The following is a 72,089-nucleotide window of genomic DNA, read 5'->3' as shown; positions in this document are numbered from 1 at the left end:
CTAGTGAAACTAGCCTAAGATGCCTTGGCATCACAACACCAAACTTAATCCTTGCTTGTCCCCAAGCAAGTTCTGAATTATTGAGAAGAAAGAATGAAACAGAAAGTAAATTCATTAGCCATATCAGTAAGTAATTGACATTGATTAATGGGGTGTTCATGCAGAAAGTTGTTGCAGCATCACTTTATTGTTTCTTAGGTAAGAATGTCACTTTTTATGTTTCCACTAAAACACTGCTTATGGCCTCTTGTTATTCACATATCCTTGGCAAGTTTCTTTTCTTTGTTTTTCTTTTTCTTTGAGCTTATTTGCTCCTTGTTGCTCAGTGTCATGTGTTGCTCAAGCCTTTGGCATTTTCTTTTTCTTATTAGTGCACTACACATATCCACTACAGGCATTTTAGTTCACATTTCTTCTTGAGACATTGGTGCCCAGCACCTCTTTGTGTGACTAAATGTTTTGTATTTAGGTTGCTCTTGATAATGGACTTTTGGTTGATAATCCCGGGTTAGTTAACCCAAGTTACCAAGTGTTGAAACACTCCTCAGAACCTATTCATCCAAGCATATCCTTAATACATAAACACCACAGGCATTTGTCTCAGAAGTTCAAACCATTGGTGCCTAGCTTATTTTCTCAATTTTTTTGCTTTTTGGTTGCCCTTTTTCAGTGGCTTTTTCTTCTTCTTTTTCTTTCTTTTTCATGGCCAAAGACATTTATTCATCAAGATCCATAGACAGCATCCTAATTTCCACTAAAAGTGACAATTCTAACTTTATTTCTTAGTGAGCTGACTATTCAATCAAACATGCATACCACCACTTAATCTTATTTGATTTCTTACCAAATGGAATTGAGTTACTTTTGTTCAAACATTTCTTTTATTTTATGGAAACAGAACAAGCATGGCAAGCATACATTTAAGCAAGTGAATGTTTATCCAGACACTTAGACTATCACTTATTTGGAAATTAAACAAACAGACAAACAAAAACTGCAATGACTCAAACTTAAAGCAGGGGTGCATGCAAACTTCCAATATCAGCAATTCAAAGTACAAGCAATTAAGTGACAATACAACCTTTTAGCATCTTCTTTGTTGTTCATCATCCTTCCTAGCCTTGGTGTTCTCTTTGATGATGATGTATATTCCTTCCATGAGATTGATTGTCTTCCTGCAAAGCTATTAGAAGTTGCTTGTTCCCCAAGCACTTTGAGAGTTGGTCAGCATGCATGGATGTTTGTAGGCCTCTGAACTTAGATTGGTGTGTGAACACCAAACTTAGTTCCTTGCCATATGCAGCAATTTGGATCATATGCAGAAAACCTCATGTGCTTTTATTAAGAAAATAACTATGAACTAGAAAAAGAAACTATGAACTAGAAATTAAACTATTGTTTAAGTAGCTTCCCTGATTGGTTGGAGCTAGTGACTAGTCATGCTGAGGTAGAAATGTGCTTTTAATGAAGTTTTTGGTGGAACACCAAACTTAGAATCTCACATTCACCCTTGAATTGTTTTGGTGTGCAACACCAAACTTAGCTCCTTGCAATACAGATAAATCTACTTAACTCTTTTATTGAAATAACTAGAAAAGAAAAACTACCTTTGGTTGGGTTGCCTCCCAACAAGCGCTTCTTTAACGTCATTAGCTTGACATGCTGTTCCTGACTTTCTTCCTCTTCCTCCAGTTTGTTAAGAGGAATGACTTCAAGTGGATAAAGGAGCTAGTTAGTGCCCCTTGTTGTGAATGCTTCTTTCCAGCAAGCTTTCCCTTGTGATTGGCTTGAGTGAACTTGCTTGTTGGCTCAGGAGTTGGATTGTTCTTCGACCTTCTCTTCTTCATGGATATGGTCCTTTGTTTCTCGGTCACAATCCTCATTTTGGTGCTTGTTTCTACTGCCTTCACATCCTTGATCTCAGAACTTGGTTGTTGTTGGACAGTTGGAGTATCCTGTTCATCAAAAGCTTCCTGAATTTGTGGTTCAATGAACCCTTCCTCTTTGCAACTCTCTGTTTCATTGGAGTGTGATCTCCCTTGATTAACCTTCTCCATTTCTTGTTCTTCTGATTCCTCCCTTGGGTTTGCCATGGTCTCACTAGAAGAATTGTAGGTAGGGATTTGCTTTGATAGATATCCAATTTGTGCTTCTAGCTTTTGAATGGCAGCACCTTGATTTTGTAAGTTGGATATCAATTCTTCCTTAAAGCCTTTCAAATCGGTTATGTCTTGACTCATGGTTGCAAGCATTCCTTCTATCCTGTTTAATTGATCTTGAAATTGTTGGATCGGATTAGGTTGATGAGGTTGATTATCTTGGCTGTGATATGGTGGCTGGGAGTATGTGTTTTGTGTGGTATGATAGAGTCTTTGGTTGGCGTGTTGGTAGTGGTATGACTCTTGTGTGTAGTGGAATGAGTCTTGTGGATAGTGAAATGAATTGTATGAATTTGAGAAGGAATTTTGTGCTGAGAAATGCTCAAGTGATGAAGAATTTGGATATGTAAAACTAGGAGGTGAGGTTGGATAATTCAGAGGTGATGGCTCTTGATGAATGGGGTGTGAATAAGTGAAATCTCTTTGGTTTTGATCTTCCCAGCCACAACTTGAGTAGTGATCAAATTCACCCAAACATGGACCATTTTGTGGCTCTGGGAAGTACCCCGTTTCCTGTTCCTGATACTCCCACCCACCATGAGCATAATAACATGAATCATTCTGTGGTGGTGGAGAGTTTCTCATGAATTTTGATTGACCAAAAGATGATGGATACTCCTTTCTTTTTTGCAATGTGCTCAGTCTCAAACAATACTCATCCAAAGATAGTGGAAATCCCATAGTGAGGCAATATCACAAACAGCTAGTGGTTAGTATGCTAACAAGTGAATAAGCAAAGAACACAAATTAAAATTTGCAGAAATTAGCAGTAATAAACTGAAACAAAAACTATTAACAAAAGAAAAGAAAAATTGCTCAATCTAGTTAACTTCCAATTTGAGAATTGTCAATCGAAAACCAATCCCCGGCAACGGCGCCATAAACTTGATGCGCATAAACTTGTTATGCTACGATTTCGGAAATTGCACGATCGGCAAAATTCCTTCCGACAAGTGCACCGGTTATCGTCAAGTAAAAACTCACAATAGAGTGAGGTCGAATCCCACAAGGATTGGTTGAGTGAGCAATTCGAACTAGAAGTATGTTCTAGTTGAGCGAAATCAAGATTTAGATGAGAATTGCGGAATGTAAAATTGCATGAATTAAAGGGCGAGAAGCTAAATTGCTGAAATTAAAAGGGATGGGGTGATTGCATGAATTTAATTGCAGAATGTAAAGAGAAAGTGGTAGATCAGAAATGGGGAATTCATTGGGTTATAGGAGATATTGAGATCTCCGAATCAAAACATCTTTATTCCTTCCTCAACCAATGCATTCATTGAATTTTGCCTGGCAATCTTATATGATTGGATCCCAATCCCTTGGCTCACCAATTCTCTCTAAAAATGAACAAATTCCCAATCCCTTGGTTTAAATGTTCATAAGAAGAGATGATGCTCGATCACTGATTATACCACACAGTTTCATGAACCACAATTTGGTAGGATTACATGTCACAATATCCATCCAAACCCCAATCCAATTCACTGTGAGAAAGCTTCTCTAGCATGAATCCTCCATTCCTTTCCCAAGGTTCCGAAGGATTCCAATTATGGGTAGTTTCTTTCCCAAGACAACTACCCAATGGAATTAGATCGAGAAGCTTTCTAACAAAATTCAAGAGAAAAGATTGAAGAAGAAGATAAACTATTATTGATTCATTGAATTACAATAGAGCTCCCTAACCCAATGAAAGGGGGTTTAGTGAGTCATAGCTCTGAATTCAATTACAAAGATATGAAAACTAGCTAAAAGTGAAAAGTAAAAGTTCCAAAAGTCCCCATCAGGGGCTGGATTCCCCTTCAATCCCCCCCTCTAAATGCAGAAACTAAGGCCTTTAAATAGGCTCCCTAAATTACAAAATGAAAATGAAATTCAAAGCAAATTACAATCAAATGAAAATAAACTATTCTAGATGATTCTTGTGGCCTTGATTTGGTGTTGTTGATGGGCCTTGCTTGCTTGAAGGGCTGAGTGACATAATTGATCCAAAAAGGATAATGATCCATTAAACTACACTCAAATGTTGCACCCCCTTTCTTGAGTCGTCACTTTGTTCTCTTGTCAACCTTGCCAATTTGATGCCAAATATAGACTATTATACCTCGTCGGAAAGCTATGGATGTCAGCTTTCTAACGCAACTGGAAGCACCTCAATTGGATCTCTACAACTCGAGTTATACTCCATGGAAGGTGAAGAGGTCAGCTGGCCTGATTGCATGTTGGTACTATGCTCTTCTATGCACATTACGGGGCTGTTTTCTCCCTCAATTTTTAGTATCCACCATGCATGCCATATATTCTTGGAAAGCTCTAGATGTCTTCTTTCCAATGCATTTTGAATCACCTCATTTGGAGTTTTGTAGCTCAAGTTATTTATGTTTGAAGAAGGCATGGTCAAGCTGTTCCATATAACACGTTTAAGCTTCAGTTTAAGGTTAAACTGAAGCTTAAACGTGGATAAAGGAAGGGCAGCCCTGGAGGTCGAACACGTTTAACCTCCAGTTTGAGGTCAAACTGGAGGTTAAACGTGGAAGCTTAGAATGGTAGCCCTGGAGGTGTCGAACACGTTTAACCTCCAGTTTGAGGTCAAACTGGAGGTTAAACGTGGAAATGGAGAGAGCAACCCTGGAGGAGAAAGGCTGTCGAACACGTTTAAGCTCCAGTTTGAGGTCAAACTGGAGCTTAAACGTGGAAATGGCTCCCTGGTGCTATTCCCACTTCTGGCGTTTAACCTCCAGTTTGAGGTCAAACTGGAGGTTAAACGTGGAACTCCTTCCTGAGTGGCATTGTCATTCTGGCGTTTATCCTCCAGTTTGAGGTCAAACTGGAGGTTAAACGTGGAATGCTTCTTTGGTGAGACTTTTCATTCTGGCGTTTAACCTCCAGTTTAAGGTTAAACTGGAGGTTAAACTTCAATTCCAGCATTATATGGCTTGGTAGTTTAAGTTCCAGTTTAAGCTTAAACTGGAACTTAAACTCCACATGTGATATTCAAGCTTCCTTTATTGATTTTGTTGCTTCCTTGCCTAGCCTCTTCTTCCCTGAAATCATCCAAACAATTGCATCAAAGTCTTGCAAAAATTCATGAGAATTCTTCCATTCATAGCTTTCAAGGAATATAACTAAAAACTCATGGAATTTGCATCAAAATCTTCATGTTGAATGATTTAAGACAAGCATGACTATTTGGCCCAAAATGATTACTTAAGGCTCAAGAAAATGCATAAAACAACTAAAAATAAAAGAAAAAGGCTAGTGAAACTAGCCTAAGATGCCTTGGCATCATGACCATAGCTTGCTTCAAGCCGACAATCTCCGTGGGATCGACCCTTACTCACGTAAGGTTTATTACTTGGACGACCCAGTGCACTTGCTGGTCAGCTATGCGAAGTTGTGACAAAGAATTAAGATTATGAACGTGCGTATAAAGTTTTCAGCGCGTTACCAAGGAATGGAACCGTCACGATTTCTGTGCACCACTTGTATTTGTGATTTTTTTATTCGGGTTTATGCTGAAGTATTATAGTTTTTAAGAGATTGACTGGATGGTAAATTTTGAAAGAAGTAGAAAGTGAGTAATATGTCCCATAATCAAAATTAAGAAAAATAATCAACAGAAGAAATAAATTGGTTAATCATAAGAAAAGAATAGTTTAGAGAAAAGATTCATAAAAAAGTAATGATCACTGCCGTAAAACAAACTTTTTTTTGTATATCTTTTTATGATAATTCTAAAATCCCTCTACTGAGACCTTCGAGTAAGGTTCTCACCCCCTACAACCCTATATTTTTCAGGAAATAGACGAGAAACATGAATTTCCAACAAGAAACATGAATTTCCAGCAAGTCTAAGGTGAGATATCTCTTCCTAACATACTGAGTGAGATTTGGTCAGTTGAGAGTTTTTGGATTTAAAGTTGTTCTTGATGTGATTTAGGAGGAAAAAGTGCTTTAAGAACACTTCAAAGAGTAACCGGATTTGGAGCAGCAAATCAAGGTAGGGTGTCACGAAATTAATCTTGATTATTTGTGTTTGAGTTGTGTGAATGTTGTATAAATTGGCTGAGCTAAAAATTGGTTGCTTATATGATTGATTCTTGGTGAAAATTTGGTGAAATTTTGATGAAATTTGATGAAATTCAAGCTTTAAAGTTCATGTTCTTGGGTAGCTGGAAAAACGAAACTCTAAGCTTAAATTGAGGTTCAATTTGTGTTGAAATCATGTAGAAAAGATGGGGTTTTAGTGGCTGCTAATTTATTATGACTTATAGTAAAAATCGGTTGCTGAAAAGACTGAAAAACGGGTAAAAACAGAGAAAGAATCTGAAGAATTTACGAAGAACATGAAGAACACTTTGAGTGTGATGAAGAACAATGAAGAACACCTTTTTGATTCATAAAAGGGCAAGGAAGTAATTAATTTGGTGTTTGGAGGGTTATTTGATAATTTCTGAAAGTTAGGGTGGTAAAAGTAGAAATATTAAAAGTTACGGGTGATAAAAAGTGAATTTTAAAGGTTAAAAGTAAAGTTAAGTTAATTTTCGAAAATTTAATGATAAAATAATAAAAAAATAATAAAATATTAAATAATAATATTTAATTAAAAATAATATTTTAATAAAAATAATAAAATAATGCAGAAAAGGCAGTTTTCTGTAAAAGTTTTAGAAAGACAACTTTAAGCGCAGAATCTCATAATTACCTTCATAAAACACTTAGGGAGTGGTAAAAACATATTAGTGAGGCAAAGATAAATAAAATATAAAAAGTTGAAGAAAAGATAAAAATCGAAGAAAAAGTCTGTAAAGTTTTAATGACAGAAAAACAGACAGAGACTAGTGAATGAACTAGGGCAACAAAGTTAGTCCTGGAATTGCGAATAGGGTTAGGTATTATATGAAAAGTTAAACTATTTCAGTATAGACTTAATGAACCTATACTTGGGACAGACTAACTATTCATACCGAAATTTACATAAGCTTTAAATACATACGTTAAACAGAGAAATCAGAGCAGAGTAAAGAAACACAGAGAACAGAGTAACCAGAGCAGAATAAAGGGATACAAAGAAAAGAGTAATCAGAGCAAAGTAAAAAGACAAAGAGAAAAGAGTAATGTGATAAAGAGAAATGGTTTGAATTAAGATGTTGTAAAAGTGAAAGATGTAAAGTTTGTACAGTATGATTGAACAGAGAAAGAAAGAGGTACAGCATAAAAATGTGAAAATGATGATGAATAATGAGAATGATAATGAATGGTGATAATGAGAATGATTATGTGATGATTTTGTTGCTTGAGGCAACCCAAGAGATATTTATTTGTTGCTTGAGGCAACCCAAGAGATGTGTTTATTCATTTGTTGCGTTAAGGCAACTCCAGATATACTTGTATGATCATCTGCTGCAGTGAGGCAGTCAGATAGATAATAGTGTGATCACTGAGAACACTTCCCTACGGTACAGATCCATATTTTATTTCTGTAAGGCAGAGGGGTTATTTCCTGCTACAGAAGTACCGTGACCACCTGTTCCATTTCTGTAGTGGCATAGGGGTTATTTCCTGTATACAGAAGGTGTGTCGGCATACATCCCTGCAGTGGCAGATGTGTTATTTCCTGCGTGCAGTGGACCCTGTGGTGGCAGAGGGGTTATTTCCTGTACACAGGGGTATAGCCAATAGGAAAGCCTTATCCAGACAGAGGTTGCTGGATAACGTCGGGAGCGGGTTAGTAACCGACAGATGAGCTCATTACCTGCACTAGGGCTAGACATGCATCATACTTGGTTGCGCATTTCCTTTGTTATGTTTTTGGTATGAATGTATGCTTTCCTTGTTTGTATTCCATTCTCTGCGCTTGTGATATTTTCTTGTATTCTTCTGTTTGTGTTCTGCTATCTGTTTTCTCTATCTTCTCTATTTATCTGTGTTTTCTAATTACTGCTTCCTTGTATTCTGCTAATAGTCTGCTAAACAACATAGAATTAATGAATGTAACTAATAACCCCGACCCTACTAAGAACTCCCCAGTTCTTACCCCTTCCCTCTCCCTTCCCCCTTCAGATGGAAGTAAGAGTACCTTACCATAGTTCGCTGATGACTGTTCGCAAGAAGAGGATTCTGCTCTAGATAGCCTTCTGAGTCTAGGGTGAATATCGTTCTCTGATTATATGTAAATATATTGAGACCAGCCAACGTCTGAACCCCTTCGTATGTGCACTTTAACCTAAATCCTGTGTACGAGATTCCTATTTTGTGGATACTTCATGAGGTACCAGAGAGACGTCCTGTGGAAAAGTCTGATCGTGTAGAGGAGTAGTAGATGATGTTCTATCTTTTGATGAAGTTCCACCTGACTTGAGTTGTGAAGACTTAGAACTTACTTTCCCTCGCTTTAGTAGTTTAGAGGGACTAGGTGAGTATAGAGTCTAGGCTAGCCTAGGGGCCAGCTTAGGGACCTCTTGAACAGGTCAGGACCTGGGATGTTGTATGTATGTATGTATATGTATATAGTTATTATCTAGCTATACCTAGAGGTGTTCTAACTAAAGGTCTATACTCTAATAAATGCTGGATAACTGAATGTTGCTAGCTACTTGTGATGTATTTATGTGTGGTTGCTTATAATTGTTTTATCTGTTATCAGCTATGAGTTGATTATGAATGATTCCGTCTATTAATCCAAATGTTTTCAAAAAAAAAAAGTACCTCGCTAACTAACTACGCTTTTAACAACGAATCAGGCTCATATAATAAATAATAGATAATATATAGGATGACAAATTGGTAGCACTCAGTTTCTGGTATGTCCTAGGCGTACTGAAAATTGGGACGTTACAATTTGTTATCAGAGCAGTTCGTTCCCAGTAGAGCCTGGGGAGTGGACTGACTATGCTTCATTGCATACTTTGCTTGTGTGTCTCACGCCATTAGGGTATCTTTAAGATACATTTGGCATGAATGTCTATGAGTGCTCATTTTGGAAATGTTTGTGCCTTACTTGAAATATTAAGACTGATCACCTTAATGTGGATTGTTTGGTGCGGATAGGACCTTAATGACTGCAAATAGACATAGTTTAATTGAGTTCCGAATGACGAATCGATGCGAGGCACAGCTATCCTCATAGCTGTTATGATCTCCATGGTTATGGTTATGTTATATTTGGATGCTGTAAGGAACGAACGCTTATTTTACTTGTGAGGAATCTGGACACACAGCTAGGATGTACCCAAGAAAGTTTTTTCGGAATCTAGTGCGAACCCAGCAACAAGGTCGAGTGTTTGCCATGACTGCTGATAATGCTATGCAATCAGACGCCCTGATCCAAGGTCAGTGTATTGTCAAAGATCGATTTCTAACTGTACTGTATGACTCGGGTGCATCGCATTCCTTTGTTTCTTTAACTGTTGCTCGTGAGTTGGGACTAGATTTCTTTGAGTTGAACTTTAATCTGATTGTCCATACACCTGCATCCCAAAATACTTTGACTAGTTTAGTGTGCCTGCAATTACCATTCACTATTAGGAACAGAACTTTTATACATGATCTAATCTATTTGCCTCTATGTGGTTTAGAAGTTATTCTAGGGTTAGATTGGTTATCTAAGTATCATGTTTTCCTTGATTGCTATGAAAGAACTGCTGTTATTCCGTCTGATAGTTTAGATATTAAACCATTTCTGTCTCATACTTTATATCGGAATTCCGTAAGAGTTGCATTAGACGGGAGTGATTGTGAGGGGTACGTTCTGTTAGCGGCTAGCTCGAATGATAGTGAACTAAGCTTAGAACGAATCCAAGTGGTGAAGGAATTTCCTAATATTTTCCCGGACGACGTACCTGAGTTTCCTCCTCAGCGAGAGATAGAATTCAGCATTGAACTTGTACCTGAAACCGGACCGATTTTCATAGTACCGTACTGGATGTCACCACTGGAACTTGCAGAGTTGAAGAAGCAGTTGGATGAGCTATTTAGAAAAAAAAATTTATTCGTCCCAGCGCATCAGCTTGGGGAGCTCTGGTGTTGCTATTAAAGAAGAAGGATGGTGGAATGTGACTTTGTGTAGATTACCGACAGTTAAATAAAGTCACTATCAAGAACAAGTACCCACTTCCACGAATAGATGATTTGATGGATCAGTTAAAAGGTGCAACTGTGTTTTCGAAGATTGATTTGCGATCGGGCTATCACTAGATTCGAGTGAAAGAGTCAGATATACCGAAGACTGCATTTAGAACTCAATATGGTCACTATGAGTATACGGTTATGTCGTTTGGACTAACTAATGCTCCTGCGATTTTCGTGGATTACATGAATCGTATTTTTCGTCCGTACCTTGATCAGTTCATAGTAGTCTTCATAGACGATATTCTCATCTATTCGAAGACAGAAAGAGTGCATGAAGAGCATCTAAGGACTGTATTGCAGACACTGAGGACTCGGAAGTTATATGATAAACTATCAAAGTGCAAATTCTGGACAGCGAAGGTGGATGGAGTTCCTGAAGGACTATGATTTTAAGTTAAGTTATCACCCAGGAAAAGCGAACGTAGTGGCAGACGCTTTGAGCAGGAAGAATTTGAATATCTCTTGGATGATGATAAAGGAAGAAAAGTTACTCGCGAAATTTGAGGACCTTAAGTTGGCTATGACTAAGACGTCAAGTGGAGTCCGTTTGGCCCAATTGCATATAACACCAGATTTTAAGATTAGGATTCAGCAAGCACAAGCAAAGGATTCAGAAATGATGACGATGCTGAGAAGGATGAAAGTAGAGGAACTAGAAGCTGTAAGACTAGATCGTAGCAGCCTCTGGAGATGTAAGAACAGAATTTGTGTGCCTAGCTTTGGAGATTTGCGGCAAAGGATTCTTGCAGAAGCTCATCAAAGTATATTTTCTATGCATCCTGGAGTAACAAAGATGTATCAAGGATTTGAAACAAATGTTCTGGTAGCTGGGCATAAAGAAAGAGGTAGCTGATTATGTCTCAAAATGTTTAACCTGCCAGAAGGTGAAGGTGGAACACTAGAAACTGTCAGGAACCCTGCAACCCTTGGAAATACCATAATGGAAATAGGAGCAGATCACTATGGATTTTATCACGGGATTGCCAAGGACCTCAATAGGACATGATGCTATTTGGGTGATTATGGACAGGTTAACAGAATCAACACATTTTCTTCCGATTCGAGTTGACTATACTTTAGAAAGGCTAGCACGGCTATATATTCAAGAAATCGTACAATTGCACGGGATACCTTCGTCAATTGTTTCAAATCGAGATCCGAGGTTTACTTCCAGATTCTAGGGAGCTTTCCAGAAAGCTTTAGGAACAGAATTGCATATGAGTACATCATACCATCCTCAAATAGACGGACAATCAGAGCGAACAATCCATACATTGGAAGACATGTTAAGATCTTGTGTGATGGATAACCAGGGCAGTTAGGATAGGTATTTGCCATTGGTCGAGTTCGTCTACAACAACAGTTACCAACAAAGTATCGGGATGGCACCATATGAAGCTCTCTACGGAAGGAGATGTCAGACACCAATGTGTTGGAATGATGACGGAGAAGCTAGTGTCTTAGGTCCAGACTTAGTGTAAGAAACTACTGAGAAGATAAAGGGGATTCGCCAGAAGATCCAGACCGCACAGAGCCGTCAAAAGAGCTATGCCGATAATAGACGTAGACCCTTAGAGTTTAGTGAGGGAGATCATGTCTTTCTAGAAGTAACATTGATTACTGGAATAGGTAGAGTCCTTAAGACTAAGAAGCTTAACCCATGATACATAGAACCTTTCCAAATACTTAAAAGAGTCGGTCTTGTAGCTTATCAAATAGCCCTTCCTCCTTATTTATCAAACCTTCATGATGTTTTTTTTTATGTCTCGCAACTTAAGAAATATGTTCCCGATGATAGTCACGTTTCACAACCAAAAACAGTACAGTTATAAAATGATTTGACATATCAAGCATCACCAGTTCAGATCGTAGAAAGAAGTGATAAGCAGCTAAGAGGCAAGACTGTTCGCTTAGTCAAAGTAGCATGGGAACCAAGAGGAGAAGAAGAGCACACTTGGGAATTGGAAGATAAGATGAGAGCTGGTTACTCGCATCTATTCTCAGGTAACTAAAATTTTGAGGGCAAAATTTTCTTTTAGGAGGGTAGAATGTAACAACCCCGGTTTTCGAGAACGCGAAATCTTTTCTGAAAGTACGGATTTCTCCGGAAGATCAGTAAGGGGAAAACCTTTGATATATCATCAAGTATCTCAATCCTCATTGTCATTATGTCATCTTTAAGTTAGAACCTTTTCCGAGACAAGCTCGATAACGCGGTCACGAAGAACCTGGTTTTTGAACCGTATCAGCTAGAAGTTTTGATTTGGTTTTTTGTAAATAGTCTCAGTTTGACAAACCGGACTCGATTTATGAGAGAAGAGAGATAATAGGATGATATTATCATTATATTAGTATTAGAAGCTTCTTGAATAATATTATAAGGTTACCTGGTCAGTTTTAGTTAAAAACAGAAAATCGGTTTAATCGGATTTACGGTTTACTGGTGCAGCTTAGCACCAACACTCTCTGATGAATTTAGTAATGCTAAGGCCTCATTATACATGTACTATTCTCATAATAAATATGTTACTAGTGTCATTTATGCTAGTAGCTCAGAAAATAATTTTTAGAGATGTTTTTACGAGTGTTTCGATACACCTAGTTTTAGTAGTTGTACACCAGAGATATTTTAATATTATTTTAATCCACCTCCAAGACAACCAATCACAACTCACCTTACACCCCCAAGACCTCCAAGGCTGTCTCATTTCTTCATTTTGGCCGAAAATAACAAGAGAGAAAAGAGAGAAACTTTCATGAACACTTAATGTTCAAAGCTTGATTTCTTCTGAACTAAAACTCAAATCAAAACTCCGATTTCACCAAAATGATCCTCTCTTCTTCCTCTACATAACCATTTGACTTATCAAGGATGGAAATAAGGTGAGATGGCTGTTTCCCTCCCATTTCAATTCGGTTTTCAAGGAAAACCATGCAAAACATGTGTTTTCTTGATGTTCTTCCTTAGGAATCATGCTTAACTTGACTTGAGGGCTAAGAAACGTGAATTTCCAGCAAGTCTAAGGTGAGATATCTCTTCCTAACATACTGAGTGAGATTTGGTCAGTTGAGAGTTTTTGGATTTAAAGTTGTTCTTGATGTGATTTAGGAGGAAAAAGTGCTTTAAGAACACTTCAAAGAGTAACCGGATTTGGAGCAGCAAATCAAGGTAGGGTGTCACGAAATTAATCTTGATTATTTGTGTTTGAGTTGTGTGAATGTTGTATAAATTGGCTGTGTGAAAAATTGGTTGCTTATATGATTGATTCTTGGTGAAAATTTGGTGAAATTTTGATGAAATTTGATGAAATTCAAGCTTTAAAGTTCATGTTCTTGGGCAGCGGGAAAAACGAAACCCTAAGCTTAAATTGAGGTTCAATTTGTGTTGAAATCATGTAGAAAAGATGGGGTTTTAGTGGCTGCTAATTTATTATGAATTATAGTAAAAATCGGTTGCTGAAAAGACTGAAAAATGGATAAAAACAGAGAAAGAATCTGAAGAATTTACGAAGAACATGAAGAACACTTTGAGTGTGATGAAGAACAATGAAGAACACCTTTTTGATTCATAAAAGGGCAAGGAAGTAATTAATTTGGTGTTTGGGGGGTTATTTGGTAATTTCTGAAAGTTATGGTGGTAAAAGTAGAAATATTAAAAGTTACGGGTGGTAAAAAGTGAATTTTAAAGGTTAAAAGTAAAAGTAAAGTTAATTTTCGAAAATTTAATGATAAAATAATAAAAAAATAATAAAATATTAAATAATAATATTTAATTAAAAATAATATTTTAATAAAAATAATAAAATAATACAGAAAAGGCAGTTTTCTTTAAAAGCTTTAGAAAGAAAACTTTAAGCGCAGAATCTCATAATTACCTTCATAAAACACTTAGGGAGTGGTAAAAACATATTAGTGAGGCAAAGATAAATAAAAGATAAAAAGTTGAAGAAAAGATAAAAATCGAAGAAAAAGTCTGTAAAGTTTTAATGACAGAAAAACAGACAGAGACTAGTGAACGAACTAAGGCAACATAGTTAGTCCTGGAATTGCGAATAGGGTTAGGTATTATATGAAAAGTTAAACTGTTTCAGTATAGACTTAATGAACCTATACTTGGGACAGACTAACTATTCATACCGAAATTTACATAAGCTTTAAATACATACGTTAAACAGAGAAATCAGAGCAGAGTAAAGAAATACAGAGAACAGAGTAACCAGAGCAGAATAAAGGGATACAAAGAAAAGAGTAATCAGAGAAAAGCAAAAAGACAAAGAGAAAAGAGTAATGTGATAAAGAGAAATCGTTTGAATTAAGATGTTGTAAAAGTGAAAGATGTAAAGTTTGTACAGTATGATTGAACAGAGAAAGAAAGAGGTACTGCATAAAAATGTGAAAATGATGATGAATAATGAGAATGATGATGAATGATGATAATGAGAATGATTATGTGATGATTTGTTGCTTGAGGCAACCCAAGAGATATTTATTTGTTGCTTGAGGCAACCCAAGAGATGTGTTTATTCATTTGTTGCGTTAAGGCAACTCCAGATATACTTGTATGATCATCTGCTGCAGTGAGGCAGTCAGATAGATAATAGTGTGATCACTGAGAACGCTTTCCTACGGTACAGATCCATATTTTATTTCTGTAAGGCAGAGGGGTTATTTCCTGCTACAGAAGTACCATGACCACCTGTTCCATTTCTGTAGTGGCAGAGGGGTTATTTCCTGTATACAGAAGGTGTGTCGGCGTACATCCCTGCAGTGGCAGATGTGTTATTTCCTGCGTGCAGTGGACCCTGTGGTGGCAGAGGGGTTATTTCCTGTACACAGGGGTATAGCCAATAGGAAAGCCTTATCCAGACAGAGGTTACTAGATAACATCGGGAGCGGGTTAGTAACCGACAGATGAGCTCATTACCTGCACTAGGGCTAGACATGCATCATACTTGGTTGCGCATTTTCTTTGTTATGTTTGTGGTATGAATGTATGCTTTCCTTGTTTGTATTCCATTCTCTGCGCTTGTGATATTTTCTTGTATTCTTCTGTTTGTGTTCTGCTATCTGTTTTCTCTATCTTCTCTATTTATCTGTGTTTTCTAATTACTGCTTCCTTGTATTCTGCTAATAGTCTACTAAACAACATAGAATTAATGAACGTAACTAATAACCCCGACCCTACTAAGAACTCCCCATTTCTTACCCCTTCTCTCTCCCTTCCCCCTTCAGATGGAAGTAAGAGTACCTTACCATAGTTCGCTGATGACGGTTCGCAAGAAGAGGATTCTGCTCTAGATAGTCTTCTGAGTTTAGGGTGAATATCGTTCTCTGATTATATGTATATACTGTGAGACCAGCCAACGTCTGCACCCCTTCGTATGCGCACTTTAACCTAAATCCTGTGTACGAGATTCCTATTTTGTGGATACTTCATGAGGTACCAGAGAGATGTCCTGTGGAAAAGTCTGATCGTGTATAGGAGTAGCAGATGATGTTCTATCTTTTGATGATGTTCCACCTAACTTGAGTTGTGAAGACTTAAAACGTACTTTCCCTCGCTTTAGTAGTTTAGAAGGACTAGGTGAGTATAGAGTCTAGGCTAGCCTAGGTGCCAGCTTAGGGACCTCTTGAATAGGTCAAGACCTGGGATGTTGTATGTATGTATGTATATGTATATAGTTATTATCTAGCTATACCTAGAAGTGTTCTAACTAAAGGTCTATACTCTAATAAAAGATGGATAACTGAATGTTGCTAGCTACTTGTGATGTATTTATGTGTGGTTGCTTATAACAATTTTATCTGTTATCAGCTATGAGTTGATTATGAATGATTCCGTCTATTAATCCAAATATTTTCAAAAAAAAAAAGTACCTCGCTAACTAACTACGCTCTTAACAATGAATCAGGCTCATATAATAAATAATAGATAATATATAGGATGACAAATTGGTAGCACTCAGTTTCTGGTATGTCCTAGGCGTACTAAAAATTGGGTCGTTACATCCCGCAGGGCTCGTATCATTCCCTCCCTCCTAAAAAATATTCTTTCTCGAATTTCCATTCAAATCAAAAGGAGATAGGTGATAGAAATTTAAAGTAGCTGATACATTATACTCACCTGGAAGGTCAATCTTGTAAGCATTGTTATTGATCCTTTCGAGCACCTGAAATGGACCATCATCCCTAGGGTCTAACTTGGATTTTCTTTGAGTAGGAAACCTCTCCTTTCTCAAATGATCCCATATCCAGTCATTAGGTTCAAAGACAAGTTGTCTTTGTGCTTTATTCACACGTTGAGCTCTCAACTTATTTTTCTTTTCAAGTTACTCACGTGCTTTCAAGTGCATTGCTTTAACCTTTTCAGCTTTACCTTCTACATCCAAGCTAACAAGATCACTCAAAGGCAAAGGTAATAAGTGCAAAAGGAGAAAAACCAGTAGAAGAATGAATAGTTCTATTATAAGCAAACTCAATAAAAGATAAATAATCTTCCTAAATTTTCAAATTCTTACCAACAACAGCACGTAATAAGGTCCCTGATGTTCTATTTACTACTTCAGTTTGACCATCAATCTGAGGATAACAAGGAGTAGAGTATAATAATTTTGTGCCTAATTTACCCCTAAAACTTTCCAAAAATGACAAAAAAATTTTACGTCACAATCAGAAACAATAGTTTAGGGAAAACCATACAAGCGCATAACATATCTAAAGAACAGATCAGCAGTATTTGTTGCATCATCAGTTTTCTGGCATGCAATAAAATGAGCTATTTTACTAAATCTGTCTACCACAAAAGAATGCTATCTTTACCTTTTTTAGTTTGAGGTAAACCAAGAACAAAATCCATAGAAATATCAACCCACGGATGCATAGGAACAAGTAAATGTGCATACAAACCATGTGGTAAAGACTTTGATTTAGCTTGTTTACATGCAATACCCTTAGCACAAAAGTTTTCAACATCTCCACGGATGCGTGGCCAGTAAAAATGTTCAGATAACACATCCAATGTCTTATGCACACCAAAATGACCCATCAAACCCCATTATGTGATTCCAGAACAAGTAAGTCCCTCACTGAACAAGCAGGCACACAAATTCTATTACCACCAAACAGAAAACCTTCATGTCTATAAAATTTGTTAAATGAACTATGTTCACAAGAGGCATAAATAGCAGAAAAGTCAAAATCAGTTGCATACAACTTCTTTGAAAACTCAAATCCTAACAACTTAGAATTAAGTATAGTAATTAAAGCATACCTTCGAGATAAAGCATCAGCAATGACATTCTCTTTACATTGTTTAAAGACAATCACATATGGAAATATTTTAATTAATTCCACCCATTTAGCATGTCTTTTAGCAAGCTTACTGATAAACCACTTTTTTATGGTTTATCTTGTACTCAACTGAGTGGATTTTATTAACTCTTTACCTACTTATTCATACTATTTGCATGGTTTTACATTTGTCTTCCTAATTATGTGCTTTGATTGAAAACATGCTTTCCTTGGTCTTAAGTTCCCTATATTTAATCCTCTCTTATTACCATTAGATGCCTTGATATGTGTGTTTAGTGATTTCAGAGATTACAGGGCAAGAATGGCTCAGAGGATGGAAAGGAAGCATGCAAAAGTGGAACGAATACAAGAAGTTAGAGAAATTGCTAAGCTGTCCAGCCTGACCTCTTCGCACTCAAACGGCTATAACTTTAGCTACAGAGATCCAAACGACGCGGTTCCAGTTGCGTTGGAAAGCTAGGCGACGCGAACGCGTGCCCCACATGGCCGCATTGCAGTGACAAAAAATCAGCGTGTTTGAATTCGCAACCAGCGAATTCTGGGCTGTTTCTGAGCCAGTTTGCGGCCCAGAAAACAGATTAGAGGCTATAAAGTGGGGGAATGCATCCATTCATCAACAGGCTTTCACATTCACAATTTTAGGAGTAGATGTAGTTTTTAGAGAGAGAGGTTCTCTCCTCTCTCTTAGGATTAGGATTTAGGACTTCTCTTAGTTTTAGGAGTGACTCTCAATCCCAGGTTCAATGTTCTTTTATTTCTTTTCTCAATTTTGTTTATGACTCTCTATGTTTATATTGATTTTCTATTTAATATATTTTGAGGTATTTTAGACTTATGATTTCTTTCTTTTATTTATATAAATAATTTTGATTTTTCCCTTTTGGCTTTGGTTGAGTCATTGGTAACTCTTGAGTTATCAAACTCATTGTTGATTGAAAATTGGAATTCTTCAAGAATTACTTCGAGATCAAATAACTCTAACTTTTCCCAAGGAAAGACTGGGATTTGAGTATTCGAATTAATTCGTCCACTTAACTTACCTTCATAGTTAGAGGTTAACAAAGTGGGAGAAAAATCCATTCTCATCACAATTGATAAGGATAACCAGGATAGGACTTCCAGTTCTTATACCTTGCCAAGAGTTTATTTTACAGTTATTATTATTTTATTTTACTTATCATTCAACATACTTTTTACCTTGATCCAAAACCCCAATTTACAACTCATAACCAATAATAAGAACACCTCCCTGCAATTCCTTTAGAAGATGACCCGAGGTTTGAATACTTCGGTTATCAATTTATTTTGGGGTTTGTTACTTATGACAACCACAACGTTTGTATGAAAGGACTTCTGAAGGTTTAGAAACTATACTTGCAACGAGGATTTATCTGCAAATTTCTAGACCACGCAAAAGTTTCTCTCGTCACTTACCTTGTCCTTTTAAGTGCTTCAAAGATTCATGATCCATGTGAATCACAAATTTCTTAGGTAAGAGGTAGTGTTGCCAAACCTCCAAAGCCCGAACCAAAGCATATAATTCTTTGTCATATGTTGAAGATTTACGCTGAGCTAAATTCAACTTTTCACTGAAGAAGGCAATGGCTCGTTTTTCCCGCATCAAAACAACACCTATACCAATCCCAGAAGGATCACATTCAATCTCAAAGGTTTGATCAAAGCTAGGTAAAACAAGAATAGGAGCAGAACACAAACAATCTTTTAGGGTATGAAATGCAATTTCTGGTTCCTTTTTCCATTTAAATCTAATATCTTTTTAGATAACCTCTTTGAGAGGCGCAGCAATGGTAGAAAAGTTTTTTACAAATCTCCTGTAAAACCCAGCTAACCCATGAAAACTTCTTACCTCAGAAGCATTCTTAGGCGTTGGCCATTCACGAATAGCCTTTACCTTTTCCTCATCAACCTCCATTCCACTCGCACTCACAACAAAACCAAGAAATATAACTTGATCAATACAAAAAGTGCACCTTTTAAGATTGGCATATAATTTTTCTTTTCGAAGCACTTCCAAAACAGCTGAAACATGTGACAAGTGGTCATCCAAACAAGTGCTATAAATGAGAATATCATCGAAACACATAACAACAAATTAACCCAAAATTTCTTGCAAAACATTGTTCATTAGATGCATAAAAGTACTAGGTGCATTAGTTAGCTCAAAAGGCATTACTAACCACTCATATAACCCATGTTTTGTTTTAAATGCAGTCTTCCATTCATCCCCTGGTTTCATTCTAATTTGATGATACACACTTTTCAAATCAATTTTAGGGAATATGCATGCACCATATAACTCATCAAGCATGTCATCTAACCTAGGGATATGATAACGATACTTTACCGTAATCTTATTGACTTCACGACAATTCACACACATCTGCCAAGTACCATCCTTCTTTGGAACCAACAAAACTGGTACAACACATGGACTCATACTCTCCCTGATGTGACCTTTGGCTAATAACTCCTCTACTTGCTTTTGAAGCTCCTTTGTTTCTTCAGGGTTACTCCTATAGGCTGGTCCATTAAGAATGATAGCACCAAAAATAAAATCAATTTGGTGCTCAATCCCTCGTAAACAAGGCAAACCACATGATACGTCAGTAGAAAAGACATCTGCAAATTCTTGCAACAAAGAGACAAAGCTAATTGACAAATTTGGGTTAAGGTTAGTGTCAGAGAATAAAGTATTCCTAAATTGAACCATAAACAAAGCTTTCTTTCCTATTAAAGCACTCTTTAAATCTCTCTCTTTGGCAAAAAAACATAATTTGCTCTCAAATCTCTCAATTTTCTCCGTATTTACACTATTCTCATGACATGTACTTTTTTCTTTCTTTTCACTCACCTTTGGGCCTTTTGCTATATTCTTTTCTCTCACAGCATCTTTTCTCTCAAATTTTTCTATGATCTCACATCCCATTTTCTCCTTGGTATCCTTTTAAAGCTTCAACTGGTCAAAGTAAACCTCCTTAGGTGATAAAGGAGCAAGGGTGATCTTACGACCATTCAAATTAAAAGAGAACAAATTCATGTGACCATCATGAAATGCTCGACGGTAAAACTACCAAGGTCTCCCGAATAATAAATGACAAGCTTGCATTAGCACCACATCACACAATGCCTCATCAACATACTTTTCAACAAAGAATGTAATTTTTACCTGCTTGTTAACCTTAATCTCTCCACTATCATTCAAGCACTACAATGTATATGGTTTAGGATGTCGAACACATGTTAAACCTAATTTCTCGACCATAAGTGTATGGTGCACGAAATTGCAATCACACCTTTGCAACTCCGCACAACTAACCAGCAAGTGCACTGGGTCGTCCAAGTAATACCTTACGTGAGTAAGGGTCGATCCCACGGAGATTGCGGCTTGAAGAAAGCTATGGTTATCCTGTAAATCTTAGTCAAGAGAATAGTGATCAAAATGATTTTTTGTTTATGAAAAGTAAATAACATGAATTGAGTGTTACTTGTAATTCAGTAATGCGAAACAGGTTGAGGTTCCAGAGATGCTCTGTCGTCTGAATCTCTGCTTTTCTACTGTCTTCTTCTCCAAACACGCATGGCTTCCTTCAATGGCAAACTGTATGTTGGTGGATCACCGTTGTCAATGGCTACCATTCGTCCTCTCGGATGAAAAATACCAGGCACGGTTTCTGTACGGCTAATCAACTGTAGGATCTCTCATCTGGGATGAAAAATACCAAGTACAGCTACCGCACGGCTAATCATCTGTCGGTTCTCACTTGTGTCGGAATATGATCTCTCTATCCTTTTGCACACTGTCACTGTACCCAATATTTGTGAGTTTGAAGCTCGTCACAGTCATCCCATTCCAGATCCTACTCAGAATACCACAGATAAGGTTTAGACTTTCTGGATCTCAGGAATGCTGCCAATTGGTTCTAGCCTCTACCATGAAGGTTTTAATCTCACGGACTCGGTCCGTGGATTAGAGACCCAAGAGATACACACTCAAGCTATCGCCCAATGACTACATTGAGCTCAGATAGAACGGGAGTGGTTGTCAGGCATGCGTTCATAGATTTTAGGATAATAATGAGTGTCACGGATCATCATATTCTCTATATTGAAGTACGAGTGAGTATCTTAGAATAGAATTGATGAGTCCAATTCAAACCCCATTCAAAAAATGGTGAATCAGTTCTTTTGGCAAGCACACCAAAATTATCGTCAAATAATAACCCACAGAAGAGTGGGATCGTATCTACAGAGATTGGCGAATTTGAGCAATTTTAATCACTTGATGAATTAGTTAAGCGGAACAGATAGATTATGATTACAGAATTGTAACTGGCAGAAATGTAAATGGCAAAAATGTAAAGAAAAGCAATAAAGTAGAGAAATAGAAATTGCAGAATGTAAAGTGCAGAATCATAAATGACTTAATTGTAAATGAGAATGGGGAATTGGAGAATGTAAAAGCAAGCCATAAAGAAAGTGGTAGACAAGAATGGGAAAATTCATTGAGATCAGGAGATTTTGTCTCTTTGGATCAATTTTGGCTTATATCCTCTTCAATCATGCAACTCATTGACCTCTTGGCAATCATGATTGATTGAGCTCCAATCCCTTGGTGACTCAATCTCTCAGATCTTGATCAATAGCCAATTCCTTGGTCTAATTGTTCATGAAGAGAGATATGCTTGGTCCCTGATTATGCCACACATCATCATAGGTCTAAGTAAAGGGAGGATTATATGTCACCATATCCAAACACCAAAACCCAGATCCTACTCAAGTGTGAGAAGAGATTTCAAGCACGGTTTCATGTTTCCTTTCCCAAGGTTCCCATGAAACCCATTTTGCATTCAATATCTTTTCCAAGATAATTGAACACTATGTATTAGAAACAAAATTCCTTCTAGCAAATCAAAGAGGAGATGAAGAGAAGAAGAATTTCACTATCATCAATCTATTAAGTACAACAGAGCTCCCTCTCTCAATGAGAAGGAATTTAGCTACTCATAGCTCAAAGAAAAGTACTCAAAAGTAAAGAAGATATAGTGTAAAAGTGGATCCAAAAACTAGTTTCTCTAACTGCTTAACCCCCTCTTCAGTACTTCTTGGGGGTATTTATACTACTCCTAGCTTTTAAAATAAAAGAATTATATAAGTGAAAAAGGAAAATTACAATTTGGAGGGGAAAAAAACTCGATAAGCATGACTTCCCAGCTGGCGTGTGGCTGGCGCTTTAGTGGTGTGTCACGTGCTCCTCCAATTATGGCTTGGCGTGCCACGCCCAGTCCCTCAAGTGGCATGCCCTTCTTTAATAATATCCCTGGCGTGCCACGCCTTCGAGCTCAAGTGGCACGCCCAGGGTCTTTTAATGCCCATGTACAATGGCGTGCCACGCCTTCGAGCTTAAGTGGCATGCCCTAGCCTTTTTCCTCTTCTTCTTGCCTCTGGAGATTTGAACTAGCATGGTACACCCAGGGTCTGGCGTGCCACGCCCTTGTTGCACACTTGATCAAGCTCTCTGAAAAGTTGAACTAGCGTGGCACGCCCAAGGTCTGGCGTGCCACGCCCTTTGGAGGTAAGTGATCCTTCTGTTTGACGTGCCACACCACGAACTCAAGTGGCACACCCCAATGGCTTTTTCTTTATGAATGACAATGGCATTCCACGCCTGGGGTTCAAGTGGCACGCCCAAGTGAGGAATAGTGGATGGCGTGTCATGCCTTCGACACTAAGTGGCACGCCTATGTGTTTGGCCTTCTTCATCTTCTCTGGAAACTTGTACCAGCGTACCACGCCTAGAGGCTGGTGTGCCACGCCCTTGATCTTACCTTGGTTCCAGCAGCTGGCGTGCCATGCCAAGCACTCAAGTGGCACGCCATAGTGAGATTCTTGGGCTAGCATGCCATGCCTTTGATACCAAGTGGCACGCCTAGTCCTTGCTTTGGCCTCTTTGTGCATTGGCGTGCCACGCCTGGTTGCTCAAGTGGCACGCCAAAGTGAGAATGGGAGCCTGGCGTGCCACACCTTCAACCTCAAGTGGCACGCCCAGACCTCTATGGCCTTCAACCCCTTCTCTGGAATTTTGTACTAGCGTGCCATGCCATGCTGTTCAAGTGGCATGCCCATATATTTGTGGACTTCTCAAGCTTGGCGTGCCACGCCTGGTTCCTCAAGTGGCACGCCTAAGTGACTTCTTGGAGTTGGCGTGCCACGCCTTCGATACCAGGTGGCATGCCATAGTGATGGTTCCTCCTGAAGTGATGAGCTGGCGTGCCACGCCCCTTGGCTCAAGTGGCATGCCCATAGTAGGTGATGGGTTAGGCGTGCCACGCCCAGCCTGGCGTGCCACGCCCCTTTTGTGTCCTCCATTGTTGCTTCTCTGGAACTTCGTACTAGCGTGGCATGCCCAGGGTTTGGCGTGCCACGCCCTTGTGAATGCTTGGGAATTCTCCTTTGGAATTTAGTATTGGCGTGCCACGCCCAGCTCCTGACGTGGCACGCTAGTTCATTTTTGCGGCACTTGCTCCAAGTGGCACGCCAGTTTCACACGCCCAGCATCTTTGTTGGTTTCTTCTTATTTTTTATGTCTTTTTCACCTAAAATTCAGCACAACTCATCTCAAAGCAATGTACCATAATATTCATCAATTAATGCATGAATTGCAATGATCAATTGAGATTTATGCTCTTTTATGGTCTTCTTTATGCAAGAAAGAAGGGTAGATGATGCAAGTCATCACAACACCAAACTTAAGCTTTGCTTGTCCCAAGCAAATCAGTGTGAGTAGGCCTTTTATAAATTGAGGCCTTGGCCTTGAATGAATATAACATGACTAAGGGTAGACTAAGTTTTCAACACATGTATGAATGTTTTAATGTCATGAAAAACTCTTAGATCTTTGAGGGTTCTTTCAAGTATAGGCTTTAGGGGTCCTTTCTATTGATTGTCACCTTGAAGTAGTAAGAGTTGTTTTGCTTTCTCTTTGGTTGTGCTTTCTTGACCACGACTCTAAGTGTTTTGTCTCAAGACAACCCTTTAATTAAGCTTTCAATTAGCACTCCCAAACCAGTTGGTTTTAGGGTACTGGGTGTTGAAGCACCCCTAAGAATTTACTTGCCCAGGTCTCTTCTTGACACATCTTCACCACAAGCATCTACTAGGATCTTTAACTCTTTTTGAGCTTTTTAAAGTTTCTTTCCCATTTTGGTAGTTGATGCTCAGAGCCTTGGGTCTTTATTGCTTACTACTTCTTGGCTCTATGGATATTTAAGGAACACCCCTTTACCTTCTCTTGTTATACCTTCTAGGACTAGTTGCTTTCTATGACTCATTTTCTTTTTAGTTCATTCAAGGTTCTACACTTAGTTCCTTGTTTCTTAGTTTGTTGAATGATCTCCCTTGGCCTTGGTTTCTCTTACTCTTGTTTTTGCACAACTCACAGTAACTCTTATGGAAACAAACTCTACTTTGTTTATGTTGAAAAAGAAGACTTGAAATATATTGCATTTTCTTTCTTGTAGTTTAAAGGACTCATAAAGGACTTCAAGCATGAAATAAAACTAAGCAGAAAACATAAACTATCCTATCATGACTATTTATTTTTGGCAGAAAGTAAATCAAACAAAAGCTTAAACATGATTTCAGAAATTAGAGAGTGTCAACCATGGGACTTAACAACCTTGAGCAGCTTCATCTTCAGTTCATTGGCCCCTTTCCTTTGTCCTTCTTCTTGGAAGGGGAGGAGCTACCTTCATCCTGCTTGGAGGACCCTTCTTGTGCTTTAGCATCTTTGGGCTTCCAAAATCCTAGCCTTCTTATATAATTTCGTTCATCCTCCTTGTGTTTGGCTAGAATTTCCTCTTGTCTTGCACTCAGCTCCTCCATTCCTTGCATGAACATTGGGTATTCTGGGTTTAGAGCGGCCACAGCATTACACAAGTGATTCAGCTTCGCCTGTGTATTGATGTCATATTGCCTTCTTAAGATGGTTCTGGCATCATAGAGATTTCTGAATTCAGCAAGGTTCCTCTGTTGCCATTTGCTTGCTCTGCTATTTTGTCTAATGCGCTTCGCACCTCTTCCCAGTCAAATTGTTCTTGCTGCTCCTTCATCATATGCTCCCGACTCCCTTGGAGTTGTTGGATGTTCTCATTGACTTGGTCTCATTGCTTTTGTTAATAGTCTTTGAATTGGTTGATGTCCTCTCTCAGGTGTTGTAGGTCTCCCTTCATTTGGTGTACATCTCCTTGCAGTTGTTCCTAGTTGAATACCTTTGGAAATTGTTGGTATTGGTAGTGTGGTGGTGGTGATTGAAGTGCTAGAAAGTGTGGTTGTTCTTCTGCCTCTTCATCTTCTTGTTGTTGTTGCACATGTGGCTCATGAGCATGAGCTCTTTGTTCTCTGGCCCTCTGAAGTGGGTTAACAGCCACCACTTTGGCCATCTTCTTGGCAGTTATGAATTTGTGTTGCTTCACTAGCACCTCATCAATGATCTTTTCAACTCCAGACTCATCACTTAGCCTCTGTATGATACTGGGGAATGCCAACCTTGTGTTGTCACTGGTGCTTTTCAGCACTTTGTTAATGTTGTTGGTAATTAGCTCCCCCACATTGACATTCTCAACTTTCAAGATGCTGTATATGAGCACAGCTCTCTCCTTGGTCACCTCTGAAGTATTGGATATGGGGATTAAGAACCTCCTCACAAATTCTAGCTACCCTCTAGCTTGGGGGCTTAGATCTCTTCTTCTCAATTGGTTGGGTACCCCATCCTTATCATTTATCCAATGCACATTCAGCACACAGATCTCGTTCAGGATTTCATCAAATGCAGGGTCTTGTTGCTTCATTCTTTCTTCATAGCTCTGGGTGGAGCTTGTCCTCTTCACCATTAGCATCCTCTCAATGCTGGAGGGACTATAGTCAATGGACTTCCCCCTCACATAGCTAATGTAGCCATAGGGTTGTCCTGCCTGAGGCATAGTATTGGCATAAAGTTCCCTTGACAAGCTCTCTACTACCTTTCTTGGTGGGTTGCATAGGAGTGCCAAGCCCCTACTGTTAATCTCAATGTTGATCTCAAGATGCTCATTCCTCCCTAATTAGAACCCAACTTCTGGAATGATCTCCCTCTTACTCACCCAGCCATAGAATTGATTTTGGTTGAATGCGGAGAGAAACTTGTATTCATTGAAAGATGAGCTTGAGGATCCAGACGTTGGTTCCTTGGTTTTTCTTTTCTTTGAGGCTGAGCTTTTTGGTGGTGCCATTAGGTTGAGAAAGTGTTTTTGAGATTGTAAAAAAAATTGGAGAAGGTTGCAAGAGAGGCAAGCAAAACAAGGTTTTGCTCCAACACCAAACTTAGGACTTGATTGTCCCAATCAAGAGAAAAGAAAGAAGTAGGGGAAGAGAGGTAGTGGAAGGTGAAAAGTGAAGAGGAGAAGAAAGGTGTTTAGATTCTTTTTCGTGTGTGATAAGGGGTTTGAAGTAGGAGAAGAGTTGGGAAGGTGAGGCTTTTATAAGGGGTGAAGGGTGTGATTTGAATGGTGGGAAATAAAAAAGGATTCAATGTTTTCCCACTTGGGGAGTGGCGCCTAGCGTGGGAAGAGGCGCCAACCTTTTTCTCACTGTGCCTTCTGCATGTGTTGAGTTCCAAAGTGTAAGTACACTTTGACTTCTTTGCTTTATGAGTGATTCACCATGTGGGTCCCATCTTTTCTCCTGAAAATAAAACTGAAACCTGTTAGGAATGACAAAAGAATCCTTCACATTCCTTCTTATTACGGGTAAGTGGGATTACAACTGATGGGTGTCCCTTGGGACACCAAACTTAATCCTATTGCATCTTAATAAATTGGTTCCATCATTGTGTATTTAATGTGTTCATAAGGATGAAATAACTCCAATCTTTTCATTTTCTTTTGTTTCTAACCTCTTTTGAACTCATTAAACCATGTTCATGCTTTTGCCAAATTATTAAGTGCCTTCAGATTGAGTAGAATTGGGCTTGCTAGGTGATCCTTGTATGGTGGTGGCCACACCAAACTTAATCTCTGGGCTTACTCTTAAAAATCAAGTTATCAAAATGGTTGTAAGCCTAGATTAAGTGGGTGATTGGCCACACCAAACTTAGCCTTTTAGCTAGTTGTCAGCCCATTTACTCCTCATTAGTAATGCATTCATCAAGTTGCAATTCCGGAATAAAAGAAACAAAAGAATGTAAGGGTGTTCTAACTACCAAAGCTGATATTTAAACTTCCTATCCTACCACTTGCAATCTAATTCTAAATGGTAATGCAACACAAGTGTGAAACTGAAACTTAAACTATCTAAAGCAGTGAAATTTAAACTACTTCTAAGAAAAACAATAAATCAAAAGAATAAAGTGTTGGGGTGCCTCCCAACTAGCGCTTCTTTATTGTCACTAGCTTGACACTCCTCCATCTTTAGTTGAGCTTGTAGCTCACTCTCTGCTCCTCTAAGGAGCCTCCCAAGTAGTGTTTGAGTCTATGGCCATTGACAGTGAAAGTTCTATGAGTTTTGTCCTCCATGAGTTCTACATGACCATAGGGAAACACCTTGAGTATGGTGAAAGGTCCTGACCATTGAGACCTAAGTTTCCCAGGGAAGAACTTGAGTCTTGAGTTGTACAACAGCACTCTTTGTCCTTCAGTGAACTCCCTTCTTGCTATCTTTTGAACATGCCACCTTTTTGTGTTTCTTTGTAGATTTTTGCGTTCGCATATGCTTGATTTCTAAATTCTTCCAGCTCATTGAGTTGCATTAATCTTCTTTCTCCAGCAGCTTGCTCATCATAGTTTAGCATTTTTAGAGCCCAAAATGCTCCATGCTCAAGCTCAACTGGTAGGTGACAGGCCTTGCCATATACCAGTTGGTATGGGGACATCCCAATGGGTGTCTTGTAGGCTGTCCTTTAGGCCCACAATGCATCATCCAGCTTCTTAGACCAGTCCTTTCTCGAGCTTCCAACAGTTTTTTCAAGAATTTTTTTTAGTTCTCTATTTGAAATCTCAGCTTGCCCGTTGGTCTGTGGATGGTATAGGGTTGCCACCTTATGCTTGACTCCATACCTGAGAAGGAGTGTTTCAAGTTATTTGTTGCAGAAGTGTGTCCCTCCATCACTAATGAGGGCTCTAGGAACTCCAAATCTGCTGAAGATGTTCTTTCTCAAGAAGCTTATCACAACTTTGTTGTCATTTGTTGCAGTGGCTATGGCTTTTACCCATCTTGAGACATAATCAACAGCTACCAATATGTAACTATTTGAGTAGGAGGTTGGAAAGGGTCCCATAAAGTCAATTTCCCATACATCAAATAGTTCCAGCTCTAGTATGAATTGCTGTGGCCTCTCATTTCTCTTGGTTAGATTACCAGCTCTTTGGCACTCATCACACCTTGACACCAATTCTTTGGCATCCTTGAACATTGTTGGCCAGTAAAATCCAGATTAAAGCACTTTTGCTGCTGTTCTTTCTCCACTGAAGTGGCCTCCATATGCGGATACATGGCATTGCCACAGTACTTCCTGCCATTCTTCATGGGAGACACACCTTCTCTTCATGTGTTTGTTGATGTTGGTTGGTAGTTCCAGATGTAGTGCTTGGCATCCTTGATTAGCTTTCTCTTCATGTGTTTGTTGATGTTGGTTGGTAGTTCCCCAATAGCCTTGAAGTTAGCTATGTCTGCAAACCAAGGGGCTACTCGGATCATCATCAACTGCTCATCAGGGAAGCTTTCATTTACTGCAACTTGGTGTGTCTCTTCTTCTTCTTGTGGAATCCTTGAGAGATGGTCAGCTACCTTGTTCTCTGCTCTGCTCCTATCTTTAATCTCAATGTCAAATTCTTGGAGTAGCAGAATCCATCTTATTAATCTGGGCTTAGATTCTTGTTTGGTAAGCAAGTATTTGAGTACTGCATGATCAGTGAATACAATTACTTTAGAGCCAATAAGATATGATCTAAACTTGTCAAAAGCGAATACTATGGCTAAAAGTTCTTTCTCCGTGGTGGTGTAGTTCCTTTGATTCTCATTAACGACCTTGCTAGCATAGTAAATGACATGTACTAGCTTGTCTTTCCTCTGTCCTAGAACAGCAGCCACAGCAAAATCAGATATGTAATAACCCTGATTTTCGAGTACGCGAGATCTTTTCTAAAGGCACAAATTTCTCCGGAATATCAGTAAAGAGAAAACCTCTTCTATATCAACAAGTATCTCGATCCTCATTGTCATTATGTCATCCTTAAGCTAGAACCTTTTCTGAGGAAAGCTCGATAATGCGGTCACGAAGAACCTAGTTTTTGAACCGTATCGGTTGGCAGTTTTAATTCTGATTTTCGTAAAAAGTCTATGTTTGACGAACCGGACTCGATTCATGAGAGGAGATAGATAATAGTATAATATTATCATTATATTAGTATTAGAAAATGCTTGAATGATATTATAAGGTTACCTGGTCTGTTTTAGTTAAAAACAGAAAATCGGTTTAACCGAGTTTACGGTTTACTGGTGCAGCTTAGCACCAGCACTCTCTGATGAATTTAGCAATGCTAAGGCCTCATTATACATGTTATATTCTCATAATAAATATTTTACTAGTTTCATCTATGCTAGCAGCTCAGAAAATAATTTTTAGAGATGTTTTTACAAGTGTTCCAAAACATCTAGTTTTAGTAGTTGTACACCTGAGATATTTTAATATTATTTTAACCCACCTCCAAGCCAACCAATCACAACTCACCTTACACCCCCAAGACCTCCAAGGCGGTCTCATTTCATCATTTTGGCCGAAAATAACAAGAGAAAAAAGAGAGAAACTTTCATGAACACTTAATCTTCAAAACTTGATTTCTTCTGAACCAAAACTCAAATCAAAACTCCGATTTCACCAAAATGATCCTCTCTTCTTCCTCTACATAACCATGTGACTTATCAAGGTTGGAAATAAGGTGAGATGGCTGTCTCCCTCCCATTTCAATTTGGGTTTCAAGGAAAACCATGCAAAACATGTGTTTTCTTGATGTTCTTCCTTAGGAATCATGCTTAACTTGACTTGAGGGCCAAGAAACGTGAATTTCCAGCAAGTCTAAGGTGAGATATCTCTTCCTAACATACTGAGTGAGATTTGGTCAGTTGAGAGTTTTTGGATTTAAAGTTGTTCTTGATGTGATTTAGGAGGAAAAAGTGCTTAAGGACCACCTGAAAGTTTAACCGAATTAGGAGCAGCAAAACCAGGTAGGTGATGACATGTCACCATGTCATGTTTTTCTATGCTTTTTCATTTGTTTTCAATAGGTTTTGTGCACTTTCTTGAGCCATAAGCAAACCAATTGGGTAGATTTTCATGTTTCCTTTGATTTAATCAACCATGTATGAATTCATGCTATTTCATGAGGTTTTATGCTAAAATTGTCACATATTATGAAAGAATGAATATCTCATGATTTTGAGCATAGCTTTGATGTGTTTGGTTGATTAATGATAGGTGAAGAAGGCTTGGAGAAAGGGTGAAGCAAGAAGGAATGGCTAGGAGTAAAGAGAGGACAATGGAATAAGTTGAACCAGGAAGCAAAAACTTTTGGGTGAAAAGTTAGCCTCAAAGTTAGACCCCTAACTTGGAGGCTAACGTTGGCACATGAAATTCACCCCTGGGCACCAAAAGTTTGCGCCAACGTTAGCCCCCTAACTTTGAGGCTAACGTTGGCATGAAGAGAACCTCCCTGGGCACCAAAAGTTTGCGCCAACGTTAGCCCCCTAACTTGGTGGCTAACGTTGGCACATGAAATTCACAAGGGGAGGAGCAAAAGTTTGCGCCAACGTTAGCCCCCTAACTTTGAGGCTAACGTTGGCGCCACACACCACAATAGCTTGAAGGGGTATACTTCCAACAAGAATAACTTGAGCTACAAAGCTCCAAATGAGGTGATTCAAGAAGCATTGGAAAGTAGGAATCAAGAGCTTTCCAAGCATATATGGCACTGCATGATGGACACTAAAATTGAGGGAGAAAACTGCCCCGCAATGTGCATAAACGAACATGGTGGCAACCTGCAGTGAGGCCAACTGACCTCTGCACCTTCAACGGAGTATAACTCGAGCTGTAGAGCTCCAAATAATGTGATCCCAACGGCATTGGAAAGTAGACATCCAGGGCTTTCCAACATTGTATAATAGTATGGGGTGGACAATACGTTTGAGCCTCCAGAACTGGCGTTTTCGCCAACGTTTGAGGCAAACGTTACCTCAAACGCTGCACACCAAAGCCAGCGACCATGCCCTCTTCAAATGATCATAACTTGAGTTGTAGATGTCCAATTGAAGTGATTCTAAGTGGGTTAGAAAGATGACATTCAGAGCTTTCCAACCATATATGATAGTCTATATTGGGCATAAAATTGGCAACATGACAAGAGGACAAAGTTGGCGCCATAAATGTGCATAAGGGAGGCCAACGTTAGGGTCAAAGTTAGACCCCTAACGTTGGCACCAACGTTCATACCAGCAAGTTTTGTGGGCTGCTATGAAAAGTTGGAGCCAAAGTTAGACCCCTAACTTTAGCTCCAACTTTTGGTCCAACTTTTGCAAACTCAACCCGGTTCAATTCGGTTCCTCTTCAAACTCCAAGAGCAATCAACCAAGGCCTTTATCAACCCAATTCCATCAAGAGCAAGGGCCCAAATGATCATCACTCAAAGGCACAAGAAATAGATAAAATAGGAATTTCATTTAATTGTAATTTGTTTTTAATTTCATTTTCATTTCCATTTTGTAAAGCCTATATAAGGCATCATTTTCATATTTGTGGGAAGGCTGGCTCTGCTAGAGCATTAGGAGTAGAGTAGAATAGAAAGTCTCCTTTGATACACTTTTAATTTTCTGCAATTGTCATTTTCTATTATTGAATTCAGTTTTCTGAAATCTCAGTTTCTACAAGTCTTTGCTACACTTTTCTTTCCTGCAAGTTAAATTTCCTCTACGCTTTGATCTATTGCTCTCTTTAATTTCCAGCACCCTCTCCCCTTTACATTTCATGCAATTTAAGTTTCTGCAATTTACATTTCTTGCTCTTTAAGCTTCTGCCCATTTACATTCTGCAACTTTAATTTCCCTGCAATTTTTACATTCTGTTGCTCAACTTCACACAATTCACTAAATGTCAGCTTGACTAAACCAATCACCCACTAAAATTGCTTGATCCATCAATCCCTGTGGGATCGACCTCACTCCTGTGAGTTTTTATTACTTGATGCGACCCGGTACACTTGCCGGTTAGATTGGTGTGTTTTGGGAGAAATTTATTTTTCACCAAAATACTCATCAGTAGGGTGTCACGAAATTAATCTTGATTATTTGTGTTTGAGTTGTGTGAATGTTGTATAAATTGGCTGTGCTAAAAATTGGTTGCATATATGATTGATTCTTGGTGAAAATTTGGTGAAATTTTGATGAAATTTGATGAAATTCAAGCTTTAAAGTTCATGTTCTTGTGGCTGCTGGAAAACGAAACCCTAGAGCTTAAATTGAGGTTCAATTTGTGTTAAAATCATGTAGAAAAGATGGGGTTTTAGTGGCTGCAATTTTATTTTGAATTATGGTAAAAATCGGTTGCTGAAAAGACTGAAAAACGGGTAAAAACAGAGAAAGAATCTGAAGAATTTTTGAAGAACATGAAGAACACTTTGAGTGTGATTAAGAACAATGAAGAACACCTTTTTGATTCATAAAAGGGCAAGGAAGTAATTAATTTGGTGTTTGGGGGGTTATTTAGTAATTTCTGAAAGTTAGGGTGGTAAAAGTAGAAATATTAAAAGTTAAGGATGGTAAAAAGTGAATTTTAAAGGTTAAAAGTAAAAGTAAGTTAATTTTCGAAAATTTAATGATAAAATAATAAAAAATAATAAAATATTAAATAATAATATTTAATTAAAAATAATATTTTAATAAAAATAATAAAATAATACAGAAAAGGCAGTTTTCTGTAAAAGCTTTAGAAAGACAACTTTAAGCGCAGAATCTCATAATTACCTTCATAAAACACTTAGGGAGTGGTAAAAACATATTAGTGAGGCAAAGATAAATAAAAGATAAAAAGTTAAAGAAAAGATAAAAACCAAAGAAAAAGCCTGTAAAATTTTAATGACAGAAAAACAGACAGAGACTAGTGAACAAACTAGGGCAACTTAGTTAGTACTTGAGTTGCGACTAGGGTTGGGTGTTATATGAAAAGTTAAACTATTTCAGTATAGACTTAATGAACCTATACTTGGGACAGGCTAACTATTCATATCGAAATTTAGATAAGCTTTAAATACATATGTTATGAAGAGAAATCAGAACAGAGTAAAGAAACACAGAGAACAGAGTAACCAGAGCAGAATAAAGGGATACAGAGAAAAGAGTAACCAGAGCAAAGTAAAAAGACAAAGAGAAAAGAGTAATGTGATAAAGAGAAATGGTTTGAGTTACGATGTTGTAAAAGTAAAAGCTATAAAGTTTGTATAGCATGATTGAATAGAGAAAGAAAAAGGTACTGCATAAGAATGTGAAAGTGATGATGATAATGAGAATGATTATGTGATGATCTACTGAGTGAAGGCAGTCAGATAGATGGTGGTACGACCACTGAGAGTGCTTTCCTGGGATACTTAGCTATAATGCTATTCTGTAAGTCAGAGGACTCTTACAGAGGTATCGAGAACACACGACTAGCATATACTCCTGTAAGTCAAAGGACTCTTACAGTGAGAGTGTGTGTGTATGCTCCTGTAAGTCAAAGGACTCTTACAGTGAGAGTGTGTGTATGCTCTTGTAAGTCAAAGGACTCTTACAAAGAGTGTGTTGGGCAGATATAAGTTAACTAGCTCTACCATGCAAGTCAAAGGACTCTTGCAGTGGGTTGCTAGTACCGCCCTGCAAGTCAAAGGACTCTTGTAGTGGTTTGCCTCACAAGTCAAAGGAATCTTGCGAGGGACATTGCCAACAGGTAAGCCTTACCTGGTCAGAGGACTCCGGGTAACGTCGGGAGCGGGTATGTAACCGACAAATGAGCTCATTGCCTGCGCTAGGGCTAGACATGCATCATACTTGGTAGTGCATTTCCTTTGTTATGATTGTGGTATGAATGTATGTTTTCCTTGTTTGTATTCTATTCTCTGTGTCTGTTTTGTATTTTCTTGTATCCTTCTGTTTGTGTTCTGCTATCTGTTTTCTCTATTTTCTCTATTTATCTGTATCTTCTGTTCACTACTTCTCGATATTTTGTTATTCGTCTGCTAAACAATCCGAAATTAATGAACTTAACTAATAACCCCGGCCCTACTAAGAACTCCCCAGTTCTTACCCCTTCTCTCTCCCTTCCCCCTTCAGATGGAAGTAAGAGTACCTTACCATAGTTCGCTGATGACCATTCACAAGAAGAGGATTCTGCTCTAGATAGTCTTCTGAGTCTAGGGTGAATATCGTTCTCTGATTATATGTAAATACTGTGAGACCAGCCAACGTCTGCACCCCTTCGTATGCACACTTTAACCTAAATCCTGTGTACGAGATTCCTATTTTGTGGATACTTCATGAGGTACCAGAGAGACGTCCTGTGGAAAAGTCTGATCGTGCAGAGGAGTGGCAGATGGTGTTCTACCTTTTGATGACGTTCCACCTAACTTGAGTTGTGAAGACTTAGGACGTACTTTCCCTCGCTTTAGTAGTTTAGAGGGACTAGGTGAGTATAGAGTCTAGGCTAGCCTAGGTGCCAGCTTAGGGACCTCTTGAACAGGTCAGGACCTGGGATGTTGTATGTATGTATGTATGTGTATATAGTTATTATCTAGCTATACCTAGAGGTGTTCTAACTAAAGGTCTGTACTCTAATAAAGGCTGGATAACTGAATGTTGCTAGCTACTTGTGATGTATTTATGTATGGTTGCTTATAACTGTTTTATCTGTTATCAGCTATTAGTTGATTATGAATGATTCCGTCTATTAATCCAAATGTTTTCAAAAAAAAAAGTACCTCGCTAACAAACTACGCTTTTAACAACGAATCAGGCTCATATAATAAATAATAGATAATATATAGGATGAAAAATTGGTAGCACTCAGTTTCTGGTATGTCCTAGGCGTACTGAAAATTGGGTCGTTACAATTTGGTATCAGAGCAGTTCGTTCGCAGTAGAGCCTGGGGAGTGGACTGACTATGCTTCATTGCATACTCTGCTTGTGTGACTCATGCTGTTAGGGTATCTTCAAGATACATTTGGCATGAATGTCTATGAGCGCTCATTTTGGGAATGTTCGTACTTAACTTGAGATATTAAAACTGATCACCTTAATGTTGATTGTTTAGTGCGGATAAGACCTCAATGACTGTGAATAGGCATGGTTTAATCGAGCTCCGAATGATAAATCGACGTGAGCCACAGCTATCTTCATAGCTGTTATGATCTTCATGGATATGGCTGTGTGAGATTTGGATGTTGTAAGGAATGAACCGATCTCTTCATTAGGATGGCTTGAAGGAAATAGACCGCTTGAAGAAGGATTCTTGCACGCGGCTGAAATTTTGAGGGCAAAATTTTCTTTTAGGAGGGTAGAATGTAACAACCCTGATTTTCGAGTACGCGAGATCTTTTCTAAAGGCACGGATTTATCCGGAAGATCAGTAAAGAGAACATCTCTTCTATATCAACAAGTATCTCAATCCTCATTGTCATTATGTCATCCTTAAGCTAGAACCTTTTCCGAGGAAAGTTCGATAACGCGGTCACGAAGAACCTAGTTTTTGAACCGTATCGGTTGGCAGTTTTGATTCTGATTTTCGTAAATAGTCTCTGTTTGACGAACCGGACTCGATTCATGAGAGGAGATAGATAATAGTATAATATTGTCATTTTATTAGTATTAGAAAATGCTTGAATGATATTATAAGGTTACCTGGTCTGTTTTAGTTAAAAACAGAAAATCGGTTTAACCGGGTTTACGGTTTACTGGTGCAGCTTAGCACCAGCACTCTCTGATGAATTTAGCAATGATAAGGCCTCATTATACATGTTCTATTCTCATAATAAATATGTTACTAGTGTCATTTATGCTATCAGCTCAGAAAATAATTTTTAGAGATGTTTTTACAAGTGTTCCGATACATCTAGTTTTAGTAGTTGTACACCTGAGATATTTTAATATTATTTTAACCCACCTCCAAGCCAACCAATCACAACTCACCATACACCCCCAAGACCTCCAAGGCTGTCTCATTTCATCATTTTGGCCGAAAATAACAAGAGAGAAAAGAGAGAAACTTTCATGAACACTTAATCTTCAAAGCTTGATTTCTTCTGAACCAAAACTCAAATCAAAACTCCGATTTCACCAAAATGATCCTCTCTTCTTCCTCTACATAACCATGTGACTTATCAAGGTTGGAAATAAGGTGAGATGGCTGTCTCCCTCCCATTTCAATTCGGTTTTCAAGGAAAACCATGCAAAACATGTGTTTTCTTGATGTTCTTCCTTAGGAATCATGCTTAACTTGACTTGAGGGCCAAGAAACGTGAATTTCCAGCAAGTCTAAGGTGAGATATCTCTTCCTAACATACTGAGTGAGATTTGGTCAGTTGAGAGTTTTTGGATTTAAAGTTGTTCTTGATGTGATTTAGGAGGAAAAAGTGCTTAAGGACCACCTGAAAGTTTAACCGAATTAGGAGCAGCAAAACCAGTTAGGGTGTCACGAAATTAATCTTGATTATTTGTGTTTGAGTTGTGTGAATGTTGTATAAATTGGCTGTGCTAAAAATTGGTTGCATATATGATTGATTCTTGGTGAAAATTTGGTGAAATTTTGATTAAATTTGATGAAATTCAAGCTTTAAAGTTCATGTTCTTGTGGCTGCTGGAAAACGAAACCCTAGAGCTTAAATTGAGGTTCAATTTGTGTTAAAATCATGTAGAAAAGATGGGGTTTTAGTGGCTGCAATTTTATTTTGAATTATGGTAAAAATCGGTTGCTGAAAAGACTGAAAAACGGGTAAAAACAGAGAAAGAATCTGAAGAATTTATGAGGAACATGAAGAACACTTTGAGTGTGATGAAGAATAATGAAGAACACCTTTTTTATTCATAAAAGGGCAAGGAAGTAATTAATTTGGTGTTTAGGGGGTTATTTAGTAATTTCTGAAAGTTAGGGTGGTAAAAGTAGAAATATTAAAAGTTACGGGTGGTAAAAAGTGAATTTTAAAGGTTAAAAATAAAAGTAAGTTAATTTTCGAAAATTTAATGATAAAATAATAAAAAATAATAAAATATTAAATAATAATATTTAATTATAAATAATATTTTAATAAAAATAATAAAATAATACAGAAAAGGTAGTTTTCTGTAAAAGCTTTAAAAAGACAACTTTAAGCGCAGAATCTCATAATTACCTTCATAAAACACTTAGGGAGTGGTAAAAATATATTAGTGAGGCAAAGATAAATAAAAGATAAAAAGTTAAAGAAAAGATAAAAACCAAAGAAAAAGTCTGTAAAATTTTAATGACAGAAAAACAGACAGAGACTAGTGAACAAACTAGGGCAACTTAGTTAGTACTTGAGTTGCGACTAGGGTTGGGTGTTATATGAAAAGTTAAACTATTTCAGTATAGACTTAATGAACCTATACTTGGGACAGGCTAACTATTCATATCGAAATTTAGATAAGCTTTAAATACATATGTTATGAAGAGAAATCAGAACATAGTAAAGAAACACAGAGAACAGAGTAACCAGAGCAGAATAAAGGGATACAGAGAAAAGAGTAACCAGAGCAAAGTAAAAAGACAAAGAGAAAAGAGTAATGTGATAAAAAGAAATGGTTTGGGTTACGATGTTGTAAAAGTAAAAGCTGTAAAGTTTGTATAGCATGATTGAACAGAGAAAGAAAAAGGTACTGCATAAGAATGTGAAAGTGATGATGATAATGAGAATGATTATGTGATGATCTGCTGCGTGAAGGCAGTCAGATAGATGGTGGTACGACCACTGAGAGTGCTTTCCTGGGATACTTAGCTATAATGCTATTCTGTAAGTCAGAGGACTCTTACAGAGGTATCGAGAACACACGACTAGCATATACTCCTATAAGTGAAAGGACTCTTACAGTGAGAGTGTGTGTGTATGCTCCTGTAAGTCAAAGGACTCTTACAGTGAGAGTGTGTGTATGCTCTTGTAAGTCAAAGGACTCTTACAGAGAGTGTGTTGGGCAGATATAAGTTAACTAGCTCCACCATGCAAGACAAAGGACTCTTGCAGTGGGTTGCTAGTGCCGCCCTGCAAGTCAAAGGACTCTTGCGAGGGACATTGCCAACAGGAAAGCCTTACCTGGTCAGAGGACTCCGGGTAACGTCGGGAGCGGGTATGTAACCGACAAATGAGCTCATTACCTGCGCTAGGGCTAGACATGCATCATACTTGGTAGTGCATTTCCTTTGTTATGATTGTGGTATGAATGTATGTTTTCCTTGTATGTATTCTATTCTCTGTGTCTGTTTTGTATTTTCTTGTATCCTTCTGTTTGTGTTCTGCTATCTGTTTTCTCTATTTTCTCTATTTATCTGTATCTTCTGTTCACTACTTCTCGATGTTTTGTTATTCGTCTGCTAAACAATACGAAATTAATGAACTTAACTAATAACCCCGGCCCTACTAAGAACTCCCCAGTTCTTACCCCTTCTCTCTCCCTTCCCCCTTCAGATGGAAGTAAGAGTACCTTACCATAGTTCGTTGATGACCGTTCGCAAGAAGAGGATTCTGCTCTAGATAGTCTTCTGTGTCTAGGGTGAATATCGTTCTCTGATTATATGTAAATACTGTGAGACCAGCCAACGTCTGCACCCCTTCGTATGCACACTTTAACCTAAATCCTGTGTACGAGATTCCTATTTTGTGGATACTTCATGAGGTACCAGAGAGACGTCCTGTGGAAAAGTCTGATCGTGCAGAGGAGTAGCAGATAATGTTCTACCTTTTGATGACGTTCCACCTGACTTGAGTTGTGAAGACTTAGGACGTACTTTCCCTCGCTTTAGTAGTTTAGAGGGACTAGGTGAGTATAGAGTCTACGCTAGCCTAGGTGCCAGCTTAGGGACCTCTTGAACAGGTCAGGACCTGGGATGTTGTATGTATGTATATGTATATAGTTATTATCTAGCTATATCTAGGGGTGTTCTAACTAAAAGTCTATACTCTAATAAAGGCTGGATCACTAAATGTTGTTAGCTGCTTGTGATGTATTTATGTGTGGTTGCTTATAACTATTTTATCTGTTATTATTTGTGAATTGATTATAAATGATTCTGTTTATTAATTCAAACATTTTAAAAAAAAAAGTACCTTGCTAACTAACTATACTTTTAACAACGAATCAGGCTCATATAATAAATAATAGATAATAATTAGGATGACAAATTGGTAGTACTCAGTTTCTGGTATGTCCTAGGCGTACTGAAAATTGGGTCGTTACAAGATACATCACACATTAATTCAAAAGGAAGATCCCAGCTAGGTGGTGCTATAATAGGTGCAGAGGAGAGTCTCTTCTTAAGCTTATCAAAGGCTACCATGCACTCTCTATCAAAAACAAAGGGGGTATTTGAGACAAGTAGGTTGCTAAGAGGTTTTGCAATTTGATGAACCTCCTATAGAACCCAGCGTGTCCCAAAAAGCTTCTGATTGCCTTGACATTGCAAGGTGGAGGTAATTTCTCAATTACTTCCACCTTTGCCTTATCTACTTCTATGCCATTTTTTGAAATCTTGTGACCAAGAACCACCCCTTCAATTACCATAAAATGGCACTTTTCCCAGTTCAAAACCAGGTTGGTTTCTTGACACCTTTTTAGCACAAGGGCAAGATGGCATAGGCATTCAGAATATGAGTTTCCAAACACAGAAAAGTCGTCCATGAATACTTCTATGAACTTCTCAACCATGTCTGAAAAGATGGAGAGCATGCACCTTTGGAATGCTGCAGGTACATTGCACAATCCAAAGGGCGTTCTCCTATAAGCAAAAACACCATATGGACAATTAAATGAAGTTTTTTCCTGATATTTGGGGTCTACAAAAATTTGATTGTAGCCCAAATACCCATCCAGGAAGCAATAATACTCATGTCCTGCCAATCTCTCGAGCATCTGATCCATGAAAGGTAAGGGGAAATGATCCTTCCTGGTGGCTTCATTAAGCTTCCTATAGTCAATGCACATGCGCCACCCGGTCACCGTTCTTGTAGGTATCAGCTCATTCTTCTCATTTGGTTCAACCGTGATCCCTCCCTTCTTTGGGACTACCTGCACTGGGCTTACCCAAGGGCTGTCTGAGATGGGGTAAATCACCCCTGCTTGCCACAACTTTAACACTTCTTTTTGAACCACTTCATTCATAGTTGGATTCAGCCTCCTTTGTTGTTTCCTTGAAGGTTTGGCATCTATTTCAAGTAAGATTTTGTGCATGCACATTGAAGGACTGATCCCTTTTAAATGTGCAAGTGTCCATCCTATGGCATCCTTGTGTTGTCTCAGCACTTGGATAAGCTCATCTTCTTGCTCCTTACTCAGACTTGAATTTATGATCACTGGGTGAGTGTTGTTGGCACCCAAATATGCATATTTCAAGCTGGGTGGTAGGGTTTTCAATTCTAGCTTTGGTGCCTCTACATCTTTGTTGTCTGTGGTGGTTGGCATGATTGAATTCTTCCTGGTTTCTTGTGGTAGTTCTCTATTTGATGCTTGTTCTAGCCCAATAGTTCCTTCACAATGTTCTTCTTCTAAAACCCTTTGAACTATCTGTTCTATGGTGTCTACCATCATGCATTCTCCTATGCACTTTTTGGGGTAACCCATTGCCTTAAAGACATTGAAGACCATCTTCTCTTCATGCAATCTCAAGACTAGTTCCCCTTTTTGCACATCAATGATGGCTCCAGCAGTAGCTAGGAATGGCATTCCTAGGATGATTGATGTGTTGGCCTCTTCTTCCATGTCCAGTACAACAAAATCAGCTGGGAAAATGAATTCCCCTACTTTCACCAACAAGTCTTCCACTACCCCATGTGGACACTTAAATGTTCTGTCAGCTAACTAGAGTGCCATCCTTGTTGGTTTGACTTCCTCAATCTTCATCCTTCTCATCATGGTTAAGGACATGAGATTTATACTAGCTCCCAGGTCACACAAGGCTTTTCAATAGTGATATCCCCTATGATGCAGGGGATTTGGAAACTCCCTGGGTTCTTCATCTTCTGAGGTAGCTTCTTTTGTATAATGGCACTACATTCCTCAGTTAGTACTATTGTCTCCTTTGCCTCCCAGTTCCTTTTTCTTATTATAAGCTCTTTCAAGAATTTGGCATAGATTGGCATTTGCTCCAATGCCGTAGCAAATGGTATGTTGATTTGGAGCTTCTTGAAGATCTCTAGGAATTTAGAGAATTGGCCATCCTTCCCATCTTTTTCCAGCCTTTGTAGGTATGGTGCCTTTGGCACATAAGGCTTCAGGACTGGTTTTCTTTGCTTGGGGGTCCTTCATCCACAACTTTCCCACTTCTAAGTGTAATGGCCTTGCATTCCCCTCTTGGGTTGGCCATGGTATCACTGGGAAATGTGTGTGTGGGCAGTGGGATTTTCTTGGATAAGATCCCTACTTATCCTTCTATCAGTCTGCGCTTGTCTCTCCATAAGGGTGGAGACTGCTCCTATAAGCTGTGATGACAGTTGTGCTATTGCAGCCTCCATTCTCTCAAAGTTGCTCTTCATTTCACATGGTTGCATAGTTGAGGGTGGTGTGTCTTGATGGAGGTTGTTGTGTGTTGGTTGGTTGCCATGGTATGATGTGTTTTGTGAGCTATGGTAAGGTTAATGGTTGCCTGTTTGATGGTTGGGGTTGTGAGTGTTGTGTTGATTTGAGGGGTAAGGTTTGTTGTGGTCCTGGTTATGGCTTTGTTGGTTTCCCCACCCAAAATTTGGGTGGTTCTTCCAACCTGGGTTGTATGTCTTAAAGTTTGGGTCATATGGTGGTCTGGATGAGTTGTTCACATAATTAGCTAGTTCCCAGTCACCTTCAGATTCTGATGCGTTTCCTTTTTGTTGAAGAGTTTGATCTTGTATGGCTGAGACTTGATTAGCCTTCATCTTCTTGGTTAAGGCTGCTATTTGTGCTACAATTGCCTTGTTTTGAGCTAACAAAGCATCTACAGAGTTGAGTTCTAGCACTCCTTTCTTCTGAGTTCTTTCTGAAGCATAGAAATACTCATTTTTAGCTACAGTCTCGATGACATCTATGGCTTCTTCAATGGTTTTCTTCTTGTTGAGTAAGCCTCCTGAAGAATGATCCACGGCCTTCTTTGATTCATAGCACAGCCCTTCATAGAAGATGTGTAGTTGTACCCACTCATTGAACATTTCTGGTGGGCATCTTCTTGTCAAATCTTTGAATCTCTCCCAGGCCTTATAGAGTGTCTCACCATCTTGTTGTTTGAAAGTTTGCACCTCAGCTCTTAGCCTATTGATTCTTTGTGGGGGGTAGAATCTGGCAAGGAATCTGTTTACAACATCCTCCCATGTGGTTAGGCTCTCCTTGGGAAATGATTCTAACCACTTTGTCGCCTTATCTCTGAGTGAGAAAGGGAACAAGAGTAGCTTGTAGATGTCAGGGTGTACCCCATTGGAATTTACAGTATCACATATCCTCAGGAATGTGTTGAGATGTTGATTTAGGTCTTCTTGGGCACTTTCTCCATATGAGCAATTATTCTAGACAAGGGTGATGAGTTAAGGTTTCAAGTCAAAGTTGTTAGCATGAATTGTTGGCTTTAGGATGCTGCTGCCACAATTTCTAGGATTTTGGTTGATATAGGAGCCAAAGACTCTCCTTTCTTGCCCAACATGGTTGATTGGTTGCCAGCTTCCTCTCTAACATGGTTATGTGCTTCTTCTTCCATGGTGCTTTCTAGATTTTCCTCCACTTCTTCTTCACCAACTATGCCTTTGCCTCTGGCCTCCCTCCTTAATCTAAGGAAGGTCCTCTCAGGTTCACTATCAAAGGGAGATACAGTCTCTCCTCTTCTACCTGTCATACACTTAGCAAATAACCAACAGAGAACAAGTGAAGTGAAAGAAAGTCTTGTTGAGATTAGTGGTTAGCTTTGTTGATGCAATTAATCAAACAGTTAGAAGAGTACAAATATGGAAAATGGATAACTAAAATAATCAAAGAAAAAAGAAATAGAAAACAGAGCAGAGATGAAAGAAAAATAAAAAGCACTAAAAAATAAAATAACAAGGAAATTAAATTGCTTAATCTAGCTCTCCAATCAATTTAATCACTGTCAAATTTAAGCCAATCCCCGGCAACGGCGTCGTAAAACTTGATGAGTCCAATTCACACCCCATTCAAAAAATGCTGAATCAGTTCTTTTGGCAAGCGCACCAAAATTATTGTCAAGTAATATTCCACAGAGGAGTGGGATCGTATCCACAGAGATTGGCAAATTTGAGCAGTTTTAATCACTTGATGAATTAGTTAAGTGGAACAGATAGATTGTGATTGTAGAATTGTAACTGGTAGAAATGTAAATGGCGAAAATGTAAAGGAAAGCAATAAAGTGCAGAAATAGAAATGGCAGAATGTAAAGTGCAGAATCATAAATGACTTAATTGTAAATGGGAATGGGGAATTGCAGAATGTAAAAGCAAGCCATAAAGAAAGTGGTAGACAAGAATGGGGAAATTTATTGTGATCAGGAGATGTTGTCTCTTTGGATCAATTTCAGCTTATATCCTCTTCAATCATGCAACTCATTGACCTCTTGGCAATCATGATTGATTGAGCCCCAATCCCTTGGTGACTCAATCTCTCAGATCTTGATCAATAGCCAATTCCTTGGTCTAATTATTCATGAAGAGAGATATGCTTGGTCCCTGATTATACCACACATCATCATAGGTCAAGGTAGAGGGAGGATTATTTGTCATCATATCCAAACACCAAAACCCAGATCCTACTCAAGTGTGAGAAGGGATTTCAAGCATGGTTTCATGTTTCCTTTCCCAAGGTTCCCATGAAACCCATTTTGCATTCAATCTCTTTTCCAAGATAATTGAACACTAAGCATTAGAAATAAAATTCCTTCTAGCAAATCAAAGAGGAGATGAAGAGAAGAAGAATTTCACAATCCATTAAGTAGAACAGAGCTCCCTCTCTCAATGAGAGGGAATTTAGCTACTCATAGCTCAAAGAAAAGTACTCAAAAGTAAAGAAGATGTAGTGTAAAAGTGGATCCAAAAACTAGTCTCTCTAACTGCTTAAATAGTTCAGTAGTCAACCTTCAATCCTTTAACCGTCCTCGAAATCAACTCTAGTTAAACTTAAATCAACAATAATAACCAACTTGACATAATCGACTAAAATCGGAATTTCCAGCAATTCTAAAATAATCAGAAAACCAATAACATTCACAGCCTCAAACCAAAGTAAATCTCATCAGTTAATTACTCGCGATATCGAAGCCAGTGAATATCACAACCATAACTCAAACTCAATTCACATCTGCATCCAACTTCAAACATAACTCAAAATAATCACCACAACAAACTTCTCTCAAATACATTTCATTCAGTAATTAACTCATCATGTTTCAATTTAATAAGTAACATTAAATGAATCACCTTTTGCAGCTACATTTCAACCAATTCCAACCTGTCACAAATCCATTTTACAGCCATTCCAATATATTAAATTTCTAATTCAATATCACACAATTCAAGTAATTCATTCAGGATCAGAATCTCAACCAATTCATCGCCAAAATTAATAATTTGAAATACAATTCACAACCACATCTAATTTCAATTACAATTCAGCGTAATCACAACCACATTCAATTCTAATAACACATCAGAATAATCACTCCAACTAACTATTCTCAAACAAATTTCAAATAATTTACATCAATTAATCAACCCTTAATCATTATTAACTATTTGTAATTATCCGAATAACTTTATAGGCATTCTAAAATTAAAAACGTTTTAACTTTAAAAATAAATCCCCTACCTCAAAGTTGAAACTCGCAAAAATCACTAAACGCAGCTGCTCCATTAGCAGTTTCCAGCACCTATTTCCATGGCAGCAACAATGACAAGGTTAAACGCCTCCTTTCCTCTCCGATCTGGGATTCCAAAAGTAGCAGCCATTTTCAAGCAGAGCCAACAGCAACGTGAGGTGGTCTTGGCAGCAATCAGAAATGTTGAATTCAAATAGGATAATAGTAAAAATTCTGGAAACTCCATGCTAACTCAAATTGAAGCAAGAGCCAGAATCCCTTACCTCAATTAGACAATAATAACAGAACGAGGGTAGAATAATTTTAAAACCAAATATACTTTCTTAAAAATATTTAAGAATATTGTTTATCAACATATTGCTAAGTTCAATCAATTATTTCTAGTTTAAATTATAAAATAAGCATATTAATCATATTTTTATAAAATATAGTTTAAAATCAATATTAATTATTCAAATTAAATGATATAACTTTTTATTATTTTTCTATTATCAAAACTCTAATTTCAATTTGTGTAGAATAACTAATTATAATAAAAATTGTACTTGGACATTATTTAACTTAAACTTAAAGTATTTATAAAAATCAAACTAATCATTTCTAATAAATTAATCTCTAAGAGTACAAATTAATAGAACATAATTCATTAAAAATTACTTAAATTGAACAGTACAATTCTTTCTTATTTTTCAATTACTAAAATTATAATTTCAATTATACCAAATATCTAATAAAGTTTATATAAAAATTCTAATTATTTTAAACTTCAATTATCATGAAACTCTATTTAATTACCTTTAGTAAAATAATTTTCTTAAAATAAAATTATCAACAAATAAAATAAATCACAAATAACTAATTATTTGATTTTCAAAAACTAGGGTTGTTACATATACTTGCAACGAGAATTCATTCAATTGAGGAAATTCTATACCTTCAAAGAATTCACTCATCAACACCCCACCATGGTGACATTATTCTAATTCTATCTCTTGTTTATAGCCTTTGAATTATTTGCCTTTTTGTGATATAATGGTGATGAACCCCTATTTTATGATTCATCTTGTACTCAAATTGAATTTTTTATGAATTCTTCACCCACTAATTCATATAAATTGCATGGTTTTACTTTTCCTTCCTTATTATGTGATAAGTGTGAAAACATGTTTCCTATACTTTAAAAGTATTAATTTTAATTATCCTTTATTACCATTCGATGTCGTGATTTGTGTGTTAAGTATTTTCAGGTCTTATAGGGCAGGAATGACTTAAAGGACAGAACAGAAACATACAAAAATGGAAGGAAAGCACAAAAATGGAGTTTTGAAGAAAAGGCAGCGACGCAGATGCATGGATGAAGCGGACGCGTGCCTAGCGCGAAATGGCATCGACGCAAACGCGTGACTGACGCGAACGCGTGCCTTGAGCATAACGCAAACGATGCGTACGCTTGACTAACGCGTAGGCGTGACAAGGAAAAACTCCAGATCATGCGAATACGTGACCCACGCGAATGCGTGACAGACGCCACATATAGGAATCTGCAGAAAACGCCCCCAGCGATTTCTGGACCCTTTTTCGGCCCATTTCCAAATCCAGAAACACAGAATATAAGTCAGAGAATGGAGGAATCAAACAACAACATAGAGACAACATTCATATTCATAATTTTAGGTTTTAGATGTAGTTTTAGAGAGAGAGGCTTTCTCCTCTCTCTCAAGTTTAGGATTAGGATTTCAACTTCTTCTCAGGTTCAATGTTCCTTTAATTTATTTTCTACTTTTATTTATTCTATTACTTTAATTGTTATTTATCTTTTCAATTTGGCTTATGAACTTCATGTTAGAGTTGATTTCTTTATTTAATATAATTTGAGGTATTTCAGATTTAAGATTTCTTTCTTTTATTTATGTTACTGCTGCTTCCCATCTGAAGGCATTTTTATTCAACTATATTTTCTCCCTTTGGCTTTGGTTAAGAAATTGGTAACACTTGAGTTATCAAACTCAACAGTTGAGTGGAAATTAGGATTGTGGATTAATTTGGATTCTTCTAAATCTAGTCTTTCCATAGGAGTTGACTAGGACTTGAGGGATCAAATTAATTAGTCCACTTGACTTTCCTCTATTTAGTAAGGGTTAACTAAGTGGGAGCAAAATCCAATTCTCATCACACCTGATAAGGATAAGTAGGATAGGGTTTCCAGTTCTTATACCTTACCAAGAGATTTTATTATTATCAATATATTTTCCTTGTCATTTAAATTACTTGCCCCTTATTTCCAAAAACCCAAAAATATACAATTTTCCATAACCAATAATAAGTCATACTGCCCTGCAATTCCTTGAGAAGACGACCCGAGGTTTAAATACTTCGGTTATAAATATTATTGGGTTTTGTTACTTGTAACAACCAAAACTTTTGTACGAAAGGATTCTTTGTCGGTCTAGAAGCTATACTTAAAACGGGAATTTATTTGAGAAAATTCTAGATCGCGCGAGAGTTTCGTTCGTCAAAATGGCACCGTTGCCGGGGAATTGCAAACGTGTGCCTTATTATTGGTTATTGTAAATATTTCCTTTTACCTGTTTATTTGTTTTTATTTTTGTTTTTAATTTTTATTAGTTACTATGAATTCTCACCCCCGTCGCTTCGAGTTTAGTTCTAATGCTGTTGAAAGGAATGGAAGCTATAACAGGAACACGTATCAAGGTCAAAACAATCAGAGATGGAAGGAGCCACGAGGATCTGATCACCCCTTTAGGCAACAACACCCTCCAAGATATCATGGACCACGACCATTCCACAATGTATGTCCAGACAATAGTTATGGTGGACCCTTTTGTGACAACCAACACCCACCAAATTACTATAGTCAAGATTCATTCCGAGGTGCATACCAAGATGATAGATATGGTGGACCCCCATCATATGCCTTTGAACCACCTCCTCAACATAGCTTTGAACCACCACACTTACAAGCCCCTTATTACCATTCACCTCCATATGACCCTAACCCGTATCCACACCGATTCCAACCCAATTACTCCCAAGAACCACCACTTCCTTATGCACAATGTCCATATCCATCACCCCAAGAATTAAGGGATCAACTCAAGGAAACAGTGGAAAGATTTCATGCCACCCTTCACCAATTGAATCAAGCAATAAATCGACTACCCTCCCGATGTTCAGACACTCAAGGAACCCCATGGCTTCATGTGGGCAATCTAATGAAGAACGTAGCATGAGGGAGATACTAGAAACTCCAATGGACAGTAAGGAGCATGATTTTGTACTGAAACAAGTGAAGGAAGCTGAAATTATCAAAGAAGAATTGGTTAAAGACTTAGGAGATGCTGAACCTCCATAGGAATCCAGAGTTGTAGAGAACCCCGTCAAGAAATTTGTAATTGATGCTAAGGAGGATAGAGCACAACCCCCAAAGCAGGTATCTTACGAAGAACTGGACGGATCAACTCACGAAGCGAATTTCCTTGATAATGATAATCACGAGTCAAGTTCTCTAGTAATGAACTTGCATCCGCAAGTGAATTCTTTGAGATTGAAGAATCTTCCCCAAATGAATACGAAGATGATGCGGAGGTAGAATTTTCTCGACCTCCAACTTATGACTTGAGTGATGAGGAATATATTAAAGACTTGGATCAAGACGTAGTTGCAGTTGAAGAAGTTTGCAAGGAAGTGGAGGAATTCACAGAAGAACACAAGGGAGTAGAGCTTGCAAAACCACTGGAAACACCTTTTCCAAGGCCATTACCATCCAATACAAATTTCAAGTGGGTAAAATCCTTTGCCTTTTCTTTACTTTTCCACTTGAATATGGTTTGCTTGAAACAGATGGCCAGCTTAGAGCTCTTTGCGGCTTTAAAAGTAAAAGGGAAATGGTTCGTGCTCAAGGCTAGTATGCAAGATTCAACAAGGTTCCACGCTTCACTTTGAAGTGTAAGGATTGGTTTCGAGTTCGATTGAATGGGTCTCGGAAAATGTTTGGTCATCCTGGTGAGAATACAACTTCCAAACCACCCGGCTGGAAAAATATAGATCGAGACAAAGGCGGATATAAAAGCAAGGTTTGGGATCCTGGAATCTATTCTGATATTCAGTACCCCGGGAGCCTGAAAACATGTTTAAAATTGCTCAAGGGCTTTACATGCCTAGTTTGGGACCCCGGAGGCTGTTGGCATTCAAAATAGTGGTGGAGATTTTTGGATGAATTCAAGCACAAGCCACCATAGCAGGAAGCTCATCAAATGTCCAACTTAAGGACTTTAACTAAAAGTGGTAGTTGGGAGACAACCCACCATGGTATGATCGTTCCTTTTTCAACTCCAATTTTATTTCGCCTAGTTTATTTTTGAGTTTTATTTTATTTTGTTTTCATTGAACCTGGAATTATTCATTTCATCCACATTAGCACTGCATTTTGCATCCTGCATATAAAAAAAAAGTCACGCCATGCGAGCGCGCAGGCCACGCGTGGGCGTCGATTAGAAATCGGCATAAAGATCTAACGCCCACAAAGTTGGGCTGGAATCGTGCGGCTAGTGTGCGTTTTGCACAAATTGGCCCACGCGTTCGCGTCCCTGACGCGAACGCGTCACTTGCACTACACACATCCCACGCGAAAGCGTGAGCGACGCATACGCATCGCATGGATTTTATAGACCTTATTGGAAATAGAGAGTTGTGCAAAAACAACGCTGGAATTATGCGTTTAGCACAATTCTCAGCGACGCGTACGCATCACTTCCATTATCCATCAATCACGCGATCGCGTCATTTCCCATTTTGCCCTAACCACGCGTTTGCGTGATCCACGCGTTCGCATAGATTCAAATACCCTAACCCTAATCCATGCAAAACCCTATCCCCCCCTCGCGTCACTATTTACCCCCCAAACCTCCTCTGCACTCTCTCTTCTCTCCGCCCCAAACCACCACATCACCACCACCATCCACCGTCATCGACCACCCTGCCGCGCCGCCCTTGTCGGAACCACTTACCCCCTTCTCTTCTTCTTCCTTCTTCTCCCCCACCTCTTCTCCCCTTTCACCCCCTCCGCGACCCTGACCCCACTGCTGCGCCGTCCCGTCACCGAGCCGCCCAGCGCCGCCACCACCTCCCAGAACCTCCAGCCAACCACCACCAACCCTCACCCAAACCAAACTTACCCCTCTTCTCTCCCCTCTCTCTCAGCCAACCCCACTGCCACCAAAGACCGCCGCCTCGCAGCCGTGCTACCACCGCGAAACCTCAGCACTGCTGTGTTAACCACCCAACCCAACACCATCTCTCTGAGCCCTAATTCCATTCCTCTGCCCACCAGGTTCCACCAAACAGTGATTTCTATTTCTGTTAATTAGTTAGTTAGCTGCATGTTTTTCAATTTCTGTTCAAATTAGAATAGTTAGAGATGCATGATTGTAGTGGATTTTAGGTGGTTAGGTAGCTAGGATGTGGTTAGTGGATTTAGACCTGATAATTGTGCCGTTCTTGCTACCTGTTTTTATTTGATTCGCAATCCTGAATTTTCTGTGATGATGATGATGTTCATATGTTGTTCTTTCATTTTTGATGCTGCTGTTACACTGTTCTTTAATGTTCTTGCTATTTGTTAATCTTTTCAGCACTATTTACTGTCATATGAACTGATTTTCTTGCTGTTTATTACCCGGGAACATCCAATTTTAGCCGGAATGCTGCCCAAATTTTTTCAGTAAATTGTTTCACTCAACTACCATTCATGAATTGGTTTTCGCAATTTCAAGTTTTCCGCTATTTACTTTCAAGCTAGCCAATTCATGGATGCATGGGCTTGCATTCTCACTCTTTCTGGTTCCCGGATTGCTAAATTGCATTATTGATGATTTCTTTTTCCTTTTGCAAATTTTATAAATTATCATCAATAAACTGAAATCTTTGCTTGAATATGAGTTGATTGTTCTTCCAGTTTGTGAATTTATTGTTAACTAGGAAACCCGCTATCATACCACTTACTTTAACTTTCTTTTTACTTACTAACTGCTTTAACTTTCTAACTTCTCTTTTTACCTAACGACTTTAACTTTCTAACTTAAGGTATGATTACTGTTTTTCCTAATTAACAAGAATTCCACATATCATATATTTTAGATTGTGATTTTTACTCTTAGACCTTTCACTTGCATACAGTCCAAAATTTACTTATCTTTAACTCATTTCATCCTTTTATTACTTTTTTACCTTTATGCTTATATTGATTAAATCCTATTTGCCTACCTATTTTTCTGCTTTACTTCTTAAATTATATCCTGGAATTTCTGATTTTTAGGATATCTGACCCTAAAAGCAAAGAAAAGGGCAAAGCAACCACTGGCAAAAGGAAAAGAGGAGAATCCACTACCTCTATATTAGACATCCTTCATGATGATTCTTGGCGGGAAAAGAACTTTACCCCGCAGGAAAAGGCTGATCAGTTGGTGCCTGCCACTGACCCAAAAAAATTTGCAAACAAATACTGTGAGCTGAAGTACCCAGTTTTTGCCACTTCTAGGAACCTATACCTGGAAAGGACCCTCAAAATTTCGGAAGAACTCAAACAATACACTTCAGACCAAACTAAACAGAGAGGCTGGTTCTTCTTGGAGAGAAACTTGACTGAGATCAACTCATCCTGGGTCAGATTATTCTATTGTAACTACTTCAAAACGTCCCTGGATACAGTTCAGCTTAGAGGCAAGCAGATTCTGGTTACTGAGGAAGCAATAGAAGAAATTCTCCAGCTCCTACCTAAATCAGATAAGCCAGATGGTTACCAAAAGGCTGAGGGGGATATGCGGTTTATGAAATTTGACTGGGACGCAGTAAAGCAGAGAATTGCTATTGATCCTACTATCCCTTGGGTCATGGGCAAATCTACAGTGGCCCCCAAAGGAATTAAGATCATTTATCTGAATGATGAGGCTCGGCTTTGGCAGCAGATTCTGAGTAACTAAGTGATGCCGAGCACTCATGAGACAGAGGTGCCAGCTGCTATAATTACCCTCATCTGGTGTGTGATGGAGGGAAAAGAATTATATTTGCCCCACTTCATCCGGTATTACATGGCCAGAGTCTATGTCAGAGGTACCCTTCCCTTTCCATACTTGATTACTCAGCTAGGCCGCTGGTGCACAAAATTGTGATCTCTGGTAATGGCTCCAAAAACTTGGTGCTCTAATCTCAATTCATAATTTGTCACAACTTCGATACAACTAACCAGCAAGTGCACTGGGTCGTCCAAGTAATAAACCTTACGTATGTAAGGGTCGATCCCACGGAGATTGTTGGTACGAAGCAAGCTATGGTCACCTTGTAAATCTCAGTCAGGCGAATAATAATTGATTATGGAGTTTTCGAAAATAATACTAATTAAACAGAAAATAGGGATAGAAACACTTATGTAATTCATTGTGAGAATTTCAGATAAGCGTGTAGAGATGCTTTCGTTCCTCTGAATCTCTGCTTTCTCGCTGTCTTCATCCAATCAGTCTTACTCATTTCCATGGCTGGCTTTATGCAAGGGCATCACCGTTGTCAATGGTTACATCCCCTCCTCTTGTGAAAATGGTCCAAATGCTCTATCACAGCACGGCTAATCATCTGAGGTTCTCGATCATGCTGGAATAGGATTCACCCTCCTTTTGCGTCTATCACTACGCCCAGCAATCGCGAGTTTGAAGCTCATCACAGTCATTCAATCCCAGAATCCTACTCAGAATACCACAGACAAGGTTTAGACCTTTCGGTTTCTCATGAATGCCACCATCAATCTAGCTTACACCACGAAGATTCTGATTAAAAGATCCAAGAGATACTCATTCAATCTAAAGTAAAACGGACGTGGTTGTCAAGCACGCGTTCATGGGGAATGATGATGATTGTCACGTTCATCACATTCAGGTTGAAGTTCGAATGTATATCTTAGAAGCGAAACAAGTTGAATTGAATAGAAAAACAGTAGTACTTTGCATTAATTTTTGAGGAACAGCAGAGCTCCACACCTTAATCTATGGAGTGTAGAAACTCTACCGTTGAAAATACATAAGTGAAAGGTCCAGGCATGGCCGAATGGCCAGCCCCTAAAACGAGATCACAGGATCAAAAATACAATCCAGGATGTCTAATACAATAGTAAACAGTCCTATTTATACTAAACTAGTTACTAGGGTTTACAGAAGTAAGTAATTGATGCATAAATCCACTTCCGGGGCCCACTTAGTGTGTGCTTGGGATGAGCTTGAATGTTACATGTGCAGAGGCTCTTTCTGGAGTTGAACGCCAGGTTGTAACGTATTTCTGGCGTTCAACTCTGGTTTGTGACTTGTTTCTGGCGTTTAACTCCAGACAGCAGCGTAGAACTGGCGTTCAACGCCCTTTTACGTCATCTAAACGCGTTCAAAGTATGGACTATTATACATTTCTGGAAAGCCCTGGATATCTACTTTTCAACGCAATTGGAAGCGCGCCATTTTGAGTTCTGTAGCTCCAAAAAATCCACCTTGAGTGCAGGAAGGTCAGAATCCAACAGCATCAGCAGTCCTTCTTCAACCTCTGAATCTGATTTTTGCTTAAGTCCCTCAATTTCAGCCAGAAAATACCTGAAATCACAGAAAAACACACAAACTCATAGTAAAGTCCAGAAATGTGAATTTAACATAAAAACTAATGAAAACATCCCTAAAAGTAACTAGATCCTACTAAAAACATACTAAAAATAATGCCAAAAAGCGTATAAATTATCCGCTCATAAGCCGCCGTGCTAAGGTGCCCTGGGAGCTAGCAGATGCGAAGCCAACCGCCGCCAACTGCAAGAAGATCATCCCGTACAGCAGGAAGTTTCAGGCTTTGGGCTACAGACCTCCATTTCTTACTGCTTCTGTTGAGGTAGCTACATCTTCTGCTGCCCCTTCTGCATCCACTGCCTCACCAGCAACTACTGCACCCTCACCTGCCTCAGAGCCCATTTATCACCTCGTGCACCGACTCTTCACATGATTGGATCGTATGGAGCATCACAACAAGCGATGCTATGAGCACCTAAAGTTGATGATCCGATCTGGCCACCATGACATCCCCTCCGAGCCTGACACTCCTTCTGAGCCATCTGAGGAGGAGGCAGACGATCATGAGCAGGAGGCACATGCAGAGGCTGAGCAGGAAGGACCTGAGCAAGCTGCACCACACCATGAGGAGCCCCATCAGATACAGCCGGCTGATGTTGAGCTTCCTCTACAGGCAGAGCCTCCACTTCAGCAGGCAGACCCTCTGACACTCATCCAGACTGCAGAGCCTCAAACCACCATAGAGACACCTACTGCACATCCTTCCGGAGATGACACTTCTTTACACCCAGCTTGAGTGAGCATCGAGGATGATGCTATTATTTAAGTGTGGGGAGGTCACCATCTCTGGCATACTTTATTTTGGTGAACCACTTTTCAGACTCTCTTTTTATCCTATTTTGCTTATTTTTTTGTATTTTTATTTTTATTTTACCTTATCTTATTTATCTTCCAGTACTCGTACATTTTTCTTTTACTGTATTCTGTATTTTGCACTTTGGTTTATGTATATTTATCTTAGATATTTAGTTTAGTTGCACTTTTATCTTATTAAGTTGTGATATAGAATATATGGATTAATTAGTTTATTTTACCCTTTTAGCATATGATAATTTGGATTAATTGAAAATAAAAGAGTAAACTAGAGACTTTAGTATAACAGAATCACAACAATCCACACACTGTATATATATATATATATATATATATATATATATATATATATATATATATATATATATATATATATATATATATATATATAAATGTGAGTTAGTTAACAATATTTCTTCAAGGAAGAACACTAAGATTTTAAGAGCCATCCTAAGATTCACATTGAGAATAATGGGAACTCTTAATTTCTACTTGCATGACATACATAACTGATATATGGTTTTTGAGCCAAAGAACACACAACCCATGAGTTTTTGAGCTTAATTGTATGGTTATATTCAACCATAAATTTCATTCCTGTGTGTTTCGCCCTTCTTTTCTATGCTTGTAATCTTTACTTTGTTTTAATCTATATGTCCAATATAGAATGTAGTTACATACCCGCACATGATTGGGGCCATAATTTAAAAATTTTCCCTCACTTACCCCAAATAAGCCTACCTCCTACATCACCTTTGTTAGCCCCCTTGAACCTTTTAATCCCCTCTTGTTCTATAACCACATTACTAGCTGATGACTTGCATTATCTACCCTTTTTTCTTGCATAAAGAAGACCATAAAAGAGTGTAAATCTCATTTGATCAGTACAATTCATGCATTATTTGATGAATATTATGGTACACTACTTTGAGATGAGTTGTGCTGAATTTCAGGTGAAAAAGGCATAAAAAATGGGTAGAAGACAACAAGAAGCTAGGCGTGTGAAACTGGCGTGCCACTTGGGAGCAAACCCCACAAAAATGCACTAGCATGGCACGCCAGGAGGTAGGCGTGGTACGCCAGCACTAAATTCCAGGGGGAAGTCCAAGCATGCATGTGGGCATGGCACGCCAGGGACTGGGCGTGCCACGCTAGTACAAAGTTCCAGTGGAGGACACAAAAGGGGCGTGGCATGCCAGGTTGGGCGTGGCATGCCAACTCACCATTCCAAGAAGAACCTCCACTATGGCGTGCCACTTGGTATCGAAGGCGTGGCACGCCAGCTCCAAGAAGTCACTTGGGTATGCCACTTAAGAACCCAGGCGTGGCACGCCAAGCTTGAAGAGTTCACAAATGCATGGGCGTGCCACTTGAACAGCATGGTGTGGCACGTTGGTACAATAATCTAGAGAAGGGGATGAAGGCAATTGAAGACTGGGCATACCACTTGAAGACGAAAGCGTGGCACGCCAACCTTTCAATCTCACTTAGGCGTGCCACTTGAACAACCAGGCGTGGCTTGCCAATGCACAAAGAGACCAAAAGCAAGGACTGGGCGTGCCACTTGGTATCGAAGGCGTGGCATGCCAACTCAAGCATCTCACTATGGCATGCCACTTGAAGGCTGAGGCGTGGCACGCTAGCTACTGGAACCAAGTCAAGATCATGGGCGTGCCACACCAGCCTTTAGGCGTGGCACACTGGTATGAGTTTCCAGAGAGGATGAAGGAGGCCAATTACATGGGGCGTGCCACTTGGTATCGAAGGCGTGGCATACCACTCACTATTCTTTACTTAGGCGTGCCACTTGAATCCCAGGCATGGCACGCCAGTGTCATTCAGAGAGCAAAGAAGCATTGGGGCGTGCCACTTGAGTTCGTGGCGTGGCACACTGACGAACCACTATTTTATGGTTTATAATGTGTTTAATTGTGTGGTTTTATCATGATCTTTACCCACTTATTCATATAATTAGCATGCATTTATATTTCCTTCCTAAAATGATTACATGATTGAAAACTTGCTTCCTATAGACTTTTAATTATGTATTTTAATTCTCCTTTATTCCATTCGATGCCGTGATCTGTGTGTTAAGTGTTTTAGGCTTTATAGGGGACAAATGAGTTGGAGATTGGAAAGGAAGCTTGCAAAAAATGGAAGGAACAGAAGAAATTAAGGAGATGACCAGCGAGAAGTGACGCGGCCACATGGCTCACGCGACCGCGCGAAAGAGAGGAAATCGCGGTGACGCGGCCGCATGGCTCACGCGACCGCGCGGATTGGAATAGCATAAGTGACGCTGAGGCGTGGACGACGCGTCCGCGTGGAGAAGCAAAACGCCAAATGACGCGTCCGCATGAATGATGCGATCGTGTGACGTGCGCGATCTGCATAATCTGCAGAATCACTGGGGACGATTTTGGGCCCTATTTTGACCCAGTTTTCAGCCCAGAAAAGCAGACTAGAGCCAGAGAACCTGCAGAGACCAACAACAACATTCATTCGGCATAGTCTTAGTTTTTTTTTTAGATCTAGTTTTCCTCTCCTCTAGGTTTTTCTCTCTACACATTGATAGTTCTTAGGATTCTTATTTTCTATTGCTTTTTGCATTGGAATTTTGAGAAGAGTTATTACCTCATCAAGACTTCGTCATTCTAGTTCGTTTTCTTTACTTGGCTTTACTCTTCCATGTCCTTTAATTTACTTCAATTTTACTATTGGATTATTTTAGAATTTATTAATACAAGAGTTATTTTTATTTTTAATTGATCCCTTTGAGTTTTATTTATCATGTCTTTCTTTAATTCCCTTTCCTATGTTATGAGTTCCACATTCACAATGAGTGAGTAGTTCCCTAACTTAATGGGGAGTTGATTGAAAGGAACCCTTGAGTTGGAATGCTCAAAGGAGAAATTATAATTGGGTTTATTGTTGGATTGCTCTCTAGTCACTAACGCCAGTCCTTCCAAGTAAGCGGACTGGGACTTGTGAATAGAAACAGCATTCCAACTTGTTTGACTTTCCCTTACCTAGTAAGGGATAACTAAACAGAACAACCCCCAATTATCAATTAATCTTGAGAGTACTGCAACAAGAATAGGGCTTCCAACTAATCTACTCCCAGTCAAGGCTTTTATTTAAATTACATTAATTCTCTGATTTAATTTCCTATCATTCAACTCAAATCATTTTGAAAATCATCTGATTAATAAAATAGCACACTTTCCTGCAACTCGTTGGGAGATGACCTGGGATTCATACTCCCAATATTTTAATTTGAATTTCTGTGACACCCTTTTTAAATTGATAAGCGGATTTCTGGTTGGTTGAGGACTATACTTGCAATGCATATCTTATAACAATTCTTAACTCGCCAATTTCCACCACGTCAAATGCCAAACAGAGGAACCACTCACTCACAAAGGGGCATGGCACGCCAAACCCTGGGCGTGCCACGCTAGTTCAACTTTCCAGAGGCAAAGAGAAGTGGAAAAACACTAGGCCGTGCCACTTGAGCTCGAAGGTGTGGCACGCCAAGGTTGTTAGAGAAGATGAGCATGCCACTTGAAGGGCTGGGCGTGGCATGCCAAGCTAAAATTGAAGAGCACGTGACACGCCACTAGAGTGCCAATCACACGCCAGCTGGAAGGTCACACTTATTGAGCTTCTTTTCCCTCTAAAATGTAATTTTCCTTTTTCACTTTTGTAATTCTTTTATTTTACTAGGAGTAGTATAAATATCCCCAAGGAGTACTGAAGAAAGGGGGTTATGAAGTTAGTTTTAGATCCACTTTTACACTTCACTTTTGAGTACTTTTCCTGGAGCTATGAGTAGCTAACTTCCCTCTCATTGAGAGATGGATCTCTGTTGTACTTGATGGATTGATAATAGTGAAATCCTCCTTCTCTTCATCTTCTCTTTGATTTGCTAGAAGGAATTTTGTTCTTAATGCTTAGTATTCAATCATCGTGGAAAAGAGATTGAATGCAAAATGGGTTTCATGGGAACCTTGGGAAACGAAACATGAAACCATGATTGAAATCCCTTCTCACACTTGAGTAGAATCTGGGTTTTGGTGTTTGGATACGTGACATATAATCCTCCCTCTACTTGGACCTATGATGGTGTGTGGTATAATCAGGGACCAAGCATATCTCTCTTCATGAGCAATTAGACCACGGAATCGGCTATTGATCAAGATCTGAGAGATTGAGTCACCAAGGGATTGGGGCTCAATCAATCATGATTGCCAAGAGGTCAATGAGTTGCATGATTGTAGAGGATATAAGCTAGAGTTGATCCAAAAAGGCAATAACTCCTGATCTCAATGAATTTCCCCATTCTTATCTATCCCTTTCTTTATAGCTTAATTTTACATTCAGCAATTCCCCATTCCCATTTACATTTAAGTCATTTACGATTCTGCATTTTACATTCTGCCATTTTCATTTCTGCACTTTATTTTTTTCCTTTATATTTGATCCATTTACATTTATGTGATTTACAATTCTGCACTTCACAATCTTATTGATCCGCTTGACTTATTCTTCAATTAATTAAAACTGCTCGAATTTGCCAATCTCTGTGGATACGATCCCACTCAACTGTGGGTTATTACTTGACGATAATTTTGGTGCGCTTGCCAAAAGAACTAATTCACCAATTTTTGAATGCGATGTGAATTGGAGTCATCACTAGCCTTAACCAGAAAAATAAATTAAAAATCCCAAGTGTAGGGAAACGTGGGAACTTGGGTTGATAGAAAAGGATTAAATTAAATTAATAATCATGATTTTGGGAGCATATTCATATGAAACCAAAATAAATGAAAATACTATGTGCATTGAAAATGTTATGTTTATGTTAAAAAAATTTATTATTTATTTAAATAATTAAATAAGGGGACAAAAATTACCCCAACAATAAGTTTAGTAATCAATGCACATGAAAGTAAAATCAAAATAAAATTAGTACATGAGTATGTGACACAAAAGTGGAAAAATTGGGAAGACCAGGATAGTTTTAAAATTTTATAGAGTATGTATATGCTAGGTGAGATCTTAGACTAATCAAGGATTCAATTTATAGCTCACTTAGCCTCAAATATATACCCTTACCTTTACCTTGGCCACATTACAACCTTCAAAAAGACCTCATGATGTTTGTATGTATACATTCTATATTTGTTGATTGGTTAGATGAAGAACAAAGTTTTAGAAAGCAGGAATAGAAAAGAATAGAGTGATTAACCCCTAACATTGAGTGACTAGAGAGTAAACACAGAAATCCAGTGAGGGTTCAATAGCTCATCTCCAAATATCCAAATCTGATTATTTAATTGTCTTACAAGTTTGTGAAATATTTTAACCCAACTCAATTGTGAATGTATTTTAATATGGCTTGGTTTTAATTGTACATATATGATTACTTGGAGAATATGAATCAAATTAACCACATGTAAGCTCTATATATATATATATATATATAGGTGGATAGTAATTAGAATTGCATGATTCATTTAGGTAGTTTGCATTTAGAATAGATTGCATTGCATAAGATTCCACCATTCTAACTTTACACTTTCTCTTGGAGTTAGCATGAGGACATGCTATTGTTTAAGTGTGGGGAGGTTGATAAACCCCTATTTTATGATTCATCTTGGGCTCAAATTGAATGTTTTTATCAATTCTTCACCCACTTATTCATATGAATTGCATGGTTTTACTTTTCCTTCCTTATTATGTGATAAGTGTGAAAACATGTTTCCTATGCTTTAAAAGTATTAATTTTAATTATCATTTATTACCATTCGATGCCGTGATTTATGTGTTAAGTATTTTCAGGTCTCATAGAGCAGGAATGGCTTAAAGAACAGAAAGGAAACATACAAAAATGGAAGAAAAGCACAAAAATGGAGTTTTAAAGAAAACGCAGCAACACAGACGCATGGATGACGCGGACGCGTGCCTAGCGCGAAATGGCATCGACGCAAACGCGTGACTGACGCGGACACGTGCCTTGAGCATAACACAAACGACGCGTACGCATGACTAACGCGTACGCGTGACAAGGAAAAACTCCAGATCACGCGAATGCGTGACCCACGCGAACGCGTGACAGACACCACGTACAGGAATCTGCAGAAAACTCCCCCAATGATTTCTGGACCCTTTTTCGGCCCAATTCCAAATCCAGAAACAGAGAATATAAGTCAGAGAATAGAGGAATCAAACAACAACTTAGAGACAACATTCATATTCATAATTTTAGGTTTTAGATGTAGTTTTAGAGAGAGAGGCTTTCTCCTCTCTCTCAAGTTTAGGATTAGGATTTCAACTTCTTCTCAGGTTCAATGTTCCTTTAATTTACTTTCTACTTTTATTTATTCTATTACTTTAATTGTTATTTATCTTTTAAATTTAGCTTATGAACTTCATGTTAGAGTTGATTTCTTTATTTAATATAATTTTAGGTATTTCAGATTTAAGATTTCTTTCTTTTATTTATGTTACTGCTGCTTCCCATCTGAAGGCATTTTTATTCAAGTAGATTTTCTCCCTTTGGCTTTGGTTAAGAAATTGGTAACACTTGAGTTATCAAACTCAGCAGTTGAGTGGAAATTAGGATTGCGGATTAATTTAGATTCTTCTAAATCTAGTGTTTCCATAGGAGTTGACTAAGACTTGAGGGATCAAATTAATTAGTCCACTTGACTTTCCTCTATTTAGTAAGGGTTAACTAAGTGGGAGCAAAATCCAATTCTCATCACACCTGATAAGGATAACTAGGATAGGATTTCTAGTTCTTATACCTTGCCAAGAGATTTTATTATTATCAATCTATTTTCCTTGTCATTTAAATTACTTGCCCCTTATTTCCAAAAACCCAAAAATATACAATTTTTCATAACCAATAATAAATCATACTACCCTACAATTCCTTGAGAAGACGACCCGAGGTTTAAATACTTCGGTTATAAATTTTATTGGGTTTTGTTACTTGTGACAACCAAAACTTTTGTACGAAAGGATTCTCTGTCGGTCTAGAAGCTATACTTAAAACGGGAATTTATTTGTGAAAATTCTAGATCGCGCGAGAGTTCCGTTCGTCAAATGGTTAGCTTAGGTTTTGTTTCATAAATTTTGAGTTCTATAAGTTGAATTGCTTGTGGACTATGATTTTGTGCTTGTTTGAATGATTTGGGGTTGGTATGTTGATATGCTAAGGGTAGGAACCTTAGTTTTGAAGAGAAAACAATTTTCGGAAATAGGGCATCTGTGCGTCTGCACCCACCTGTGCGTGCGCACAAAACTGTGTTTTTCGTCGCCTGTGCGGCCGCACGCACCTGTGCGTCTGCACACACCTTGATATGCCCTCTGGTCGCAGCGCCAGCACAGCCTATGTGTGCGCGCTGCACAGTTTTCTTTGACCTGTGCGAGTACACGGCTGCGTGCGTCTGCACATGCTCCCTTTAGTGCTTTATCTGTGCGGCCACACAGACGTGTGCGTCTGCACACCAATTTTAGATCCCTCTGGTGGGAGCGAGGGAACAACTTGTGCTTGGGAACAACTCCCCCATTTCTAGCCCTGTGCGTGCGCACGGACCTGTGTGTGCACGCACACATGATTTTGTCCTCAAGATAAAAAAAAATCTTTTCTGAGCGGTCGCACATCTATCTGCGTCTGCACGTCCCTTTTCAACCCCTCTGGTCGCGACGATCGCACGCAGTGTGTGTTCGCAACCTTTGAAAGTTGCGCTCTCTGTGCGTTTGCACAGGCCTCTATGCCTCCGCACAAGACGCGTTCTGGGCAATAACAGGGCGACCTGCCCTGTTGAGAGGCAGCCCTCTCTTTTCTTCTTTTCTTTCCTCGCTGCCTTCTTTCTCTCTTTTAATTAGTTGCTTTCTTTGTTGTTTCTTTGATTTGCAAAGTGTGTTGCTTGATTGTTGGGTTGGTTATGATCAAATTTGAGTTTAATTGTGATAAACTTGCACATTGCATACCACATGTTCGATAAAATGCCTCAATGAACATTTTGTTTGATTCATATGACTTGGCCATCATATGTTTTCAATTTATCTCTTGTAGGCATATTGTATGAATGGTGCAACTTCTATTATGACTTTTGATGGTAGAAAATTGAAATCACCAATGTATTTCCTTGTTTGTTGATGTGAAATTTTGATTATAAATGCATTGTGTTGGTGTAATCTAAGTCATTGTTCACCTTGGAATTTAAAGTGAGTAACCACTCTACGAATGTTCAACTTTTGATGATGTCTTGATCAAATATCTTTTGGACTTCCACTTAAGAACATTGTATGTGTGAGTACTACTTCTTGAGGATGAACAATTGACAATTCCCTTTTGGTTCTTGCTTGAAGTTGTTTGCATTTCTCTGTTTTATATTTGCAATTTGAGCACTCAGTCATGAAGCTTTGAGATGTGAATTGCCTTAAGGGTGTGATTGCCGTGATATCCGGCCGGTGTGTGTGTTCCAACCACGCGCATCATTGGAATATACACACCGTGTTTCTTGTAAATCACACTACTTATATAAGCTCTTTTAACATTGTTAGTGCTTCCTCATTGATATTACTTTATTGTTGCCCTATGGTCTTAAAATTCTTTTGTTTGTATTTTCAGGATGAGAAAGAAAGGTAAGGCATCGGTTACTTTGCCGGTCGAGCAAACCACCGCTCACTTTCTTGCTATTTGGCAACATCGCCAAGGTCATAAACCGGATACCTTGGTTAACCGAAGAGCCGAATCTCAATACGAGACTATTGAGAAGCGTACAATCCATTGGGAGCGGCCCTTGAAGGTTCCAAGCCAATACAAGGCGACTATTCACCAAAGGATCGCCTTGCTTCATTGGGAGTTTCTCGAGCGAGAACCCATTGAAGTCAATGAGACTATGGTGCGGGAATTTTATGCGAATTACCAAGCTTGGGAAGTGAAGTCATTTTTCCTCTGGGGAAAGATGTTGGATACATCCAATCAAGCTCTAGAAGCTATTCTGACCATCCCCCACATTCCACTTGAGGAGGATGAATATGTCAAGATAAAAGTGGATGTCCTCAAAGGAAAAGTATCTCTGACTCCTATTCTTGAGAGAATAGGCCATCCTGGTGCATCTTGGGAGTATAGCAAGGGGAGGAATTCTGTTCCTACTAGTATTGCATACTCTGATTTGAATGCTGAAGCTCGTATATGGCATTAGATTGTGGCAGACTACATCATCCCGAGCACCCACACTACCCATGTAAGATTTAGAACTGCTTTGCTGTTTTGGGCTATTCTGCAAGGGAAGCATATAGCCATCTTGCTCTTATTGCGCAAATCGATTTGGAAATTGGTTGAGAAGAAGAATATCAGCATTCCATTTCCGTCGATGGTGATGCGCTTAGCAAATGCAACCGGGGTAGAAAGGCGACCAATGGACATCATGTTCAGAGTTTTTAGAGGCAACAAATTCATTCCGAGGGGAGATTTGGAGAGATCAACAAAGACAACACCCTCCAAGAAGAAGACACCCATAGCACCCCCTTCAAGTCTACCAACTTCATCAACTGCTTTACCATTTTTTCGACCCCTTCTGGATCTATTCCGAGACATCTTGCACGATATCTACCATATGGACCATTTAGAGCACAAACATTTTGAGTGGATAGCGGCAAAGCTAGAAGGAAGAGACCCCGGCCCGATTCCTAGAGCTTCATCCGAGCTAACTGGGGAGGAGCATGAGGCAGTTGACCATCCCACTCTTGAGTCCACCAGCTGAAGGTGGCCCCTCTTCATCCTCCCGGATCGTGAGCATGCACGGAGGACCGTGCACAAATTAAGTGTGGGGAGGATCGATGACTTCAATGGGAGTAAAAGTTTCTCTTTTAAAGACACTTTTCAATGTTTCTTGTAGTACTTTTTCTTCATTTTGAGTAGTTTTTCTATTGCATCTTGTTTAGTTTGCTGTAAATATTTCTTTATCATTTATGGATATTTAGTAGTTAATATTTGCATATTGCATGATATAATGAATAAGTTGGTGAAACACCAAGGAATTTCCATGAAACCTTTTTAGGCCATACCATTGATTAGATTGAAGAAAAATTGTATTTACCAACTTGATTGGAGTATTTTGTTTGTATAACATGAAAAAGAGCTAGAACAACATGCCTTGGGAGATTTGAGCTTTAATAGATGGTTGCACTTTTCAACCATAATATTGTTCTTGTGTGTGATTATACTCCTTTTTTATTGTGATCATTGATTTGCATGATTCTTTATGTCCTGTATTTGTGTTTGGATGCATTTAGCATGATTCTATATGGCCAACCCTTACATTCACCTTTGTGAACCCCTTTGAGCTTATGAATCCCCTTTTGTTCTAATAATAGCACATTACTCCCCTTAAGCGGAAAACCATTGATGTCCCTGAATTACTCTTTGATTAGCTTGGGTGGATTAGTATTTAAATTCTAAGTGTGGGGGAAATTTTAGGAAACATTGGTGATAAAGGCATGAACTCTTTGTGAAAAACTCTTTGGGCAATTAGGTAATGCTCACGCATTTCATTAATTAAAACATATGCATTCATGGTTCAATTTAAAATAAAAAAAACTTGTACATAGCAAAGTATAAAATAAAAAGAGTAAATAAAGGATGCATATGCCATGTTTGAAAAGAAAATGCATGAGTGAATGTGAGATAGAAAAAAAGAAAATGGGTAGAGAGGTTGTATTGTTATGTGCACATAGGTGATGTAGGATTAGGTGGATACTCAAGCTAATCAAGGAACTAATTCTTTAAGTCCACTTGACCATAATTCATCCTACCTAGACCCTAGCCCCATTACATCCCTCTGAAGACCTCGTGATACTTGCCATTCATGCATTAAATACTAGTTGATTGTTAGATGACTTGTAAATCTTTAAAAGCATGAAAAAAGGAGAGTTGAGTGGTTAAACCCTAAACACTGAGCGAATCGAGTGGATACACATCCGGTGAGGGGTTCGATTGCTCAATTCTATGTTCTTACGCCTCATATTGTATCCTTTTGCAAGTTGTTTAATTGGATAGTTTTGATAACTTCAATTCAATTCTTTGGACATTGATCTTAATGCATGAACTCGTTGTATTGGCCCTAATGTTTTTCTTGTGATGGATTGGAATTTCATGGTTTATTTCTACCAACTCTCATCGTAGTACACATAGCGATTAGTCTTAGGATAGTTGCATGCATTTAAGTAGTATATAGCATAAGTCATTCTCCCTTTCATCTATCTCCTTTGTGTGTGTTTAGTATGAGAACATGCTAGTTATTAAGTGTGGGGAAATTGATGAATCCATATTTGATGATGACTTTTGGTTAGAATTGAATGGATTTTCATCACATAAGCTCACACTTATTCCTTTGAATAGCATGCTTTTGAACTTTCCTTGCAAATGGCGCTTAATTATGAAAATATGCTCTTTTATGCCTAATTGAATCTATTTTATTCCATTCGCCTTCCATTCAATGCCTTGATATTGTTTGTGAGTGATTCCAGGTGTATAAGGTAGGAATGGATTGGAGAAATTAGAAGAAGAGCATGCAAAGTGGAGGAAACAAGAAGAATAAAAGGAGATGAGTGAAGAACTGAGGATTGATGGTTTAGAGGTTATAATAAACTCTCGTTGTAAGTATAGTTACTAAACCAAGCAATCAACCTTTCTTACAAACGTTTTGGTTGTCACAAGTAACAAACCCCTTTAAAATTGATAACCGAGTATTTAAACCTCGGGTCGTCTTCTCAAGGAATTGCAGGGAAGTATGTTCTTATTATTGGTTATGGAGATTGTAAATTTGTGGTTTTAAGAAGTAAGGTGGGAATATGTTATATGACAAGTAAAATAAAATAATACTAATAAAATCTCTTGGCAAGATATGAAGAACTGGAAGTCCTATCCTTATCAATTGTGATGAGAATTGGATTTTAATCCCAGTTTGTTAACCTTTACTAAACAAAGGAAAGTTAAGTGGACTGATTAGCTTGATTCTCAAGTCCTAGTCAACTCTTGTGGAGAGACTAGCTTTAGAGCAATCCTAGTACAATCAGAATCTGCCAATTTCAACCACTGTTTTATTTGACAGCTCAAGTGTTACCAATTACTTGACCCAAGCCAAAAAGGAAAAATCCAAATTATTTATATAGATAAAAGAAAGCAATCATAAGTCTGAAATACCTCAAAATATATTAAATAGAAAATCAATCTAAACATAGAGAGTCATAAACAAAAATGAGAAAAGAAATAAAAGAACATTGAACCTGAATTGAGAGTCACTCCTAAAACTAAGAGAAGTCCTAAATCCTAATCCTAAGAGAGAGGAGAGAACCTCTCTCTTTAAAAACTACATCTACTTCTAAAATTGTGAATATGAAAGCCCCTAAGAATGGATGCATTCCCCCACTTTATAGCCTTTAATCTGTGTTTTTTGGGCCGCAAACTGGGTCAGAAATAGCCCAGAATTCGCTGGTCTCAAATTCAACCATGCTGGATTTCTGTCACTGCGACACGGCCGCATGGATCACGCGGTCGCGTCATCTAGCATTAGGGAAACTATAGCATATTATATATCAAGTCGAAGCCCCAGACGTTAGCTTTCCAACGCAACTGAAACCGAGTCGTTTGGACCTCTGTAGCTAAAGTTATAGACGTTTGAGTGCGAAGAGGTCAGGCTGGACAGCTTAGCAACTTCTTCATCTTCTTGTATTCCTTCCACTTTTGCATGCTTCCTTTCCATCCTCCAAGTCATTCCTGCCCTATAATATCTGAAAACACTTAACACACATATCAAGGTATCTAATGGTGATAAGAGAGGATTAATAATAAGCAAATATAAGATCAAAGAAGCATGTTTTCAATCAAAGCACATAATTAGGAAGGCAAATGTAAAACCATGCAAATAGTATGAATAAGTGGATAAAGAGTTGATAAAAACCACTCAAATGAGCACAAGATAAACCATGAAATAGAGGTTTATCAACCTCCCCACACTTAAACATTAGCATGTCCTCATGCTAAGCACAAAAGAAACTATAAAGATGAAGAGGAATGATAGAGAGTATGCAATGCAACCTATGAATGTAACTACATGCTAAGATGTTTCTACCTACTTGGTTAAAAATAAAAAAATCTTTCAAGAACAAATATGAACTGGATTTCACTAATTCAAATCATAAAAATGAAGCACAAATAGACATGTAGAAGAAAATAGCTTATGAAAGTAGGGAACAAGGAATTGAGCATCGAACCCTTACTGGTAGTGTATACACTCTAATCACTCAGGTGTTTAAGGTTCGATCTCTCAATTCTCTACTAACCTTGCTTTCTAAGGCTTGCTCTTCATCTAACAATCAACATAAATTTAATGCACAGATATACATATCAAGAGGTCTTTTAAGGGTTGTAATGGGGTTAGGGTGAAGGTAGGATTGTATTTAGTCAAGTGGACTAAAATCTGAATCTTTAATTAACTTAAATTTTCCACCTAACTTTAGACAATCCATGTAATCACAATACAAATTCTAACTATCCATCAACCATGTTTTCCACATTATTCATGCATTCTAATTCTAAGTACCGTACATATGCATTGCTTTCACCACTTACTTTGGGGCATTTTGTCCCCTTTCTCTTATTTGCACTTTTTCTTTTCTTTTTTTCTCTCTTTTTTTATATATATATTTTTTTCTTTTTCTTTTGTTTTTCTCAATGCATATGATTAATTTTTGAATGCATGAATATGTCCTAAACATTTCTTTCACATTTTTAGGAAATTCTAACATACTCATTTCTCAAACAAAATATTTCCAAACCCAATTTCCCACACTTAAATCATAAGCACTCTCACTAGTCTAAGCTAACTAAGGATTCAAATTAAGGACATTATTGTTTTCTGCTTAGAGTTAATAATGTGCTAAAGTAAAGAACAAAGGGGTAAAACAGACTCAAATTGGTTTGCAAAGGATAATGAAAGGTAAGGCCATATGGGTATGTAAGCTCAGTGAAACAAAGGCCTTAATCATGTAAGTGTATGCATACATCAAATTATGGAAATATAGAATTAAGCAAGACAAAGATCACAATTTTAGAGAGAAAAATACACACTAAAACAAAATTTTTGGTTGATAAAATGCAACCAATTCAAATAGGCTCAAAAATCTCACAGGTTTTGTGTGTTCAAGCTATAAACCATGTTCCAGTATAATATCTCTTCAAACAAGTGTAACATTAAATTTTATTGAAATTAGTGAAATTCTCTAAAAAATTTCTTTGAAAAAGAAAATATTACTTCAACCAAGTGGTAAAATATGCAAAAAAATTAAACAAATATGCAATCAAACATGCAAATGCAACAATGAATAAGGAAAATAAATCATTGGTGTTGAGATAGAGGAGTAACTAACCCATGGAGATCGGTATCGATCTCCCCACACTTAAAGATTACACCGTCCTCGGTGCATGCTGAGATTTGCAAGTGGACGGGGGTTGTGGTTCCTCAGCTGGGGCTTTTTTTGTTTCTTTCCTTGCCGGTAGTTTGGGAGTAGCTTTCTCTTTACCCTTCTTGGTGGCCATCCTGAAAAGGGAAAAAGAAAGTGACTTTTTAAAGCTAAGGGTTAGAGCAAGGAAGAGAGAGGGAAAGGTGGTAATCAATGCACATTAAGATATACTGACATTATCACATGCTCGCGAGTACATGTGAAAAGTCATCAATGGAAAGTAGTTAGTGCATATGATGACAAGTGAATGCAAGGTGTTTATTGGCATGCTGGCAAAGGCATGAGTAGCATAGATCAAGTATTCAATGTCCAACTTAGATTACCAAGTCTTTCAAACTATCAACATGTTTGTAATAACAATTATATTTAATCAATAAAACATGAAAGGGGTTTTGTGAAAAACAAGCATTTATAATAGTAGATTAAAAGAAATCTTAAAAATAGTGCACAATGCCATACGGGCATTTTCACAAACACATAGCGTGCATGGTAAATAAGCTATTTAAAAGTATTAAATTGAACATGCAAGCAACCCTTTAAAAAGTAATATATAATTGTCAAACCATTTTAATAATCCAAAAATATATAAAAATAATGACTCAAATAAATTTCTAACACCAATGAAAATAATGCAATGAATGAAAGTATGCAAATAAATTAAATAAAATAGAATGAGAGGGAAAAAAGCATGAGAAGAAGAAAAAGAAAGTGAGAAAGGAGAGAGAAGGAAGAAATTAGGATTAGAAAAGAAAAGATAAGAAAATTGGCACTAATCTGGATAGGTATGCGATGCTGGCGACGCGGTCGCGTGGGTGACGCAGCCGCGTGGTGCGCGATAAGGTTGGGTGACGCAGACGCGTGGGGTACGCGATCGCGTGACTTGATTTGTGCTAGTGGCACGAGTGCAGCCTCTCGGTCGCACAACTCTCTGTTCAAAACTCAGTATTGCCAAAATCCAGGGTGACGCGGTCGCGTGGTCGACGTGATCGCGCGGGTGGCCTTATTTCCAATATGACGCGGACGCGTGGGTGACGCATTCGCGTGGCAAGGCTTGTGCTACTAGCACGGCTCCAGCCCAACTCCAGTTCAACTTTCTGCCATACACCCTTTTTGTGCCGATTTCAGGTCACGCGGCCGCGTGGGTGACGCGGTCGCTTGGGAGGCCATTATTCCCATATGACACGGTCGCGTCAGCGACGCGGTCGCGTGGGGTGATTTATGCCATTGGCACGCCTCCAGCGCTGCTCCTGCGAAACTCTCTGTTCCTATTAATATTGTCTCCCATCTCCTTGCGACGCGGACGCGTCGCTGATGCGATCGCGTCTTGCGCTCGCTTTTCTTTTTTTTTTTGGTCTGAAAAGCTGCAGAATGCAGTGTTAATATGAATGTGATGCAAAACTCCTAGTTCAATAAAATAAAATAAAACTTGAAAGAAAATAAAACTAAATAAAAAATGATAAAGGAACGATCATATCATGGTGGGTTGTCTCCCACCTAGCACTTTTAGTTAGAGTCCTTAAGTTGGACATTTGATGAGCTTCCTGTTATGGTGGCTTATGCTTGTATTCATCCAGGAATCTCCACCAATGTTTGTATCTCCAGTAACCTCCGGGGTCCCAAACTTGGCGCAGAAAGCCTTCAAGTAAGTTAAAGCAAGTGACCAGGCCCCAAGAGTGGTGATTGATAGAATAGATTCCGGGGTCCCAGACCTTGCCTTTGCACCCGTCTTTTGGTTGAGCAATATTGTTCCATCCGGGTGGCAAGCAGTCTGAATTCTCACGTAAGCGGCCAAAAACAACTTCCTAGACCCATTCAGTTGAGCTTTAAACCAACCCTTGCATTTAAACTTAAAGCTTCCAACCATGATGAACCTTGCAGGACAATTCTTACCACTGACCATCTTCCTCTTACTCTTAATGCCACAAAGAGTTCTAAGTTGACCATCCGTCTCCAGTAGCCCATATTCAAGTGGGATTAGAAAGCTAAGGGATATGAAATTTACCCACTTGAATGTTGTGAAGGATGATGGCAACTTAGGGGGAGGTATTTTCAATTAAATTGCAAGCTCCACTCCCTTGTGCTCTTCTCTGATAATTACCACCTCTTTGCAAGCATCTTCAATTTCAACCTCTTCCTCTTGGTAGCTCTCTTCCAATTCAATCTCCTCTTCATTGCTTTCCAAGGGCATGGGAGGTTGTGCTTCTTCTTCTTCTTGAATCTCCATCTCTTGATCAACCTCTTCCAAGTCTTCAACTGTGATATGCTTTGGAAGTTGTACACCCTCCTCAGCATCAATTTCAAATGTCTTGAAAGGGGTTCTATGACTGGACTTT

The sequence above is a fragment of the Arachis ipaensis genome, chromosome B5, assembly GCF_059453495.1.
Source record: "Arachis ipaensis isolate K30076 ecotype BB chromosome B5, ASM5945349v1, whole genome shotgun sequence".
In the NCBI taxonomy this organism is placed as follows: Eukaryota; Viridiplantae; Streptophyta; class Magnoliopsida; order Fabales; family Fabaceae; genus Arachis; species Arachis ipaensis.
Note: the sequence above shows the minus strand (reverse complement) of the source record.